General features: G+C 37.3%; 5 protein-coding genes and 1 long non-coding RNA gene across 8 annotated transcripts; 4 read left to right on the top strand and 2 right to left on the bottom strand.

Annotated features, from left to right (window-relative positions):
- Positions 1-5910: 5910 nt before the first annotated feature.
- On the top strand, positions 5911-17104 carry LOC128610036 (polyunsaturated fatty acid lipoxygenase ALOX12-like). Its single transcript, XM_053629059.1, has 9 exons — positions 5911-6098; positions 8473-8616; positions 8701-8904; positions 8994-9080; positions 10685-10854; positions 10998-11119; positions 12605-12705; positions 13375-13545; positions 13792-17104. The coding sequence occupies exons 1-9, from the start codon at positions 5934-5936 to the stop codon at positions 13969-13971; spliced, it is 1344 nt and encodes a 447-aa protein (XP_053485034.1). The 5' UTR covers positions 5911-5933; the 3' UTR covers positions 13972-17104.
- Positions 17105-20147: 3043 nt separating this feature from the next.
- On the top strand, positions 20148-27914 carry si:dkey-6n21.12 (schwannomin-interacting protein 1). The gene is made up of 7 exons (XM_053629069.1): positions 20148-21035; positions 21443-21662; positions 24654-24760; positions 24846-24933; positions 25087-25236; positions 25365-25482; positions 27264-27914. The coding sequence occupies exons 2-7, from the start codon at positions 21453-21455 to the stop codon at positions 27362-27364; spliced, it is 774 nt and encodes a 257-aa protein (XP_053485044.1). The 5' UTR covers positions 20148-21035; positions 21443-21452; the 3' UTR covers positions 27365-27914.
- Positions 27915-28367: 453 nt separating this feature from the next.
- si:dkey-6n21.13 (P2Y purinoceptor 3) lies at positions 28368-31909 on the top strand. The gene is made up of 2 exons (XM_053629060.1): positions 28368-28457; positions 29268-31909. Exon 2 carries the CDS (start codon positions 29411-29413, stop codon positions 30695-30697), a length of 1287 nt encoding a protein of 428 aa, XP_053485035.1. The 5' UTR covers positions 28368-28457; positions 29268-29410; the 3' UTR covers positions 30698-31909.
- Positions 31910-35936: 4027 nt separating this feature from the next.
- LOC128610054 (uncharacterized) lies at positions 35937-51147 on the top strand. 2 transcript variants are annotated; one of them, XR_008386309.1, is made up of 4 exons: positions 35937-36291; positions 36553-36664; positions 41395-41488; positions 51015-51147. It is a non-coding gene; the product is annotated as an uncharacterized LOC128610054 (long non-coding RNA). The 2 variants fall into 2 exon arrangements; XR_008386308.1 differs by lacking the exon at positions 51015-51147 and having other exon boundaries at positions 35943-36240; positions 41395-41483.
- On the bottom strand, positions 40437-46528 carry zgc:92664 (uncharacterized protein LOC436695 homolog). Of its 2 annotated transcripts, XM_053629083.1 has the most exons (6): positions 45891-46528; positions 45579-45673; positions 45041-45142; positions 44533-44753; positions 44300-44404; positions 40437-41486 (listed from the first exon to the last, which is right to left on the bottom strand). In XM_053629083.1, exons 1-6 carry the CDS (start codon positions 45909-45911, stop codon positions 41422-41424), a joined length of 609 nt encoding a protein of 202 aa, XP_053485058.1. In that variant the 5' UTR covers positions 45912-46528; the 3' UTR covers positions 40437-41421. The 2 variants fall into 2 exon arrangements, with proteins under 2 accessions (XP_053485058.1, XP_053485057.1); XM_053629082.1 differs by lacking the exon at positions 45041-45142 and having other exon boundaries at positions 45891-46518.
- ache (acetylcholinesterase) lies at positions 47953-63429 on the bottom strand. The gene is made up of 5 exons (XM_053629045.1): positions 63183-63429; positions 54683-56149; positions 54330-54522; positions 54010-54188; positions 47953-51142 (listed from the first exon to the last, which is right to left on the bottom strand). The coding sequence occupies exons 2-5, from the start codon at positions 56079-56081 to the stop codon at positions 51021-51023; spliced, it is 1893 nt and encodes a 630-aa protein (XP_053485020.1). The 5' UTR covers positions 56082-56149; positions 63183-63429; the 3' UTR covers positions 47953-51020.
- Positions 63430-72089: the final 8660 nt, after the last annotated feature.

The following is a 72089-nucleotide window of genomic DNA, read 5'->3' as shown; positions in this document are numbered from 1 at the left end:
TACTGAATGATGGTTAATACAGGATAGAATAAAGCAGGATAGAATAATGAGAGCGCTTTGAGGCACTTGTGCTGAACAACTACTATATATTTGAAACGCAGATCATGATACACTTCTGTGTACCAATAAGTAGCAGTTTGAGGCAGTTCAAACAGGCTTTGTGTTGCATACATCAAAACGAGTAATGCATGTTTGGGGTAATGTAGCTTCTTTATTTGCTCACCGTTGTCTTTATGTTCTGCAATTAATTACAAGACATATTAATCGTTAGAGAACATAACACACGCTGCGACAGTGCACCTCAACACCCCGAGCAGTGATGTTCTAGCTCTGTGACAAAATCAGCCCGAACAGTATGTACACAGATTAATACAGATACAAAACAATACCGTTGTCTTTATGCTTTGTGACCATGCCACATTTCAACATAGATGAATATAAAACCCAACAGTCTGAGCTGTACTTCTAACGCTTTTAGCTTTGCATACTTCACACATGCTAGCCTTAGCCTATTTAGCTCTGCGGCTAACTAGTGAATGCTACAACCAAAAATCTCTTATTACTGGGGCTTATGACCAACTTCAATATTGCGCTTTGGTTTATCTTTCCAGCTTAACGGTCTACCCCCCGGACCCCCAGTGTTGTAGGGAACAGTCCCAGTGATTTGTGAGTTTATTTCTGTGACAGGGCTTACTAACAGATACCACCTATAACAGGAGAAGGGTGCATGATTTGGAATAGGTTTGTATGTATGAGTGGATGTGCAGGTCAACATCTAAATATTTGTGTCTAGTCTGCAACAGTAGTCTGTGGTCAGGGAGCTTTGGGTCGTAAGAGGTGAGGTAGCAAAGTCACGTTGTCCAACCTCTGTCCTGGTCACGTGGCTATATAGTATGCACTAATGAAGTTCAGTCCTTCTAAGAGTACAGTTTCTGTGTCGTCAACATTTTCTCAAAAAACTACATGTCTGTGATATCGCAGGCTACTAGATACCACTTGGTGTCTTGTGTTGTGTAACCACGAGGAACTGGTGTGGGAATGTCTGTGGGTGTGTATATGCAGGTCGTCGCTCGTGAGTGTCGGTCCTCCTAGAGGCCTCTTGATAGAGAATCACAATATAATAATGTAGTGTATATATATATATATATATATATATATATATATATATATATATATATATATACACTACATTATTATATTGTGTTTATATTGTATTTTTTCTATGGAATATTTTGATATATATGTATATATATAACACTAAACTCAATATATATATAAAGTGTCAATATATATGTATATATTTTTTTGGTACATTGCAAGGTGGGTAGTTGTAGTGGACTGAGAGCCAGTTTTTTCTTGTTTCCATACAAAAAAAAGTCAAGGACAAGGACAGTTGTTTTGTTTATTTTTTATCAGATAGTAGGACTTGTTGATCAGGCACATCTTGGTTGGCATCTCTCCAAGTGAAAGAACACCAAGTGAGAGAACACTCAATCAACACTCTGGGTTGTGATGTGATTATTACAAGTCTAAAAGGAATTTAACTATTACAAACTGGAACTTCCAAATGATTTTTGGCCTATTTTGTGGTGGTTAGGGAGTGGAACTACCTGTCAGGACTGCTCAAGACTTTCATTCTTGCAGTGGATGGATGTTGAGTTTGCTTGGGGTTAGAGAGGGGTGGAGGGATATTGATTGTCTGTAGATAGCTAATGCTGTTTTTGGGCTTGGATTTCTACACTGTTGGAAACCAGTTGTTGCAGGGTATCAGCCAGCGCAGTGCAGTATAAAACCTACTTTTTTTTTTTTTTCACCACCAGTTTTGTTTGCAGAACAATGTTTATTGCCCATATTTCCCTAACCAATATTTCCTCCACATTTTCCCTTATTTGTCTTTTTTTCTTGTTTCCATACAAAAAAAGTCAAGGACAAGGACAGCTGTTTTGTTTATTTTTTATCAGATAGTAGGACTTGTTGATCAGGCACATCTTGGTTGGCATCTCTCCAAGTGAAAGAACATAACGTTCTAAGAGTGTCTAACCTTTTAAGGGTGTGTAACACTCTTCTGTGTGGACACCCCTACAACAGCACACAACTGATTGTTGTGATTACGTTGATTAAGCTGAAGTTGTGTAGTGACAAAAGGTCGGCTTAAGCAGGAGAACTAGTGCACAAACAAACACAATATCAGGTCTAGTATATCAATCAGAACTATCAGATCACTATATCAGAACTAGTGCAGAATATCAGGAGCGCTGATGCAAAACACAATGTGCCTAGAGCGGACCTGTCAAGACGATTTGTATGATGTATATGCCAGTGGACAGGTTTAAATGAAGAGTATCACAAACAAGTCAGTTTATCATCTGCACAATCTTTATTTTGACATTTCTACCTGTTCCAGCAGCTTTTGAAAGTTAATTCTTATATTACTTCATTTGGTTGCATGTAGGATGTGTTCTGGAAAATCTGGAATGACTCATGAAAGGGATGAGATTTGTCAGATATAATGTAGTGTGCTTTCCTAAGTGCCTGCTTAGTAAATGCACCTGCCAACACATGCAGTTTCACTCCTAACACTTTACTACAAATATGTACAACTCTGACCAGTGCTTTTATTGTTTAACATTTTAAAGAGGCAAACCAGCAAATCGATGTTAAAAAACAATGTTCAAAAGATTTAATATAAGCCCTATAAAAACAGTTACTAGTGTCCTCTCAATATGGAATTTAGTTAATTTCCTCAGACAAAAGAGTCTTTGCTGCCTTATTTTGCAGTCTATCTGTGTTCATTGCAAATTTTAATTGATCAATTATAGTGCCTATATACTTTTAAATTTTTGAATAACTTTCAATAGATTGGTCTTCAATAATGGTACTTGAGGTAGCTGTGTAGTTATGCTGAAAATCCATGCACATATCTTTAGTTTTACCAACATTCAGATGTAAACTAGCCTCCTAACACACTTTAACAGCCAACGACAGGGTTGTGGTCCATCTCCTCACCAGCCTACAGACTCACCACCACTGTGTCGTCAGCAAACTTCAGAATATACCGATTCTCAAATTGACTACGACACTCATCAGTGTAAAGGAAGTAGAGGAAGTAGAGAAAGAACACACCCCTGTGGAGAGCCAGTTGATGCAATTATCGAACCTGACAGACTGTTGTTAACCCTAACTCTTTGAGACCTATTAGTAAGAAAGTCTAATATCCAATCAGTCATACTTATATCCACAACAAAACCCTCTCTGAGCTTGTGCAACCTACTTGGTACAGCTTTTGTTTGTTGTTTATATAACTGGTATTTATTTGTGTTATTTTATGTTAGATGGCAAGCCTGGGCTCCAGGAATTCCCAAATGTGTAGACGCCAAATCAGAGGCAGATCTACCCCAGGATGTTCGCTTTGCCAATGAGAAGCGCAGTGACTTTGAAAGATCACTTCAATACGCGTAAGCAGCACATTACTTTATATAAAGTTTATCTATAAAAACAGTATGAACAAATTATCATTTAAAAGTAACATACAGTGTTGTGAAAAATTATTTGTGAAACTGATTTCTTCTGTTTTTGTATACATCTCATACCAAATTGTTTCAGAAATTAAAATCTAAGATAAAACAAAGGCAACCTCGTTGTTACGTTATGGTACCTAAAACAGAAGCAAGCACAAGTGAGAATGACTCCAAAATGCGAGGATCAGGCAGAAGGCGTAGTCACAAGGCAGGCAGTGGTCAGACGATCAGGCGAACAGGCAGTACTAGGCTTAGACAGAAAATTGTAGTCAACAACCAAAGCACAATAACCAAAACCGGGTTAACGAATACGAGCACTAAGGCTTGGTTCATGACAGAGACAAGGCTGCTGAGCGTTTACTTCGCGAGCTAGTAATGCTCTAACCATCACCTAAATACTTGTGAGTGTGTCTGTGTGCGTGTGTGTGATTGTGTGCAGGTATCCATGATCAGAACTTGGGAGAATGTGGGAATGTATGGGAATGTATGGGAAGTGTAGTCTTTGTTGGCCATGTTTGTCGTTTGCGTTGCACTCTGGGAATTGTAGTCGCTGGTTCGCTGTGACGTGACACTGGGTAAACACAAAAGGCAATTTTGAAAATGATAATATTAATTATTGAAGAAAAAAATGGACTAACTGGACCTGTGTGAAAATGTATTTGCCCCCGTAGTTCTAATTCCTCAAATCTATGAAACTGCATTCATAATGTTCAGTTGGACTAGACACAACCAGGCCTGATTACTGCAAACCCTGTTCAGTCAAATCAACACTTAAATAGAACTTTTTCAACAGCATGAAGTTGGTTAAAAGGTCTTACACATTAACACACTATGCCAAAGTTGAAAGAAATTCCAGAAATTATGAGGAAGAACGTGATTGAAATACATCAGTCTGGAAAGAGTTACAAAGCTATTTGAAGGCTCTGGGACTCCAAAGGACCACAGTGTGCATTATCTCCTAATGCAAAATTAGAATTTTTTTTGCAAAAATTGCAAAAGTTTTTGCATTATCTCCTAATGCAAAAACTCAGCACAGTAGTGAACCTTCCCAGAAGTGGCCGACCTTCCAAAATTCCTCCAAGGGCACAGCAATTACTCATCCAGCAAGTCACAAAAGAGCCAAGGACAATATCACAGGACCTACAGGCCTTTCTTGCATCAATAAAGGTCACTGTTCATGACTAAACCATCAGAAAGACACTGGGCAAAAATGGCATCCATGGAAGAGTGGTGAGGTGAAAACCACAGCTAACCCAGAAGAACATTAAGGCTTGTCTGAATTATGCCAAAACACACCTTGATGATCCTCAAACCTTTTGGGAGAATGTTCTGTGGACCAATGAGTCGAAAGTGGAACTGTTTGGAAAACAGGGGTCCTGTTACATCTACAAAAGAACATCATACCTACAGTCAAGCATGGTGGTGGAAATGTGGTGGTGTGGGGATGCTTTGCTGCTTCAGGGCTTGGGCAACTTGCAATAACTGAGGGAAACATGAATTCTGCTCTCAGAAAATCCTAAAAAAAAGAATGTCCGGTCTTCAGTCCGTAAGTTGAAACTCAAGCGCAACTGGATTATGCAGCAAGACAATGATTTAAAGCATAGGAGTAAGTCCTAGTCCTAGAAGTAAGTGAAAGACTGATCTCCAGTTATCAGAAGCGTTTGGTTGCAGTTATTGCTGCTAAAGCTGGCACAACCAGATTTTAAGTGCAAGGGGCAATTAGTTTTTCGCATTGGTGATTGGTGTTTGATAACTTTTTATGCTTCAATAAAAAAATTTTTAGAAATAAAAACTGTATTGTGTGTTTACTCAGGTTGTCTTTGTTTTATGCTGTATTTTGTTTGAAGCTCTAAAACTATTATTAGAAGAAATCAGGATGCGGGCAAATACTTTTTCACAGCACTGTATCTACAGTGAAGCAGAGATAAAAGCATGTGGGACATAAACATCTGTACATATAATGTTTAATTAAATCCCCCTCAGGCTTTTGGAGCTGTCTCTAAAAAAGCTGGTCATCTGGTTTGGGAGGTCATGGAAGGATCTGGATGATTTTAAACAAATATTTTGGAAATTACGGAGTCCCATTGCTGGTTAAGTAGCTGTGACCCTTTTTACCCTGTTACAAACAAATGATTTCTAATCAACTTCACTTGGGCAAAAAAATTTAAAAATACAAAGCGTTTGTATAATCAAACAATGAGTATTATTAGTGTAACTTTTCAATTGTGGCCAAATACCATTTTTATGCCAAATAGCTGCATTCTTTTAAATGTACAGTTAACTTACAGTACAAATAATATATATTGACTTTGATTAGAAACATTTATTTAAAACCTCCTGCTTGAACTGTCTACAACACATAATAATACTAACTAATTGAATGTAAATGTGTTATGAATATTATTAGAATACACTATGGAACACTGGAAAGAGGACTGGTTTTTCGGCCATCAGTTCCTGAATGGGTCAAATCCACGGATGATCCAGAGGTGCAGGAAACTGCCCTCCAACTTCCCTGTCGTTGGAGACACAGTGCAGGCCTTCTTAAGCCCCAACACCACCCTGGATAAAGAGCTCAAGGTGAGGTGTAGTGTATAATGTCTGCAATGATGCCATGCACCCTTCAAAAAATTCATATTCATCTTCATTAACCACTTTATCCTGGTAGTCTTGAATCCGCCAGTTCATCACAGGGCACTATACACTCACATATTCACACCTAGGGATGTTTAGCGATCAGATGATATGGATTGATTCATTGATTTTAAAGCCAATGATTGAAGTGAATCTAAGCAAAGCAAAGTTTTGTTGTTGGTACCCTAAGTTCAGGGAACCCTGGAGCTGTAAGTAGTCAACTACCTGCAGCGCCAGCAGGTCAGGATTGGCCATCAGGAGATTTGGCAGAAATACAATCCTGATTTTGGCCTGCATTTTTTTTTTCCTGCGATGATGCCAAGTGGCTTGCAAATCCTGCACTTCTGAGAGATCTTGCTCCATACAGATTGGTTAACAAATCATAAACCTGCTAGTTTTGCAATGCTATTGGTCACCAATTGTTCACCACATTTTAAAGTAGAAATTTTAAAAATAACTTTAATTACAGGTCAGTCTGATCTGCAAACATGTAGTTAACATTGTCTAATTAGGCCCTATTAACCACACTATCAAACAAATATCTAATAACCACAACTGACTACATAAATGACATTATTAAGCTGTACAACTGAACATATTTTTTTTTTTTTACAATTTGTTCAGAAAGTCAGTGGATATTTTTTATTATTATTGTTGTTGTTATTATTGTTGTTGTTGTTATTATTATTATTATTATTATTATTATTATTATTATTATTATAAATCAGTGGCTATTTGTTTTACTATGTAATATTTTTTACATTATTAAAGAAAAACCAGTATAAAACGAAGTACGCTCAAAACCAGTAAGCTCACTAGTACATTTGGAGTGAAATTACAGGTACAGCGGGAAAAATCTATTTGTCACAAGGGGCAATCTCACTATTTAAAACATTTGTGACAAGGGGCAATCTCAATCTCAATCTCAAACTCACTGGGTGTTTCCCCTCCACAACGTTCTGTGTAAACTCTAGAGTCTGTTGTGTGTGAAAATCCCAGGAGATTTCTAAAGAACTCATGTCACCCTGTCTGACACCAACAATCATGCCACGGTCAAAGTCATTGAGATCCCATTTATCCCCATTTTCATGTATGATGTGAACATTAACGGAAGATCTTGACCAGGATTTTACATGATTTTATCAAATGAGCTGCTGCCGCATGATTGGCTGATTAGAGACTTGCATGAATGTGCAGATGTACAGGGGTTCCTCATAAATTGATTGGTGAGTGTGCATTACAGTAGGTGGTCGCTGGTGTCTGAATTTGTTTTGGGTGTATGCGGTGGCCTGGGTGGTTGTGAGTTTGAATTCTTTTCGCCCATAAAACCATCACCATGCTGCCCAAACCAGGACAAATGGTTACTGCTTAAGAATGAATAATGATTAAAACCTATATATAAAAAAAGGTTTCCTTAAGGGCTGGATCATTCTACCATGGAAACTTTTCTCAAAAGTAAACCCTTTTGTAAGGTTTTATATAAAATCTCTGAAGAACTGTTTGATGGAAGTTTAAGCCTGTGTAATGGTTTAATTGGGTTTGTTGGGTTGGGTTTAATGCATAACAGGGGAATTATTATTATATGGTGTTCAGGCCTGAAGTTTTCACATTTCCTATTTTAATTTTTTTCCCCCAAAGCTGCCTGGGTGCTGAAATGTTAGTACATAGTTCTTATCTGAAATATTTTTGTCTACAGACAAAATAGAAAAGAAAACAATTTCTGACACCATTATCGGAAAAACGTTATCGGAAAAATGTATCCTATGAGAGCTTATGAGAGCACTAATGTGAACCTGTATAGGCTTCAAATCATACAATTGGCATGAGTTACTACACTTTTATATATTTATTATATTGTTTGCAAAGCTTACATAGCTTATTTAATTCAATTATACACACACCAATTTACTGATAATTTTGATAAATAAATTGTGCCCTATACAAAGGAAGAGTTAGCTGATATTTACATTGACCAATGTGCTGTAATGGCTGAGCTGCATGAACAAAAGATGTACTGTTTGTTAATATGAATTCATCTAGGTTAATGTAGGTAATCACAAAACATCTTAAAAATGCTTGAAATGGTGCATAGGAGGGACATCATTAAAAGCCCCAGATGTATCATGTCTTGGACACACCCCTGTTTGCATACCATTATGTAATGATTTCATTATTGGGTTTAGCACAAAGCCCGCTGTTATGTAATGACTTTTTCTGTAATGTAATAACAGCGAAATTATCCATCTATGTCTTAGTACAACAGTCAGTACACCTGTCCTGGTATCTTAAAGACTCTAATAATCTCTCTGTCTCGCTGAAGGCTGGGAATGTATACCTTGTTGACTATGCTATAATGGATGGCATCCCTGAGAATGTTATCGGAGAGGAGAAGCAGCATATAGCAGCTCCTTTGTGTTTACTATATGAACATCCAGACAATGGCCTCATTCCCATCGCCATACAGGTAATGTTTTCACCAAGTCTGTTCACCAGAGGCAACATATGGCTAATGAAAAGGATCATTCTATCAGCCTTTCCTTTTTCTCAGCTTGAACAGAATCCTAGTAAGGACACACCCATCTTCCGCCCTAATGATCCGTCTCTGGCCTGGTTATTGGCTAAAATGTGGGTCCGTCATGCTGAATTTCAGGTCTTCCAGGTGTTGTCACACCTTCTGCGAACTCACCTTATAGTGGAGGTGTTCTGTGTGGCCACACTGCGTCACCTCCCTGCAGTCCACCCTATATACAAGGTTAGAGTGCAAGTATGGATGTGCTTTCTTTAAAGCTAAAAATATCAGGTATAGCAATAAGTCTCTCTCTCTCTTCCTCTCTGCAATAGCTGATCACTCCTCATCTGAAGTACACTCTGGAGATAAACTACCGTGCACGCACACAGCTTATCTCTCATGATGGCATCTTCAAGAGGGTGAGCTTCAGCTACAGAAAATATATAGATTGAAGTGACTTGAAGAGAAATGTTTGACAATTTTGATGCATTTAAATGCCAGATTTTACCTAATACTGAATACACAGTCAAGGAATGAGCTATGAATGTGTCCGAAAAGTCAGGAACCAATGAAAGTATAAATATATATAATTAACTGTGTATTTATTATTTACAACATTTACATTTATTTACATTTATTCACTTAGCAGACGATTTTATCCAAAGCGACTTACAAATGAGAAAGATACAAACAAAGCGATATATCAAGCAGAGAACAATACAAGTAGTGCTACCATACAAGATCCATTAATTGAATTCCAGAAGAAGTAAAGTGCACAGTAGAGGTGTAAGTGCAAATTTTTAATTTTTTTTGTATTAATTTTTTAATTAATTATTTATTTTTTTTATTATGAGTTGGTTAGGTGTTCATGGAAGAGGTGGGTCTTTAGCTGTTTTTTGAAGATGGTGAGAGATTCTGCGGTCCAGATTGAGATTGGAAGTGCATTCCACCACTGAGGAACAGTTAGTGTGAAGGTTCTGGAAAGGGACCTTGCGCCATGCTGAGTTGGAACTGCTAAATGTCGGTCGCTAATCGATCACAGATTGCAAGAGGGAACGTAGGCCTTCAGGAGAGAGTTGAGGTAGGAGGGTGCTGTTCCTGACAAGGTCTTGTAGGTGAGCATCAAGGCCTTGAACTTGATGCGGGCAGCTACAGGAAGCCAGTGGAGGGAAGTGAAGTCGGGTGTGACATGGGTTCTCTTGGGCGGGTTGAAGACGAGGCGCGCTGCAGCATTCTGAATCATCTCAAGGGGTTTGATGGAGCTGGCTGGGAGGCCTGAAAGCAGTGAGTTGCAGTAGTCCAATTTAGAGATAACAAGAGCCTGGACTAGTATCTGTGTAGCCTGTTCGGTGATGTAGGGTCGGATTTTCTTGATGTTGTAAAGGATGAACCTACAGCACCTTGCAGTTGCTGAGATATGGTCTGTAAAGGTCAAGCCGTCATCAAGAATCACCCCAAGGTTCCTGGCCGTCCTGGTGGGCATGAGTGCGAGTGAGCCGAGCTGTACAGTGAGGTTGTGGTTGATTGAGGGACAGGCTGGGATCACGAGAAGCTCAGATTTTGCCAGGTTAAGCTTAACATGGTTTTCCTTCATCCAGACCGAGATGTCCGAAAGGCAAGCAGAGATGCGTGCAGAGACGGGTGGATCGTCAGGCTGGAAGGACAAATGGAGCTGGGTGTCATCAGCATAGCAATGATATGAGAAGCCATGAGACTCAATCACCTGCCCTAGAGATGTAGTGTAGATAGAAAAGAGGAGTGGACCCAGAACTGACCCCTGTGGAACGCCAGTTGTGAGTTGCTGAGTTTCAGAAATACCTCCCCTCCATGATACGTTGAAGGATCATACAGTATGCTCTACATGTTCACCCTTATGTTCTACACATTTTCTGTGTATCATGTTTTTGTGGATTGTTCTCAACATATTTGGATCGACATATTTGTTCAACAAAATCCCACTGGTTCCTGACTTTTTCGGACACCTGCAGATCAGCAGTAGATAAGCAAGCATGCTTCCTTGCAGGTGGCGTCCACGGGTGGTGAAGGGATACTGGTGCTGTCTCAAAGGGAGTTTAAGGCCCTGACCTACCGTTCTCTCCAACCCCATTGCGACTTTGTAGACCGTGGTGTTACTAAACTCAATAAATACTTCTATAGAGAGCATAGCCTGATGCTCTGGAGCGCCATTGAGAAGTATGAGTCCAGACATGATGCAGTGCTCTAGAGCTACTATTACTGTCATTATTAGGTGCTGAAATTAAGTTTAGCCATATTCAGCTTTTTATTTGTTTTATTTTGGAAACACAAGTATTTACAGCTCCTCTTCTCACTTACAGGTTTGTCTCCAGCATTGTGTCTCTGTATTATGGAATTGACAGTGAAGTAGTGCAGGATTCAGAACTGCAGGTGTGGATTAAGGATGTTGTTGAGGAAGGCTTTGCAAACATCCCTCACTTTGGTTAGTTGCCTGAACAAAAAAAATGTATAATACTGATTTCATGGCAATAACTGTGGAGCAGCAGTGGCTCGGGGCTTAAGCGTCTGGGCTAATTATGAAAAACAACTAATTACTGCATAATCTATTATTTATAAAAATAGACATGAGGTAATCTAAATAATCTCAAATGTGTGTTGCATTGTACTACATGCAACAGCTGTGATTACATTTATCCTTACACAGAGTAATTAATGTTATTCTTATAGTAAGTAAGTAAGTAAATTTTAATTCAGCTTACACTGACCAAAGTGCTGTACAGAAGCAACTATAAAATACAATAAAATTTACAATGAAATAAAAAGTAAATAAATATAGTTACTAATCAACAAGTTAATAGCTAGGGAAGGCCAAAGAGTAAAAATGTGTCTTAAGTCTAGATTTAAAATAGAGATTGAGGGAGTACTCTTAATGTCAGGTGGCAATTGATTCCATAAACATGGAGCAGCAACTGCAAATACTCTGTCACCTTTTAATTTAAGACATGAACGTGGGACATGTAGGAGAGCTTTATTGGGAGACCTGAGAGACTTGGGAGCTGAATGCAAATAAATATGGTCAGACATATAAGATCGGGCTTGTCAGTTAAGAGCTTTAAAAACAATCAGCAAAATCTTGAATTGAATTCTAAAAAAGACCAATGAAGCCAATGAAGAGAAGCTAGAATTTTTTTTTGCATTCATTAACAATTTTTAACAGTCAAGCAAAGTATTAGAGTGGGTAGGAATGAAGAAGGATCGAATGTCATCAATCTTTTCAATAAAGAACCTCAAAAATCTGTCTCAAATATCAGGAGATGGTTCTACTTCATAAGAGATGTGAGGATTAATTACTGAATTAATAGTGTTAAACAGGATTTTAGGGGTATGACAATATTTACTAATAATACCAGAGAAGTATTTAGCTCTAGGTTTTTTGGCTGCTTTCTGAAAATTCACCAGGCAGTTTTTAAAGATACCAAATGAAACAGTAAGATGATCTTTTTTCCATCTCCACTCTGCTTTCTGACAACTCAGTCTAAGCAGATGAGCAGAGTCATCCAACCATGATTTTGATTTAAATTTAGGACATTTGTATTTAAAAGGTGCTATAGAGTCCAAGATATCTAAGCAGGAAGAATTAAAGAGAGAAATTAGATCATTCGGGCTTGAAAAATGCTCAGCAAATAAAATTGAAGTCGAGACATCATTTCTTTGATACATGTCTGAAAACTGATTTGCAGTAAGAGAATTGATACAACGAGAATAAAAGCCTGTAGTTTTATCAGTACACACAGAGCTGGATAGTAGGACACTGAATACAATAGGCTTATAATCTGAAAAACATGAATCTTCAATGTTTATATTGTCAATAGAAAACCTAAAAAACATGTTCAAGATGTGCCCGAGTACATGTGTAGCCTTTTCTATATGCTGAATGCTGAATATAATTATAATGCATGTGTGACAGGGCTGCCTAATAAACTAAAGAATAAACAGGAACTGATCACACTTTTGAGTGTGGTCATCTTCACCAGCACTGCACAACACGCAGCAATCAATAACGGACAGGTAAGCGATGTCATTGTATTCTTTTACGAATTAGATCTAAACCATGTATCCCTGTGTAATGAACTATAATGGGAAGTTCCAACAAACTAACACAGCAAAATCACCAGTGTTGATTTAACACCCACAGTCTTGAATTCACACCCTACAGTGTTTATATAAGTCCATTGGACTCTCATAAACACTCTGGGTGTTAATTCAACACTAGGGATTTTACTGTGAACATTTAATGCAGTATGCTATTTGTCATTAATACGCAGTATTGCATTTTTCAGCCTGAGTGATTTGACAAAATTCACAGTTTTGCATAATTTTTGTATTCATATTTATTCATACATCAGTGTTCTGTTACTATAATATTCAGTACCACAGCAAGCAACTAATTCATAGTGTTATAGCGTAATTACTACAAGCAAATCATGGTGTAGGAGGCAGTTAGTGGGAAAAAATCAAACCAGCCTGCAAATAAGTCGCCATCCTAAGCAGAGGAAGTGTCTCACAAAGGGGGTCTTCTAGTGTTTAAGCTAAGAAAGCTCTAGCTGTGACTGTGTAGTAGGCATGATGGCAAGAATCGATGTACTTTTGTCTAGTGGGTCACTTTTAACAACATGCTCTTCCGTGTTTTAATCTTGTTCAGATTGACCTTGTGTATATTTTTCCTCTATACTCTAGTTTGACTTCTGTGCGTGGGTGCCCAACACGCCTTGCACCATGCGCCAGCCTCCACCCACAGACAAGAACAGTGTCACTATGGAGTTGATCATGAACACACTCAAGGATGTCAGCCAGTCATGTGTGGTGATGGCAATCACATGGCTTTTATCAAGCGCTCAGCCAGATAAAGTGAGGCAACACATTCACAGAACACCCGTCATTGCAAAACAGGCTCAAAATAAAATGCAGAAATAACGCACAGAATGTTGGTTATAGGTTTATAGTAAACTGGATGTAATGATGGAATCCAGCACCAAATCTTCCCATTAGTTACTTACAGCTAAGAATTTTTTGTCTCTTTTTTTTTTTTTTTTTTTAATTTCTATATTTTAATTTTATTTCCTTTCTGCCCTCCACCCTGTCTATCATGCTCAGATACCTCTGGCACACTACAAGGAAGAGTACTTCACTGAGTCGGCAGCCCAAAAGATGATCGACAACTTCAGGCAGGATTTGAAATACATCGAGGTGAAAATTCTGAAGCAGAATAATGGTCTCAAACTACCATATCTCTATCTGTGCCCTAGCCAAATAGAGAACAGCATTACCATATAGAGAGGCTTGAGAAACATTCTGCAAGCTATAAACCTTTTGGTGATTGTTGTAAATCTACACGCACCGTCCACTTTACTAGGAACACCTGTACATTCATGCAGTTATCTAATCAGCCAATCAGGTGGCAGTAGCACAATGCAAAAAGCTTTAGTTAATGTTCAGACCAAACATGAGAATGGGGAGAAAAAAGTGTGATCTCAGTGGCATGGTTACCATGATGAGCTGGTTCGAGTATTTCAAAAACTGCTGATCTCCTGGGATTTTCACACACAACAGTCTCTAGAGGTTACACAGAATGGTGCGAAAAACAAAAAAACATCCAGTTGCAGACTGGAAAAAGACCAGGTGATTTTTTTTATATATAATCCTCAACTGTCTATTTTCTGTTCCTGCCCATGATAACCTAAGATTTCTGTTCTAGGCTGATTGGAGTGGAACTCAATATGGTGTTCTGCTGGTGCAGGCCATCCACCTCAAGGTTCAATGATTTGTGCATGCATTTGAGTTACTATATCCTTTCTGGCAGCTCAAACTGGTCATTCTCCTCTGATCTCTCTTATCAACAAGGTGTTTCCACCCACAGAACTCTCGCTCACTCAATGTTTTTGTTTTTTTGCATCCATTCTCTGTAAACTCTAGGGAATGTTGTGTGTGAAATTCCCAGGAGATCAGCAGTTTCTAAAATACTCAAACCTGCCCTTCTAGCACCAACAACCATTGCACAGTTAAAGTCACAGAAATCAGTTTTCCCCATTCTAATGTTTGATTTGAACATTACCTGATGCTCTTATGGAAAATGATTTAATCTTATACCTTTATTAATGCATTAATCATTTATCTATTAGTTATTTCTCCATTATCCACAGTTAATCCTTCATTATACTCCGTAGTCACAACATTTATGTGGGAAATCAGAAGCGTAGTGTATCTGCTTCTAGTCATTTAGACTTGTGTGAGAAAGCAAGAAGATGTCCTTGAAGGATTTATTAAAACTCCTAGAGGGAGGTCTACTCAATCGGGACTGATTTAAGACTCCTGCGGGAAGAGAAGCTACCGTCATGGTCATGTCTCGTTGTGTGTCTTGAATAAGATAGGCTTGTGACCCGAGGTTGAGATGAAGTAATTCTCACAAGTAATTCTTGCAGTCCTAGTATTTAGATTTTCACTATATATGTATTTCCTTTCCTGTTAATCATTTAATCATTTGTGATAATTCATGTTAATGTTATCTTTATTTGATCAATAAGCATGAAGTTATTTGTTTACCTATAGCCAATGATGAAACACTAACCCTGTGCAGTAAACTATATAATTGCATGTAACACTTTGGTCGTTGGAGTTCTTCTCCCCGGCCATGATGAGAATAAACATGTTACTCTGGAGCCAACTGTGTCTCTGTGAGTTTGACTTTTATTTGTCTTCAGAAGGTAATATTTTCTACCACACTCTTAACCTGTATCTGCATGATTTTATGCATTGCGCTGCTGCCACATGATTGGCTGATTAAATAACTGCATGAATGTGCATGTGTACAGGTGTTCCTAATAAAGTGGATAGCGAGTGTATATGGTTCAGATATGTTGTTCTTATGTTGTACAGATTTTACAGTCAGGCTCAATAAATTGGAAACTCTGTAATGCATGTAACCACCAGGAAAAGATAGACATAGATATTAGGAACTACAGAGTATTTATTCCTGCAAACAACTAAATGTTACAAATAAGATACGAGATTGTTAGTTTATACAAAATTAAATTCACACAGACAACTGTCATTTCTACTTTGTATTTTTTTACTATATATTTATGGATATACAGTCCCCTCTGAAACTATTGGAATGGCAAGGTCAATTAATTTGTTTTTGGTGTAGACTCAGGACATTTGGGTTTGAAAAATGAATATGAGAAGAGAGTTGTGAATTTCAGCTTCTATTTCGTGGTATTTATATGTTGAGCCACACACAAAATGTGCTAAGTTCATGTTCTATCAGACCACCCATTTGTAGGCGAGCAAAAATATTGCAACATGTCAGTGCAGTGACAGGTGTTTCTTGTTGCCCAGGTGTGTCCTGTTGGATTTACTGTTTAAACAATAAATAGCTCTGAACATCTACTCATGGTTTTAGCTTTCAATTTTACCTGTGAAGACTGTATTTTTTTTGTTAAGAAAGATAACCCAACATGAAGATCAGAGAGTTGTGTATGGGAGAAAAGTGAGTCATTTTGAAGTTGAGAAAAGAGGTTAAATCAATGAGGCATTGCACAAACAATGGGCATAGCCTATACAACAATTGGGAATGTCTTGAAAAAGAAAGAAACCACTGGTGTACTGAGCAAGTCCGGTCAACCAAGGAAAACAACAACAGCTGATGAGAGAAACGTTGTGAGACCTGTGAAGGAAAAACCCCAAAACAGTTAGTGACATCACCAACAACCTCCACAGAGCAGGGGTGAATGTATCACAATCCACTGTCTAAAGAAGACTTCAAGAGCAGAAATACAGAGAATTGGAAAGCCAGATTGGAATTCACAAAAAAATACAGAGATGAGCCACAAAAGTTATGGAACAAAGATTAACCTCTACCAAAGAGATGGAAATGCCAAAGTGTGGAGAAAGAAAGGATCTGTTCATGATCCAAAACCTACAAGATCATCTGTCAAACATAGTGGAGGAAGTGTCATGGCTTGTATTTACATGACTACTTCTGGAACAGGATCACTAATCTTTATTTATGAAGTAACTCATGGCGGTAGCAACAAAATGAATTCAGAAGTTTCCAGGAATATTTTATCTGCCAATTTATAAAGAAATGCATCCGAATTATTCGGAAGGAGTATATTCCGAATGACTCAGATCAGGAGGTGAGGTGAACTAACAGACTGCATAGCTTGAAGACCCAGCTAAGCTATAATTAATCATTTCTGTTTCTCATCATTCGGCCTTGGCTACATTAGCCTATAGTTTATTTTATACTCCAAATGTGATCAACGTTTGCGTAAGTACTAGATGTGTTGGGGAATTTAACATGTAACATTTTAATTATATTCTGCTGAAAGGAACGAAATGACTAGGAAAAAAAGATCCGTTCATTTTGCTGAAAGAGATTCAAAGATCCGAGTCAGTAAAATGATCCGGACTTCCCATCAGTAGAGAACAGTCTCTTTCGGTCATGTGCGACATGCGGAGAACTGGTAGTGCTGCTGAAACTGAGAATGCGTGTACCGAGGCTTTCATTCAGGGGGACGAAATTAATGTTTCTGAAGTATTTTGCCGAACAGCAGAAAGTATAACAAATAAAACATACTGGAAATTTGTTTATGACTTAATTACTGTCTTATCGCTGTATGAGGATCCGATTCACAGTCGTTTTGACCTGAACAGTACACTGAGTCGGGACAGCACGGCACACTGAACCAAGAACAGATTCGGACTGCTGATACTACACTGAGTATCCATGACCCAAGAGGCAAAATGTAAATTTCTTTAATAACAAATAAAACGTACTGCATATGTATAGTAGAACTAATTATAGCAAACAACTTATTTTAAATTAAAACATTTAGAAACGGTTTAGTTAAACCACGTAAATGAATTTTACTATTGTGTATGTAGATTATATTTTAGGATTTTATGAGCTGGATCATGGTTTCTGTTTAAAAAAAAAAAAAGGAAATAAAAAATATGCTTTAGACATGTAAAACATCCGCGTCTACACATTGCCTGTATTGGGTGCTTTAGCTGCTTTAATGTAGGTAACTTATCCAAGAATATTGTTGTTGTTGTTGTTGTTTTTGTTATTATTATTATTTAATTGACTAAAATGTAAATAAGCTACATTCGCTTACACATGGCTTTATTAAAAAAAAATTAATTATATAAATATATGTGTGTGTGTGTGAGCGCGCGCGCGCACACACACACACACACAAAACATAAATAATAACTGTTTTGAATTCCGGAGCACAAAGATTAACAAAGAGAATTAACATTTAACAGAACGCAGATTCTGTGTTTTAACAGCTAACAAACAGAATGATAAATACATTACATGCCAGGGAGCAAAAAAGGATTGTGCCTTTTGAAAAGATTCACTGATTTTACAGCTTATTTGTAGAATAATCAGACACTCAATGCATGTAAAAAATTTAAGTCCACAAGAAAAGGGTTAAACAGAGGCTTACTCTTAGTAAAATTACAGTTGTGTAAGTACAAATCACTTAACCAAAAACAAAATAAGACTGATTAAGTAAAAAACAACAGACACTTCTTTCTTATGTGTAAAACCGAGAATGACATTTTTATATTTCCAAAGAGATATCAGGAATCATTCCAAAATGTTTCTCCAGATATTCTTAGTATACTCACATTACCAAAGCAAATGAAACAATTCCTCATTTTGGAGATCACAGAAGGAGCAACTTACATCAAAGTCATCATAAAAAAATACTCTGTAAAATGTTTTGTAGGGTAGCACCGATGTATCATTTTAAGATGCATTTCTTTCCTTTTAGTTTGAGCGTGAATTTTCATTCGCCGGGATGTTATACGTAATTATACGGGATGAAGAACGCAATTACGTGACGACGTAAAAGAACTGGTGTATCGGTTTTTTGAACTGGTTCGTTGAAACGAACTGTCCGAAAGAACCGGTTCGCGGAAAAGTATCACGCTGTGTCCGAAACCGCTCCCTATCTCCTATATAGTGCACTATATAGGGTGTCGGCCATTTTGTAGTGGTGTCCGAATTCTGAGTGAACAACTTAATACCCTACATTCGTTCACTCGTTTATACCCACAATGCACTCTGATTTTGAGTGTCCATCCGATGTACACTTGCCAATGCCCTATTTCCCATACTCCAACGCGAGACGGTCATAGAACGCGAAAGAAAATTAAACATGGCGGACGGGAACATCGGAGGCGGCATTCAATAAGGCTGCATCCGAAAAACGTATGCAGCTGACTTGTTGCCTAGCTGCCCTATCACGCAATGACTTCCAAAGGCAGCGTTTGCGCACGAAGGCACATCCGGAAACAGTTCCGGACAGGCTTCTGGAGGCAGTGTAACGTAATGTCGTTGCTAGGTTACCAGCTGCTCATTACCGCCACCTGGTGTATTTAGTGTAGGATTTCGGTGTATGACTTCGTCTATTAAAAATGCAGGAAAACGAGTTTATACAGTTATGTATTAACTGTATGATGATACTCGAAGACCTTTTTGATGACCCTTTTAAAATTATATTTGAAATATAAATAGAGAGCGCTTTGGCGATAACCAAGCAAATATTTATCAACTACAACACTAATTTCTCGCAATCAAAAGTTGTCGAAAGTGAAAATAAAACTTAAGCTGTGTCTGAAACGGTTCACTCGTTCACTATTCCCTATATAGGGAATGACATTTGAGTCCACTATAATGGGAAGAATTGAAGGAAAATGAGTGATAGAGTTCGGACGCTGATATACAGTAAATAGATCATAAATAGAAATAATTCAGTGAGCACTGTGTCGAGGACACAGTGGTAAATATGGAGTTTATCGTAAAACAGTAAAGTTCATTTTCTCACTGTGTTCATCTGTCACGTTTATTATATTAGTTGATAAAGAAAACAAAAACAACTGCTTGTCATGTTTATTTACTATTAGAATTATTTATTATATTTAATAAATAGATTTATTATATTTACAAATAAAAAGGCATAAAAATACATTGGGTGATGGTGCCCAGGAAACATTTAGCATGGTACTGTAGACACACAGTAAAACAAGTTCTAACCTTAGCTTGATAAAAAAAAAAAAAAAGAAAAAAAAAAAGAAGAAAAAAAAAGGTCTTAGTCCTATATTTTACTTAAACTGGTAAGGCTTAAAAAAATGTTTTCTAACTGCCATACAGCATAAATCACATTGAATTAATGACTTTTATGTGATCAATCATACAGTTTTACAGACGGTTATAATAATTTAACTACCTAAGAATATTTACCTAGTTCAAGAAAGCATAGAAAAATTAAATAATTGTCCACGTTTATGTACTTCAGAAACGTTTCATAAGGAGTCTACGTTTTAGGAAGGTCAGATTTGGAGTTTTGTGGACAGGACAATTTAAAAAAATAAATAAATAAAAATGACGATTGTATTATTTTGGACTGGCCATTGAGGCTTTGTCACGCAGAATGGGCCCCTGGCTGCAAAACCCCTTCTAGGAGACTGGTGAGGATGCTTAGATGGTTCTCGATATACTGTATGTTTATCCTACGATTCACTTTACTGAGTCGATTCGTCAGACCTACTCGTTCAGATGAACCGAACTCCGTCTTTGGGTTCGTTTGATTCTCAAATCGCGGAGTGCAGAAATGCTGTGCAGACAGTTAGCACATATACTACAGTAGATTGACTGTGATTTTAACATGGCTGCTAGGATTCACTTCAATAAGTCGCCCACAAACAAAGAACCAGGAACCTCCCATGGCAATTTTGTCGTAAATAAGGCATGTCCAGGCTCGTTGGTTTTGCCTGTGTATGAGCTTTACTTTCCATTAGTTTTTCTGGAAGCAATGTCTTAACAAGTGAATTTGAATATGGTCATGGGTCTAAATGTGGTATTCAGTATCCAGAAATTCAGTTTTTTAAATCCAGTTTTACTGCAATATAAGTTTAATTGTGTAGGAATGAATGAAACCGGACACCTGGTGATTCTGCTCGGTTGTTTCTCCTCCCCTCAGTGAAACAAAACGTTGTGAAATTCCTCAAGTTTTGAGGCGGTTGTGAGCAACCACTTTCCTGGGATTATTAAAGTCGCACACGGGCTTCTGACTGATTTCTTTTACGTAGACGCGTGGGTTTTGTTAAATAGGCTGTCTAACATACAAAGGAGCATCGAAGAAACCAAACACGGGCCGAAAGAAGTGTGAAGATAGCGAATGAAGACGTGAGGCGTGTAACGGGACTAAAAGGAGGAGACAACTAACTTCGGGAAAGCTATGGGAACTTAGACCTTTTTATCGACCAGTTTGAAAGCACAAATATTCTTAACTTCTGCGTTAAAGTTTCACACAGCTACATAGGTAGGCGAGCTGACTTTTAAGGTTGTTTTAAATACTCACAGAGCATTAAATCACAACTTAGTTCTTCAGCAGCCGACGTGGCCGAACATGAACTACATTAGGCTGGGCCTGTTTAGCGTTGCTATAATAAAAACTCGAAAATTACTTACAGATTTAAATTGATAATTTGGATATTGTCGTTTGTGGAAGATTAGGCTGTTTCCTATCATGAATGCAAGTGTTGATTTTGTCTTCCTCTCATGTATTTTGCCTCTTTTTAATCCTAATACTGACTTTGTTTTCTCTTATAAGCATTGTTTGTTAAACCATTATTACTAACCAAGATCTAAAGGTGGTCGCACGTTTCCATGGAGTCTATGTTTCTGGAAAACATCCGAAACACTGAATGTTTTTAAATGTGTCTGAAGTGTTCCAGGCATGATGGAAGGAGAGAAGGAGAGAGAGAGAGAAAGGGGAGAGGAAAAGGAGAGTGATGAGACTGAGGAGGATGCTGAAGGAGCAGCCTTGCTGTGGCAAGAAGGCTCTTCTGATGATGACCTAGGACTACCCATCATGCACTGGGAGGCCCTAAGCCTGCGTATTGCCCAACTTGAGAAACAAGAGGAAGAACGAAGAGGGAAGAATAAGGTCAGAGTTACAAAAAGCATGCAAAATTGAAAGGCGTACAGCATACCGGAAGGTATACCCATATGTTTAAATTGTGTGAAATGACTACTAAATTTGGTGGTTGGAAGAATGGTTAAAAAGATCATATTGATACTTTTCATGATACACAGTTACAGTATCTAGTTTTACTATCAAAGTACCTGCTAAAAAGATGAGTGGAGAGATTTTAGCATTTAAACAAAATAGCATTTAAAAAACATGTATGAAATAAAATATTTTACAAGGAAAAGGCATAAAAATAAAACAGAGAGAGAGAGAGAGATTTTATTATCCAAGCTATAACAACATAATTGACTAGTCTTATAGAAGTACTGACAATATCCACAACACTCTTGTGACATACAGTCCCCTCTGAAGGCCAATTCATTTGTTTTTGCTGTAGAATGAAGACATTTGGAATTGATATCAAAAGATATGTGAAGAGAATTTCGAATTTGAGCTTTTATCTCCTGATATTTATATGTAGATGTGTTAAATGACATAGAACCTGATATATTTTGTATCAGACCACCCAATTTGTAGGTGAGGAAAAATACTGGAACATGTGACTGAGAAGTGCTTCTTGTTACCTAGGTGTGACCTGTTAGATTGATTGTTTAAATAATAAATAGCTCTGAACAACTCTTGGCTTTACGCTTCAGTTTCACCTGTGAAGATTGCATTTGTTGTTAAAAAAGGATAAGCTAACATGAAGATCAGAGAGCTGTCTATAGCTGCGTTTACATGAACAACAATAATCCACTCTTAACCCGATTAAGACCATATTTTGATTAAGAAACTACCATGTAAACAGCAATTTTTACTTACCTTAATCTAATTAACGTCATACTCTAATCGAATTAAGACAGGTGGAGTACTCCTGTTTTAGTCGCATTATGGACGTGTATTACAGACATGTAAACACCTTAATCACATTACGAACGTCATGAGAGTTTTCACCACATTTTGTGACAGGACAAGATCAAGAGAGTTCGGCTGCGTCCCAAACCGCATACTTACCTATCATAGGCTTGTAGTGGGGAAAAATACATGTATCTCGGCTACTATATAGACAGTAAGTATGCAGTTTGGGACACAGCCCACTGCTTCCAGCAGTTGTCTATTAGCATGTATAGCATGACAAATAATTAACTGCACTTAAAGCGTTCGTAAAAAAATTTAATAAAAACACCCAAAACTGTATACGGTAACATAACGAAGACGAACTGTATGTTGACACGTGAAATTCTGGAGGGATGTTGGACGGCGTGGTGCGGTGATGTAATGACGTGGGCTTTTAATCTAATTATGTTCTATAACATGTAAAACGGGAACGTGACCGGAGTATTCTAAAAGTGACTCATGTAAACACCTTAATCACATTATTATCAGAGTAAGGCCAATAATTAGATTACTGCTGTTAATGTAAACGTAGTCTATGGGAGAAAAGCAAGCCATTCTGAAGGTGAGAAAAGAGGGAAAATCAATGAGAGGCATTTCACAAACAATGGGCATAGCCAACACATCAATTTGGAATGTATTGAAAAAGAAATAAACCACTGGTTTACTGAGCAGCAGACACCAAATGGGTTGGGCAATGAAAACAACAACAACAGCTGATGACAGATACATTGTGAGAGCTAAAACCCAAAACAACAGTCAGTGTCATCACCAACAACCTCCACAGGACAGGGGAGCATTCTTGCATGGCTGCCTCTGGAACAGGATCACTAATCTTTATTGATGATGTAAATCATGACGGTAGCAGCAGAATGAGATCAGAAATTTACAGGAACATTTTTAGCTACCAATTTACAGAGCAATGCATCAAAATTAATTGGGATCATGCGGCAAGACAGTGATCCAAAACACACTGGAAATTCAACAGAGGACCTTATTGGGGAAAAAAGTGGAAGGTTTTAGACTGGCCAAGTCTATCACCACACCTTAACCCAATTGAGCAGCATTTCTCCTCCTGAAGAGGACACTGAAGGGAGAAATCCATTGAAACAAACAACAACTGAAATAGGCTGCAGTAAAAGCCTGGAAATGTATCACAAAAGAAGAAACCAACAATTTGACGAGTTACAGGCTTGATGCAGTTATTGAAAGCAAGGGATATGCAACCAAATATTAAGTGTTGTTTACTTTCATTTACACCGAGACTTATCTGTTCCTATACTTTTGCATGCCTAAAAATTGGGTGGTCTGATAAAAAAGGTTCTATGTTTTATGTTGTTTAACACATCTAGGTGTAAATACCAGGAAATAAAAGCTGAAATCCTAAACTCTCCTCCCATATTCATCTTTTGATCTCAAACCCAAATGTCTTTGGTGTATAGCATAAACAAAAGGAATTGGCCTTGCTGTTACAATAGTTTCAGAGGGTATGGTAAATTGACATCATATCGCCAAACCATGATTTTTGTACATACTCATTTGGCTTTTTTTTTCTTCTTCTTTAATTTGTCATTTGCCACCATTAGCTAGCTCTTCCATCACACAACAGCTTTCAACCTGGAGGGTGATGGCTATCATGGGCTACCTTGGAGACATGTGAAGCCAGCCACCACATCTTTTCGAACTGTTGCTCATGCTACATCACAGGGCAGTTGAACATACCAGATGGAAAGCACTAACTTCCCTCTTCTGCATACATGAGCTCACCAAAACCCACGATTGGCTAGTGTAGCTTTGATTGACAAGGGAGATTGTCAATACTAGTCTCTGAGGCCAAGGGTGTACTTACATTTTCCACAGAAGAATATCACATCTATTGATATTTCTGTTGAATAAATGATTGAAAATGCTAATTTTCTTTGTGTTTTTTTTTCCAAGTATATCAACTTAATTAATAGGCACTGTTTCAAAGAGGATCAAATGTTTACTTGTCCAAATATGTCAAAAAAGCCACCAGTTTCCATGGGGTGTACTTATTTCACATGACTGTATATGTTTTCTGCATATTTCAAGGATGTTGCTCAGTGGACAGAGAGTTGGCCAGAGTTATATAACCTTACCAGACATCAAGACACCTGTGAGGATGTGGACGATAGCCGCCTGACAGCCCTAACGTCACGGTACTCACCAGATTTATTATTTTCTCCTCCATTCCTTACTTTGCTGTAATATCTGACTATGAGTGGATTTTCCTGGTTATTTTAGACTCCAGAGTCATATGAACCTGCAACTCTGTTTCATCAACAACAGTGAGAGTGAAGATGAGGAGGAGGAAGACAAGGAGAAGAAAGAGGTTTCTAATGACTTTTCATTTTTATTTTTATTTTTTTATTTTTAACTGGTGCACTGCAGATTTGGGAATGTAACATAAATATCTAATATTCTCCTTATATATATATAAAAGCAAAGTGTTTTGTGGCATGGTATATCGCTATTTACATTACAGTTGAACAAACACTCTGGGAAACAGATGCAACAGCCACAGCAGCATTCCAGCACTGCATCCAGCAGCAAAGCCAAATCTGGTGGGTTTAAGAAAGAGGTCAAGGCTGCTCTCAGCATGCTAAGACACAAGCTAAGGTTGGAGCAAAAACAGGTAACCATGCATCAAGATCTCTTTCAATTCTGATTCCCCAAGTCCAAGATCACTTTACACAGTCATTTAAGCCTGTATGTGTACATGCTTTTGGAAAAATATTAATCTGCTTGACTGTTCTCTTATAGACCAAACCCCCCAGTGATGCAGTTAAAGAGAGAACTCATTATAATCGCAGCGACTTGAGGAATTTCAGCTTAAAGGAGTTGAATGCACTGAAGACCACACTAAGCAAAGACATTCATAGTAAGATCTCTTCCATCTGTTACAGTATTAAATCTTTATTCTCCAAAATTAAAAGACCTCTAGTACTGTTGCACAGCATTCATAGTTGGTTTTTGCTAACTCCGACATCACAAATTTTAAATGGAGTGCCCTCCACTAATATTTTTTTTGCCCTTGGTAAATATGAGCAAAGAAGTCTTTGAAAATTGTCTTTATTGTTTAACCTTTTGATATTTTGTTTAAAAAATTCACAAAAATACTCTGCTTTCATGGATATCAAACAATTGCAAACACAACACAGGTTTATCCAAAAAAATATATTTGTTAAATGTAGGTGTGCAACAATTATTGGCACCCTTTTAATCAATACTTTGTGCTACCACCTATATATAACAAAGATTTTTTTTGGATAACTCTGTGTTTTGTTTGCTATCCATGAGAGCAGAGTATTTTGTGAATTCTTTAAACAAAAGATCAAAAGGTTTTGTGAAATTTTGAATAAAATGTTAAACAATAAAGACAATTTTTCACAGCCTTCTTTGCTCATATTTACAAACGGTGCCAAAATTAGTGAAAAGTGCCATTCACTTCTTTTCAGATAACACAACAACTTTTCAAATGTCATATATTTAAAGATCCTTCTGCACTGTATATATCAAGTTAAACATTCTGGTTTAAACATTTTCATAAAGACAAAAATAAATAGTTGAAATAAGAAGGTGATGTGAAACAGGTGAGGCAGTCATCTAATCATAGTATATAAGGAGCCTCCAAAAAAGGCCTAGTCCTTCAACACTTTGAGAACAACATTCCCCAAAGACAAATTGGTAGGATTTTGGGCATTTTCCCTTCTACAGTGCACAATATAATTAAAAGATTCAAGGAATCCGGTCAAATCTTTAAAAGCATCAAAGCGTAAAGGGCAAGGCCGAAAACCACTTCTGAATGTGTGTGATCTCCGATCCCTCAGACATCACTGTCCTAAAAACCACCATGAGTCTGTAATGGATATCTTGACATGGGCTCGGGAATACTTTGGTAAACCTTTGTCAGCCAACACCATCCACAGATGCAAGTTAAGGCTTTACTGTGCAAATCAGAAGCCATACATAAACACTGTCCAGAAGCGCCGCCGACTCCAAGTTAGAATGTGTGATGCATTATTAAGTTTAAGTAAGGCAATGAAGGCCCTGTAAAGTTGCACAGCTGAAGAAATGCATAATGGATGAATGGGGGAAAATTCCGCTTGCTAAACTTAACCAGCTAGTGTTTTCAGTGCCCAAATGCTTAAGTGTTAATTAAAAAAAAAAAAGGTGATGTTACACAGTGGTAAACAGTTGACCGTCCCAACTTTTTTGGAGTGAGTTGCAGTCATCAGATTTGAATTGAGTGTATATTTTCAAAAATCTATTTAAGTCACAAAGTAAAACATCAAATGTGTTAATAATGTGTTTTCAATATAGTACAGAGTTAATTGAATTTTCAGATGACTCTTTTTTTTGTTTTTTTGCATTTTCCATAATGTCCCAACTTTTCAGAATTGGGGTTCTACTTGTAGTTTACTGCTCTTTCTAGTAGATTTACATATAAATGTTTAGTTTCATTATTATTAAAGGAACTTTTGCTTTACAGCATTTGTTTATATGTACTTAAGACTTTTGCATAGTATTGTACATGTATACATAGGAGGAGAAATTTTCAACATAAAGCTCTACATCAGACTTAAATGATCTGTTAGTGTTAATGTCTTCTTTGTGTGTGTGTGTGTGTGTGTGTGCGCGCGCGTATGTGTGTCTGTGTAGACCTCAGCTCCGAGTTAGTGGGCCGACTTCTCACAAGAGACCAGCTAAGAACTGAGCAGGATGCCATGTTACTGGAGATACAGGATATGACATCACTCTGACAGAAGAGGTCACTTCCATTAAAGGGACAAAACCGATGCCTCAATGACTTGAGAACTTACATACCTGGGAGATCCGCCTGGAAGAATTAACTGTACTGTGAAAAGTTTCTCCACACCAAAGGACTGTTTAAGGAATTTAAGGACTTAAATTGCACAGATTTGTTTCCAAGTTTTCCTTTATTTTGGCTGCTTGGTAAGGTTTCTATTAATATGTTGATATAAAGATGTTGTAAGCTGTTATTGCTGTCTAGGACCAACCTCTTTCCAGAATCAAATTGTTTTTGACAAATCATTCTTTTTATTGTTCCAGCCCCTTCACGCTTGTGTCATTTTACATTTTAGTGATGTACAGCTTCTATAATATTAAGTCAATAGTTTATAGTTACATGCAAACACTTGCATGGCTAATGGATAAAGCAGTATCGTTTGACATTTTACAGTATGTTTCACACCTGTGCTCACAAATGTAAATTAACAGTTAGAGAATCAAAGCTGTAAAAAACATGGTCATTAAAGTCTACCTAGAATAATTAAATTGTGTTTGTATGTACATATCTCAGGTAGCACTTGAGTGGATTGATGCTGCTTGTGGAATTTTTAAGAATAAAGGTACAGTTTATTCTAATAACTAATGTTATATAGAGCTGGAGTTCAGTACACTTTAGGTGTTTTAGACCTCCTTACTGCTTTTCAAGTAAACTAGAACCTAATACATATACAGAATAAGCAGTTTCTCTGTCCTGCCTACTCAGAGTTTGTATCTTAAAAAGGATAGCTCAGCAGAAATAGAGGAAAGAAGATAGACAGGGGGAGGGACAGATGAAGAGGTGAGGGGAGAACATGAAAAAGGGAGGGATGCATAGAATGGTCCACAATAGGTACGACAAACAGTCGAGGTGAAGTAGTGCACAGCTTATGGTTTTGAAGTGAGCTAGAGAAGAACAAACATTTTAGTACTTTTTCTTATCTATTTATCTGTGCCTTCTTGTTCACACTGATGATGGATGGACAATAAACTAGGAGTGTTTTGGTATCAATTTTCACTTTGACACTTGGGATTCTGTTGTTCCAGAAGTTCTCTTCTGTTGAATCGGTAAGTTTTCCAGTTTGTAATAACACAAAACCAGTTAGAGGTAATTATGTACCACTCTGATACCAGACAGATGTCTCTTAGACTTTTATGAACTGTAATTTATGGAGCTTTTTAATATTTGGACAATGAGGACATTAAACATTGTTTTTCCATGGAATTGTCTTTGTCCCCATTAAGGAACAAATGGATGATTTATCATAACATGGTTGAGTGAACATATCTCTCTGTTGACACAATGCTTTATACGTTTCTCAAGTCCTGAACAGTATAGCATTTTGCCCTGTGGCTTCTCCGTTTAATGCTCAGTCTACAAGAAGAGAAGATAACCATTGTATGGCATGTGGATAAAGTTCAAAACAATGTTTGATGTTTAAATATATCCGCTGAAGCATATAGAAAGGTGTAGTGCAGAAAGAGCTAAAAATTTTCTTGTAAACTTTTGGGGTGCAAAAGGAGGAAAGTCTGAATGGGGTAACAAGTGAGAGTAAGAAAAGGGAGATGTATGATGGAACACAGAGGGGAAGTGTGGTTACTGATTGATTAGTTACTGAAGTGAAAAGAGTCTGAATCAGCAGCATATACTCATCTAGCAACTGTAGCAGGGCAAACAGCTTCACAGATTGTGAAAGAAAAGCTCTGGAAAGGTTGGGGGCGGCAAAAGAGGCTGCCTGGTAGACCAGTAAATTTAAGAGCCATCTTGGAATCTGGAATGACTCCAAAATCAAACCAGTTCATCAATATTATGTATAATTTGAGGGATTTTGTATGCTACACTAAATATATTGTCAATACTGTTATTATTTTTTACAGAAACTCAAATTAGAGCACCAGACTGGAAAACCTGGAAATTTAAACACATTCCAGCACTGGAATCAGGAGCTGTTTTTATGGATACTCACTGTGACGATGACACAGAATCACTTCCTTAATAAGAGATTCAGAAGCAATCAGATATGGTGACGGACACTCCTACAGGCCTGTCCGAATCAGGACAAGGAGGTGACACCCTTTTCCTCTTTTCATCTAATTCCTCTAGTGCTGCCTCCTGCAACATTGATGAGTCCTACAAGTACATCTTCCTTCCTATCTGTTACTCCTTCACATTTGTCTTTAGTATCAGCCTCAATTCGGTGGTGCTCTATCGCTCTTTTCGCCGTACCAAGCACTGGAATGTGTCCCTAATTTATATGGTGAACTTGGCTACTACTGACTTTATGTATGGCCTCTCCCTGCCATTCCTAGTAGCCAGTTATATCATGCATGACAACTGGGTCTTTGGAGATTTCATGTGTCGCTTGGTGCGCTTCCTGTTCTACTTCAACCTGTACTGTAGCATTTTTTTCCTCACCTGCATCTCTGTGCATCGCTACCTGGGCATCTGTCATCCCATGAGGACCATCACTCTAGAGACCAAGCGGGCTGTAAAAGGCACTTGCATTTTGGTGTGGCTTGCTGTCTTTGCGCTCACATGCCCAATTTTTCGATTTGCGCAAACAGAGCTTCTTTCCCGTCGAAAAGACAGTGGAGCAATAGAGGTACTTGAAGTGGATGGTGACACACAGAAGTCCAACATAAGTCCAAATGCTGAGATGTTCCATAACTGCTGGGATGATGCTATTGATAAGGAGTTCCAGGACTATGTTCCTTATGGAATAACCCTCCATCTCTTGGGGTTCTTTGTGCCATTTAGCATCATTGCCTGGTGCTACTCACGTGTGGTTATGACTATATTTCGAACACTGCACTCCCAAACTCCTGCTAATGAACCAAGGACAAGACAAGGAAGCAAGGCAGGGACAAGAGGAGAAGGCATGTCCATTATTCTCGGGGCTCATTCACCTTATGTAAACAGGCGTCGCAAGTCCATCAAAACCATCATAACCATTACTCTCCTCTTTGCCCTTTGCTTCTTCCCCTTTCACGTTACCCGTACTATTTTTTTGGTGTTGAAAGTAACCAGCAGGGTGCAGTGCCATACGATGCAGATGGTCTCAATTTGTTACAAAATTACTCGGCCACTAGCATCCTTCAATGCCTGGCTTAATGCATTGCTCTATTTCCTCACCAAGGAAAAAAGTGGACCCTGTTGCAACAAACCACCACCTTCCCGACACGGGCTCCTTTGGCCTTTACGGATGCTGGGAAAAGGAGGGAACCAGGAGGAGGAAGCTGAAGAGGCAGTGAACCATAAAAATAATGACCTCAAGGCAGAAAGCAACATATTCACAGACTTACCTTGAGACAAAATATAAGAAATATGTCAAATGTGTTTGGATATGAATTGCCCGGATATACAGTCATATGTATTGGGAAAATCTCTTAAAATTGATGTATTCATTTATTTCCTTGTGAACTAATATAAAAAGTAGGGGGAAAAGAAATTTGTCAATTGATAATCTAATAGTGATTATCAGAGAGCAATGATAAAATTTGATTCATGTGATTCAGTAATCTTATATTAAATATGGTCTGTCTTTTGACCATTTTGCCCATATTCCTTGACATGATATTACCGACTGCTGGGACACAAAATAAAACTATAGGAGGATCTGTTTAGCTCAATACTGCCATTGGGTATTTTGGTCAATATCAGTGAGTGCTGTGACATGTAAATGATTAAAATGTAAATAAATTATATTTCTGTGTACTTTTCAGCTCACTAAAAGAAATGAAACGTTTAATGTCTCTGCTGTTCCTCTGTAAATAGACAATGTAATAGAACATACATACATATATATGTATGTATGTATGTTCTATTACATTGTCTATTTACCAAATATCCATCAAAGTCCATTTTAAACCTCTCATGCGAGAGGGAGAGAGGTTATATATCTGGCTGTTAATTATTTCCTTTTGCTCAGTGGCCAACAATTAAGGACAAGTTGTACACATATTTAACTGTTATAATTTAAAAGACTTAAGATTTACATTTGTGACATAGTTTGATTTGTCAGAGATTATTTTTCATGCATATTCCAGTTTTCCACTGTTTTCAAACTGTCTAGGGGAGCCTAAATGGACCTGAAGGGTTAGAGTCCAGTACAGATTGGTGATTTACCTACTCTAACACTCCCAACCTACTAATGAGCTAATGAGTTGAAGCTGCTGTAATACAGCAGGGAAATAACTAAACTGTGCTGGACTCTGACCATACAGGTCCACAGCTGGGTTCCTGCTCTGAAAACAGACATGGCATTGCCTCCCACCATCACTGTTTCCCTGCTCGTCACTTTATCACTGGCTCCATAAAAGTGGAGCAGATCTGGAATAGACCTCTACTACTGCTCCCAAGTTAATAAAACGTTTGTCGTTCAGAGTCAAAACCCTGTGTGCTGCTTTATTTGTCCTGGGATAAAAGAAAAGATCCTGGCCCTTAGTGCTTGATCAAAGATTAAGCGTCATAGTAACAGAAATTATGTATAAATGGAAATACCAGCCAGTGGAGTTTCTAAGGTTTATAACATTAATACTCCATGTTTCTCTGAAAATCTCATTTTATATCGTGTTATAGCTGATCACTGTTTAGTTAAAACCTTGTTAAAATATTCAATACGTGGTCTCAAAATAAGATATAATCCTGACCACTGAGAAACTCTGATATCCGGAAAGTGGTGGTTTAAACCATGGCATTTAGTAATTTAGCTAACACGACCCCAGCGAGCACAATCCTGATATCCAGTTGCTTGAATATAATGAAAGCTCGCCTGCAGGACGCCATGTTGACCAACAGGGGGCGGCATATGGAACATCCGTTATTTCCAGTTTGGAAATTCAAAACAAAACCAGCCAGGCCAGTTCCCGACCTGCACCGCGGCAAAAATAAGCGCTGACCGTTTAAAAAAATAACAAAAAAAATTATTTAAAATTTAATAAAGCGAATATTTGCCTACAAGATGCCTGATTTCGTAAAAACTATTTAAAATACAGGTCAGCGAGGCTTCGAAACTAAAAAAATTGTAGAGGAAAAATTTTATTTATTTTTTTTCCCCTCTGTGCCTCGTGTCATCACAGTGTAGAGGTGCTGCGGTGAAGCCTTGGCGCCATTTTCAAACTTCAGAGCCCGAGTGAATGGAACTCTTGTTATGAACAAAATTATTATTATTTTGCGCTTTTAAAATGTTCATCTTCTAATCCTTCATCATTTTGCACTTTGAAGTGATTATACTGACTCCGAGGACAAGATTTTTTATTTTTAAAAAGGTAAATGAATATATATATTTTTCTATGCTTGTAAGCTCCCCCCCTCAAATACTTTTAATTATTTTGTCTGTTTGTTTCTTCTATAGCTAACAGGTTACTGGGGTTAGTTTCTGAGTAATGCTGACATAGCAGCCTTCAGGTCACTTGGTAATTTCTAGCTAATTGTTGGCGACAGCTATAAAATTAATCATGTCGATTTTTTTTTTTTCAAAATATTGCTTGTTAACACACATTAGTTGGGCTAAAGGGTAGAATTAGACATATGTCTAAGTAGAATAGCCTTTGGTTTCTGGTTAAGCTAATGAGTAACCTGTTAGGGAGCTGTGTGTGTGTGTGACACGGTGATGGTAGTTTTTCACTGTAGGAGTTTCCTTCACCGGCGCTGTCCAGTTACTCCACTAGTATAACAATAGCACCTGTGTGTCCAGATGTTTTCTAAACGTTATAGTAGGTGTCTGTTGTGATGAACACAAATCCACAGCTAATCACTGGTGTTGTTTATTCCTATGACGTTATGCTAAATAATTTCATTAGTCGATTTCTCTTTGCCTCATGAGACACTCCCTGTTCAGAGTTGTTTTTCTCTGACTAGCCAGAATAACTATTACAACTGATCACAATATATTTTTTTGGACAACGACAGCATGACTTTGAGCCCCTGCCAGTGTCCGGTGACAGTTTGTTCGTTTTGTACACAATTATTCTCTAGTGAATTCCCTCGCCTTTAAACGGGTTTGGTGTGTGTTACGTTCTTCGTACACCGGAGTTCAAACTCCTCCATAAATGTCGTTTTCGTTGTGTCTGCGTTTTCACATGGCAATCTTTTTATTTTATTTATTGATTTTTTTAAACAAACACAACAAACTGCTTGTGCAAAGACTCGATCACTCTAAGCTAGACTACATGGCTCTGAGCCACTTACTCAGCATTTTTTCTTTTTGCGACTAACTAAAAAAATATCTTTCTATATTATAAAGACTAATAGAGCTCGGCACGTGCGTGGTTTTACAGCCCCACCCACAATCACAATGCCAGATTATGTGCTAATGTATAGTTATATAAACTGTATTTAGGTCCTGTGCTATATATATATATATATATATATATATATATATATATATATATATATATATATATATAATGTTACATTTATTGTTAATCATTTGCTTACATCAGTGCATGGCAGGTATAATTAGTGTTGACAAATTTCGTGGTGCCTCATAAGGGATCATATAGGTTATGAGCAGAAGAGGCATTAAAGCAAACAACATGCATTAAGGTGATAAAATCGGTCATTTAAAAAAACATAGTTTGTAAAGTGTGATGAGCAGTGTGTGGTGTCTAGCTGTGTGTGTATGTGTGTGTGTGTGTGTGACTGCAGGAGTATAGGACTCTGATGGTAGACTTTCAGCAGGTTGTTGACTTTGGGAGGGGGACCAGGAGAACACTTAGTGAGTATGCTTGGTTGCTAGTTTGTCAGTAATCTGGCATTCTGGTGCTGGTTTTGGAGAACTGCTCTTTACATTACTGATTAATTCCTTGTCTAGTGAGAATATCACCCAGGAGTTTAATATCTTTGGACTGAGTGGACTTCTACAAATTGCTCTGTTTTATGAATTTTTGTTATAAGGACTTTCAATATTTGCTTCCCTATTTTTTTTCTTTTCCAAAACTATTCTGTTAAATTCAAATGTCATACACATTTGATGCCCTTTAATTGATTTTGATGTTAATCTTTATTTTTTCTGTAATTATATGGGCATTATATTAAAGTATTGTTAAATATAAATTATTGTGCTGTGAAAAGGAAGTTGGGTGCTATATGAAATTTAGGTTCCTGCTCTATCATAACCAGAATTTACAGAATTTTTAATTTGGAGTAAGTAATTAGCATATTTGGATCACATGTGATGAAACAGTGACATATGTTTTGGTTTTCTCTCTCTCTCTCTTTTTTGTTTGTTTGTTCTTGTCCTGTGTACAACATTTAACCCTCACATTTGGTCATTTTATAGCCCATGAAAATTCACCTGGGGTTTCAGGGTCATTATTTGCCTCTTCATAATGTACTTCATTTTGCTTGAATTTATCACGTTTAATTTTTAACCATGTCTCTCGTGTTAGGCCCTGGGCCTGATGCTGTTCCTTCTCTGGACTGTTTTTAGTCTTCCTGTTTTTGTATGTGGTTACTGAGGCTTAGTGAGGACATGTTTTGAGCAGAATGAGATGATGCATGAAATGTAAGAAGGTAGATTACTTATTTATATCATTGATTTAAAATTTTAATCAGCACTGCAGCATATTCATAATTTTGTTTTTAATATACATTCATATTTTCATAAAGACTCTTCTCTCTCTCTCTTTTTTTTTAATAACATGTAGCTTTCAATCAAAATTATTAATGGGGGAAAAACCTAAAGTCATTTTTAAACCAACATGGTGTGTGTGGGTAATTATTTTGAATTGCTGAATCTGTTGTGTGCTGATCTTATAAATAGTGATTTAAATCTTATACGCCTGTTTTGGGCACTCTTTCACCAAGTGAAATTGTGACTTTGATTTCTTATGGCTTTTGCTTTTTGGGCATGTATCATTCGCAGAGGTCTTTGTCTTGTCTGGCTGTGTGTGTGCGTGTGTGTGCGCATGCAACTGTTCAAGCCCAGTTGTCTTTCTCAGTAAAGCTATCTGTGGAACCAGATCAACATTTTCTCCACTTTTTGTACCTAGTCTCTCGGTCTATGCATAGCCCACAGTGTCGGGACACACAGCCAAGCTCCATGTTGCGATGAAACTATGAAAAACAATATTAAAAGGAAAAAAAATAAAAAAGTTTGGTATCTTCAAGTTATTTTTAGTATTTATTTTATTGTCTTCCCCTGGTTGCACTTGTATTTTTATTTTATTTCATAATTTAGACTTGCATGAATCAAGGCCAAGATTGAACATGTTTTCCTAATACACTCGTGAGAGTTTGGAGATTGTAGTAAAAGTTTTCCTGCATCATGGCAAAAAAATCGCCACAAACACAACACTTTTCTTGTTTCGTTTCCCTCTTTCCCTGTGTTTCTGCAGTCGAGCCTGCTCTCTCTTTTGTTCCCCCCTCCCTCCTTTTCTCTCTGCTGGCTGTGTGAATGCTTTGGCAAGGGTACAAGAAATCAAGCAAGCGAGAGCTGCTAGCACTGGCGCGCTCCACATACGAAGTCCCACAAATTAATTTTTTGCCTGGAAACGGTTAAATCAACACTCCCCAAATTTTACACCCTTTGAAAGAGACCCCAGGGTGACGTACTGATTTTTTTTGGGATTTTTTCAGTCCCCCAAAAATGTTCATTTTAATTGTAGAATGTGATGCCCCGGGAAAAAGGCTACAACCCCTGCTTTTTATGCCTACCAAGTTCCTCAGGCAGCCTCACTAGCTACAGCTAAGCAGAGGCTGCACACTGCATGGACTGCTGGTCTGGAAGGGAATAGGGAGAGAAAAAGGGTTTAGGGGCTGAAAATAGGTGGTGGGGGACAAAAGATTTAGGCACTTATTTTACTCCTGGAACCCCCAGCCTGGAATGGGAGTCCCAATCTTAGACGAGTGGGTGTATTTTTGATCTCAAATTAAGACTTGGAATACCAATTGATAAGTGTATGTGAGGATTTCTTTCCTTTTTAAAATCTTTTGCCACAAATTTGTTTTAATGGATTTAGCTCTTTTAGTTTATGTTTTTCTTGTTTATATTTAAAGAATTTACATATTTGCATGTTGGAGCCCTTCACTGGTGTCTTTTACCTAGTTTTAAGAAAGATGGTTCTAACTGTCTTAAAATATTTTTTTTGCCTTTTTCAAAACTAAAAGAAGTTAAACCTATTTTAAAGTAATTAATTTAAAGTATTTTTCCCCCTCCAGGTGGAGAATTGACTTCAGAGGACAGTTGGTGTTCAGTGAGTTCCTTTTGGGATTATCAGCCACCTTCACCTCTCCTCTGCTGCTCAAGAGGGTGAAGGAAAAAAGGCCGAGGGTAAGTTAGTTTCTTTTCTGTGTCTGCTTCAAAGCTTAACCAAAATGGCCCCTGGTTTGAATGGGTAAGAAAAAGTTAGGCCAGGGTGTGTGAGTGTGGGCTCGCGCTCCTTGTGCTCGCTCGCTCTCTTTTTCTCTCTCTCTCTCTTTCTCTCTCTCTCTCTCTCTTTCTCTCTCCCTCTCTCTTTCTTTCTTTCTCTCACTCTCTCTCTCTCACTCCCCACCTTTTTGCAAACTCTCTATTTCTCTCTCTCTCTCTATTTCTCTCTCTCTCTCTCTCTCGCATCCTGATCTCCCATTTCTTGTGCTTTATTTGTTGTTTGCTCTTTCTCGGTGAACAGCTGGCAGGAGTAGACAAAAATGAATGCCTTCTTCAGCTGTGCTGACGTGATCATTTGATTGAGACTGCAAATAGTCAGCTCTTTTATCAGATATAACTTAGGCTTCAATCTACAGTCTTTTAGCAATGCTGTAACATTGTTGTGTAGTTATTTTTTATTTATTTTTTTAAATATTATGTTTCTATTTGATCCCTCAAACCTATATATATATATATATATATATATATATATATATATATATATATATATATATATATATATATATATATATATATATATATAAAAAATAAAATCCAGCAAAGGCTTGGTTACACTAGATTGTGACAATATGTTTAAGCTTTTTTTTAAACACACTGCACTTGAAACACCAAGTGTAATTTCAGTTGTATTTCATCTGATCCTTAGTCATGAGTTTAGAATAGGTTAAAATTAATATTGTGTTATGTGAGAATTATGATTTTCCCTTTTAATTAAGCAGCTGCACAGTGTGTGTGTGTGTGTGTGTGTGTGTGTGTGTGTGTGTGTGTGCTAGTTCTTTGTGGTAGGGCCACTTTTTTATGCTAACATTTTGTTTTAATTTTATTAAAGTACAGACATTCAAATTTATTTCAGTAATTATTTCTGATTATCCAGTCACTCAGTAACACTTATTATTCAGAAGATGAATGTCTATTAGGTTTGTCTCTGTTGATTCACTGTCAAGGTCACACTTTTTAGGATTTTTTTTCTATAAATATTCTTTGCTCTGTTCATCTTTTTGAACTTGTTCTTTATACATCACTCTCTGAAGCACTTTCAAGATGTGAAAAAACCCAACTTAATAACAGCTGATTACTTTTCTTTTCCACATTTCACTACGTCCTGGTAAATGTCTTAATTTCTGTATTTTTTTCCCCCCTCCAACATGGATTTAAATCTTAGAACTTTTCCCCTCTGTAGTGTTTTTGTATTTTGTATTATTTTGTACTTTTGATGTTTCTTTCTTTAGTGGTCTATTAATTAAATAAAATTATATTTTAAAAAAAATTCCCCTTCACCCTTCTTTATGAGGTGACAGGATCAGATATAATTTAATAAAGTAACAGTGTGAATGGCACAAGAGGAATAAATTATGATTAAAATCAGCGGTAGGCATTATAACAAAAATTCATGATACTTGAAGTCATTTCTGCGATACACAATATGTATCTGATATTTAGGTTTGCTAATTGCCAGAAAAAGAGTGGTATTCCATTTACTTATCAATGCTTAAAACCCGAGTTTGATGATACTTGTTTAAGGCCTACAAAAATAAATGAATCTGAAATGGAGATACATTCTACAATTTACATTTACAATTGTAAAGATTCAGTACAAAATTTTTACATTAAATCAGCTGCTCAGATTGTAATTATTTAATTAACAGCTCCAATTAACACTGCATTTAAAAACATTAGATTTGAAAACATTTGAGATATTTGCTATCTGTTCTTATTTTTCCTTTTATAGACACCATTTTGTAGTCTAATCTTTTAATAACCATTGTTTTCTTCTTGTTCATGTCCACCATTTTGTTTTTTTATTTTCATCGTCCTCTCTGACTATGCACTTTTTAAGACACTTGTACAGTTTAAAAGGCTGTTATTAGTATGGCATGAAAATATTCAGCCTTTTATATGATAATTTTTTTTCATAATCTAGTGCATGATTTCATATTAAATGCTAAATATTAAATCTAGTGCCCATTTCATATTAAATGCTTATTTTTTTCTTTAGTAAAGCAGATATGTTTAAAACCCAGAATTTTTTCTGTGTACCTCATAATACATTACCCTACAGTGGAGCTGATATTGTAACGCTTCAGATAAAGAAACAAAAATAAACAGCGATGCTGATTAATATAGGCTGCTCTTTCTTGAAATAAGGTCTGCTTTTTTCCGGATGTTTTAAAGGAGTGTCCGCATCTCCCTCGACCCTCACAAACAAGCCAGAGAGCTCTGTAGCAGCACATCATGGTTTGTAGGTTCCTAGGTTGATTTCCAGATCATTGTGTGCTGTTACTGGGAACACTGGTGATTCGGCAGCTAACAACATTTACATATTCTCCACTGCCTGCACGGATGCGTAACTGTGTGACTTTTTTTTTTTTTTTTTTTAAATATTAGCCACATCACAGTGGCTTGATATTCTATGTAGTGCAGGGCACTATAGAGATAAGATTATCACATCGATCCTAATTTGCACTGGCTTCTTGACCAGAGCAAATTGTATTTTGCTAAATAACACAGGATGATTTAATGATTATGTAACTGTTCACCTTTCATCTTTCTCTAAAGGAAATATCTATATTCTATATACTCCTAGTATTCTAGGAAATTTGTGATAAGATGACTAGATTTATACCAGTGTGCATTTCCACTTACACCTTTTTACTAGAGTGGTACAAGGAACAAATCCTTTGTGCATCTCTCTTGTTCTGTTCCTTCTCCAGACCACACACTCATGACGGCAGCTTTGTTTCTGTGTGCCTGACATTAGCAGCACATCAATATTGGCAGCTGCCCTCTCCCTGGGTTGCCAGTATGTTTTGTGCTGCTCCTGTCAGACAGACACACCCTTCATCTCTAGAATGCAGATCGACAGAACAAATGTCCTTGAAGGCTGATGCGCGGTGTATTTTATTCACCTGTATGTAGTCTTAATATTATAAATCATTTAGATACTAGCAATTAATAATGAAACAGACTTAACAACTTTTGTTTACATTTGCACTTGTAATAAAACAGCTCATTGCATAAATAGCAAGAAATAAAATGTATATTAAAACTTTGAAGTTTAATTTTATTTACACACAATGTGAATTCCATGGTTATGTAATGGTCACTTAGATAATTACACTATGTAGTAGATATGTAAAATAGATTTTCATGGCAAATTACAAGAGATTTTGAAATGATGTCCATTTCCTTGTATGTATAAGCCATGGCTCTGTGTGGACATTTTAGAATTAATCACTGATGTTTCTGTATAACTGACATTTTAAAGCCAGAAAGTGTTTAGAGCACTTTGTTGTCTGTCATTCAACATTTGTCATACAGCTGCATTTAACAAGGACTGCGGTTGCTGGTTTATTGTATTGGGTTATCAGGGGCACTCATAGCTGGAATACTTAGAGCTCAGTGGGCTAGGATAAATTGAGTTTATGTATATGTGACAACAACGATTTGTGTGAAGAGACAGTTTTGCACTGCACATGATCTGGATCTGCACTTGAATTCATAATTTGGTCCGCAAAATTGAGAGAATTTTCTCTCAATTTTCTTTTTAATAAGGAACATTTCTTTGGATATAAAGGTGGTTAAAAGGATATCAAAGTCCTTTGTAAAGATTGTTTTGCATTTGGGCTTACCAAATCAAGTATAATTTAGAACACACTGTGACACAAGCCACAAAAATACTTAAGTAGGAAGTTTATTAAAATTCCCCACAGGCTTCTCTGAAGAAGGTATAGATTTTTTTTTTTTTTTTTTCTAAAACACAATGAATTCATGTACATTACTTGCACACTGCCAAATTTAAAACAATGTTTTACACCAGACCAGTGTTTAAAAGTGCTGTCACAGAATATCTGTTCGGGAATAAATAGGCTTGTAGTTATGTTAAATTGCTCATGTATAATTTATCAGAAACAAAATTACAGGGTCCCCTGTGAGTAAAGGTTAGACCGTTCAAACAAAAAGTGAATAACATTTTAAAACTCACAAAAATGTAAAACTTTCACAAATAGTTATTTCAGTTTGTATTAGTCCTTTGAAACATGCAATGGTGACCTTATGCAAACAAATAATCAAGCAAAAAGTAAACAAGTGTTGTGTTGCACTCAGTCATGTGCAGAATGCATGCAGATTTCTGACAATCTGACAAAACGGACTAACTCGAATTAGCACTTACATAAGCTGACACCAGGACAAACAGTACAGGAAAATAGCATTATCATGTATTCACACACTTCACATATCTTCACAGGGGAACAGATTCCCAATATAACAAAAAATAATGCATTAAAGGAGTATCTTCATTTACATGAGCCCAACGTATAAAATTATTTAAAATGAATTTATAAGACAATTATCTTAAGCATTGGTGTCATATGACAAATTGTTTGTAAGGCATTGCTGACCTGTTTTAGACCATTTTCAAACAGACCAAAAGAATGACTACAAAACAAAACAAGCTGCCTTACAAATTTGACTTTGCACGAAAACTATCTGTTTTAGAATCCATCTATATAGTAGAAACCAACAAGACCGGGTCCTGGACTGGGCTGTGTTTTTTTTTTTTTTTTTTTTTTTTTTTTTTTGCAAAGGTTCAGCCCAGTCTGATGTAATGTTCATTTTTTTTTCCTTTACAGTTTATGGTTGTGAGCAGCAAGCCAGGTTCAGCGGGACAGGAGAGGCAGGTCACTGGAGTTCATGATGAGACTTGAGTCAAGATTCAGACTTTCTGTAAGACAAATAAATGTGGAAAAAAATATCATAACACACTACATATATGATTTGAAAATGTTCATGAAACATAAATTTCTCCAATTCTGAGAGGTACATGGAATTTATTTTACAGTTAAAGGGGTCACTGGCTAGAAAATGTTTGAGAACCACTGAACTTAGAAGACCACAGTCTGGGTGCAAGACCCACCAAAATATTTCAGTGGATCAAACCAAGAACTCAAAAAAATACTGTAGCAAAACTGATCAACAAGAAAATGAGGGGAAAAAATGGGCACAGACTTTCATTGATTTTATTTTTAGTTTATTTATTACCTCCATGGTCTAAGAGAGGAGATGAAAACAGAAAAGAGGAATAGACAGTGAAGTATGTGTTTATTCTCACAGCACAAATTCAAAACTGAGGTCTCATCTGTTTAGAGTCTGTAGCATTAGTTAAAGTGCACCTATTATGCTTTTTCAGATATTACCTTTCATGTAGTGTGTTATATAGCTGTTTGTAGGGCTGCAACTAACGATTATTTTGATAATCGATTAATCTGTTGATTGTTTCTTCGATTAGTTGGATTAAACTGCCACTTTTTATTTTCTGTATTTTTTCGGATTTTTTTCACATTCTGGCCAATCTTGTCCTTCAAACATTGTGCAAATTAAAGGCTATGAGAAAGGTATTCAGTGTATCCATGTGGGCTATGCTATACATTGTGCAAAGGATTAAAAAAAAATTATTACATTATATTTTGAAAACAATAACAAAAAACCCCAACTGATTGTCCACAAGCTTTAAAGCAGTTAAAATCACTATATTAAAAATTCTAAAAATTTAAAACAAAAGCACAGACTGTGTTCACTGGTAAAAGGTTGAATGTTCTGCAGTAACACACACATTCACTCATTTGTAACACCGTAACATATTACTTTATTCTGTAAATGTATGACACTTCTTACAATTACATGTTATAACCCCATTACAGTTACTGCTGTTATAAAAAACAATTACTTTGGTTTCTAAATATAGCATCAAACAACATTTGATCAAAATGAATAATATATTTAGAGTTATTGTGCTTCCTTTCTATTGTGCGCTGTTTGACACGCATGTGTGGACTCGTGCTCATTCAGTGAAGTTTAATGGAGACTCACTTGCTGTCAGTACGAGGCTTTATGTAAAATGGAAATACTGGCATGAATTTCTAACATTTACAGATAAGGATATAAAGGTAAAAATGTATTTTCTGCATTGAAGAAAACCTGTCTGGAACACATTAAACAGCACATGCATCTGTCGCAGCATCTGACACGACATGCCTCGTTAATACACTTACGAGTTTGTTTGAAGCACTTAATATAAAACATGTGTTTTGGACAACCTGGATCATGCACTTTTCCTGCAGCAGCTCACTCTGTGACCTCCGCTGTTTTTCAGATGTGGTTTCATCATAGAAATGCTTTTTTCACCATTGTGAAGTGACATCACTAATGAAATTCACAAAAAGTCGGCAAAGTTTCAAAAATCAAAATGCACAACAAATTGAGTTATTGACTCCCAAAAGAAGGAACCGATTCTGAACAGCTGAAACGAGACTTACTTCCTGTACAAAACTACGTAGGTTTGTAACAAAAACCCCGCCTCTGGTCTTCACTGGCTGCTTGTGAACAAGGTGTACTCTGACCCGCCCTCAAACACTACAGTTCCTGTTGTCGCCATGTCTAGACGATGTTTTCTGCGCTGCCAAATCAAAATCGCTTTGCATAAATTACCAAAGGATGAGGATGTAAAGCATCAGTGGTTAGAGTTCATTTTTAAAACAATACCACAGCAGTTCAACTCTGACTTTTGTTTGTGTTCCCGTCATTTCACTGGACAACTGCTTCTCCAATCTAGCTGAAGTCAACGTGGGACTTACAAAACAATTATTCATTAAAGATGGGGCCGTACCCACTTTATTAAGACCTTCTTGCGCCTCTAGATCACAACCTGTAAGGATGATTAATTATATATGTATAGATTTTTTCTGTCGAGTGTTCCAAATATGTAGTTTTGTGTTGTATACTGTACGTGTACAGCCAGTGCACAGCTTTAAGCCTGTTAGCTGTTGGCCTCTGCTAACTGTCTCTCTCATGATATTGCCAAACTACATATAAACCCAACAATGAGAAATGTCCTGTTCTCGTCGTGTTTGCAATGGTGGTTCGGGTTGATCTGCCGATGTATCACTATCGGGCTCGGGCTCAAATTGATGAGGTAAAACGACAACATTATTACTGAGCTGAAATTCAGATATTGTAATTGCCGTTTCCTTTCCGACATGTGCTGTATGCGGTAGACCAATCACAACCGACTGGGACATCTGACCAATCGGAGCAGAGTAGGCTCTCTGAAAGAAGGAGTTTAGAGTGAACGGATCCTTGAATGATTCGTTTGTGACACTGAGAAAAAGAGGTGATGCTGCAGTGTAAATTATGAGAAAATTAAAGTGATTTTTGACCTTGGAGGCATGCAAACCTATTGTACGAGACCTCAAACAAAATTAGGCACGTTTATAGAGCATAATAGGTGCACTTTAAAAGAGGTAAAGTGAAATATATATATATATATATATATATATATATATATATAGCTATGAACAAATCAGTAATGGTTTAGAATGAAAAGGTAACTGATACCATTCAGTCATGTTAGTGGCTTAGTAAGAAAGGAATTTGTATGTAGCTGGACCTTCACATATTTTAGTTAAATACTCTTGCTTTAGGAGGTTATAATCCTTAGTATAGGAAATCATTGAGCAACTCTGTATTATATTTATGTACCTTGATCAAAGTTGAGCTTTTTTGTCGCAGAGCTGTCACCGAGTCCCTCGATGTCCACAAGATCACTGTTCACATCTGAATCATTCAGAGCACTGAGAGTGACATCTGTGAGATGTACAAATAATGTAATGAATTTTGATGACATGAATATAATCATAGCACATGTCCTTAATGAGAAGAGATTGAGATTCCCCACATGAAAATCCTGAAATGCCTTAAATGGTGATGCTCACCTGCTGTTTTGGGCTTCTTGATGCTAGCGGAGCCTGTAGAAGGACCCTGTAAGCCTGTCGCTACCACGACCTGAGATGGTGGTACAGCTATGACTGTGGGTGGTGGAGGGGGAGCCATGGCAACTGGGACCTTCTTGGTACTTTTCTTTGGTGACTCAGAAGACAAAGGAACTCCGCTGTCTTCATAAAGCTTCCGCTTGACCGTGGTCTTGATTTGTGCCCTAACCATAGGACGTTCACTTAAAATTAACTTTTACATCTATTGGCACAAGGCCATATTGGATTACAAACATAAAGCAAAAGAACAACTGAACAACAAATACAGCCCATCTGCTTTGTTTCTCTTGAATTTTCACAAAGCGTATACAAGTTCCAAGAAAGAGCTCCTCTCACATTTCCATGCAGACCTTGATCATATATTACTACTAAGATAAGCCTACATCCTGATACAAGAGTGGTCAGACCCAGCATAGGACGTAAGGCAAAGTAGAGAGACCTGATGGCTTACACTGTGCGCTTCTTGATGACAGAGCTGAGTGAGTTCAAGTCGTCACCAAAACGCTTAACAGCTGATTGGAGCATCTCAATCTCTTTGTCCATCCATTTAGCTCTGCAAGTAGAGACAGCAACCAGGGAACAGGCCCCATGGTGTGACTATACTTCAGGCTAACTAAAATTGGTCTAGGTCTCAAGTCTAATGAAATGCACACATTATTATTATTATTATTATTATTATTATTATTATTATTATTATTAATGAGTCTGGATTGTCTGTTTGCATGGTCTTTGGAAAAATTCAAGAGAAATTAAAAAAAAGAAAAAAAAAACTTCAAGTCTAATAAAATAAATTACTAGTAGCTTTTACAAACTCACAGAGAATGTGTAATGTAAAACATCCCTGTTCAAGAAATGTATTCGTAGTAAAACAGAGAAGAGCACCACACGTGTTTCTCCAAAGAAACAGGTTTTCTTGTGACGCATCACCAATTCACAACAATAAACAGTCGTCAGGGAGCAGCAGTGCCTCCACCTTCAGCACTACTTACCCTATTGGACTCGAGTCCGCCACCGGGTGCAGCTGCATGGTGAGCTCCCCTAGTTTAGTAAAAGCAGCGCCTGCTGCAGAGAAGATCTCACCAACCTGTGGATATACACAATAAGGATATAGAAAAGTCAGCTTAGAATAGATCTACGTGTACATGAGTGGGCGATCTATAATTATCATCAGTTGAAATCAGGCTGAACAAGAAAGAGAGAATGTATCAGAGGTCTATTAAAAAGATCAATCAGTCTATAATATTATACGGACATTCAGTTACATAGCATTAAACCAGCGCTGATTGGGCTGTAGTAACTACCTTTGTTGAAGCCGAGGTCATTGTTCTATCTGATCTAACCAGCTGACTTTGTTGCTAACAGATTAAGCGAAACAGCGCTTCCGGGTTAGTTAATTTAAATGCCACTGACGTTTCTGAAACAAACAGTCGGTTTTTACTTTTCTCCTACATTAAATAAAATAATGTTTTGAACTAAATAATGATATTAGTGCGCCATAAGGTTCCGCGTTTGTTCGCCGTTGTTCATTGGTCAAAATTCTACCGCAGTCTGTGATTGGTCAAGTCTTTTCAGCTGTTCAAAACGGTCAACATTGCGCTAAATTGCGCAGCAGATGAGATTTCTTTCTACCCCTTCTTCGGTCAGGCGGTAGCCCAGGACGAGGGTTAGAAACCAGCGGTGTGCTTGTTTTTGGGTTGGTGATGTGTGCAGGTCTATTTAATATTACATGCCATTTTCAGTACTACACAATAAAAATAAAAACAAAGAAGTCGTCCCCAGGCATGTCAGTTAAATAAATCTGGTTTTCTTCAAGAAGCGATCTTTGAAAACAATATTTGAATTTGACATTTTATTTTACTTCCGCGAGTGCAAAGTGCCATCTGCAGGACAAAAGCGGCACTACAACATGCTGTTTCTACACATTTAATCCACAAAGCTGTATATACAATGATGAATCTCATACTAGATTTTAATTATATTATTTAGGAAATTAATTAGTGTCGAAAACACTATATATGGTGTTTATATATTTGAATACATCATATTTATACATCATACAAAATGTATATTTCTAAACAATTTTTCATTAAAGCCACAATCAGAACAACATAGTGGCAGCTCTGGCTTCTTCATTTTATTAAAGCAGTTGCCTTTTATTAGGAATAAACCCATTCAATTCAAGTGAACAGTCAAACTGGCTAATAGCTTTAAGCACTTAATCATGAATATTTTTATTTTAATGGTAGGTAACATGATTTCCACCACTCTAACAAAATGTCTAAATAAATAAATAAATCACCCCAGACACCTGGCACCCCCGTTAATGGATCCTTTCAGGTCGCTGCAACCCCACTATGAGAACCATGTGACTCTAAACCATTTGAAATAAGCTACTGAAATACTCCGAGTTCCTGAATGCAAGAACCATCAGTTACATGAAATGCCAGTTTCACAAGGACTTTGTAGGTAATAGAGACCTGCATAAGGTTTTATCATTATTTTGTGAAGTACTTACTTTATTTGTAATAATAATAATATCAATAATAATTATTATTATTAGAATGATACAGGATTGGCAGTTTGCATGGTTTTGTTCATTTATTCACTTGTACAAAGGCTGCACAATTTGTGTTGAAATGCAACAAAATGGGTTACACAATCCAGGGTGATTGCACTGTTGGTGAAGATGGATAAAACAGTTTATGAAAAATGTCTTTGTGATTATGTCATGTGACAGACACGGGGACAGTTTCAGTGTATGCTTTTATTAATAATAAAGACTGGCAAACACAAACATATCCGAATCACAGTATCAATGGCAAAATCCAGGATCATGCAAAGGGTCAAGTGATGTATAGACAGGTAATCAGAGGACAAGACTAAGATCAGGAAACGAGAATTGTTGAGGCCCCCCGGGCGCCCCCTGGCGGCCCACAAGGGGGCCGCAGCCCCCACTTTGAAAACCACTGGTTTGAGGTACACTCTGGGAAATGGAGTCAGATGCCAAACTCAGCGTTGATGACAGATTATTTAGCTTGATTAGGGAGTTTCCTTGAAATCTGAGATAAGATCATTAATGGCAATGACATTTTTCCTAACCTTTTTCTTAAAACCCAGTTTTACCACGTGTACCAACAATTCTGGAGCTAACTGAATGTGTTTAGTGAGCACAAATATGAGTTACTTAACCTTACAGGATCATAGCTTTTGTTAAGTGCAGTATTTATTGTAAGAATTTTTGCTGGTTAAGTATGCATTCATTTGTTTTAGATGATGTAGCAATGACCTTTATTGTAGATGAGATGTGTGTTTGCGGTTGTGTCTTTGCATTTTCTTTTAATGAAATGGTTGTAGACTCTTGACAGAGTGGATTTTACGGCTTTCTTTCTGCTTGCATGTGGTGCATGTAAACAGCCCGTTTCCTTCCTCTGTGAAATGAGCTCATGATTATTGTGATAATACAGGAATTCACACTAGCTAGGAGAAACACCAGCTGTTTTGTGATCATGCATGATAGTGACATAGGTGACACTGGTTTGTAGCACACATTAGCTAAGTCGGTCTAGTGTGGATCCAAGCATTCATTTTAAACCATGAGAACACACTTCATACCACCCTTCAATCAACTGAAGCCTTCGTTGATGAAGTTTATCTTCTATGTAAATGTACACATGATTTGTGAATTAGTGTAAGTCCTAACATGCAAATACGATCATATCTTGGAAGTACTCATTTGAATACTGATCTAAATAAAACAGCCACAGAGCACAGGGTCATCACTGTACAGTTCATGTGATTCACCTGGCTATTAGCCATTATCTAACGTTATAGAAAAAATACATTTATCTTGAATTTGCATTTTTGATCTACATTTATGTTGTTGGATTTAATCTGCAAGCAAGGGACACACACTTTCATTTTAGTCAGACTTTTTAATGAGGTTTTGTTGGAGAACTTCAGATACAATGCCCAAGAGGCAGCAGTAGTACCATGCAGAGTAGTAGCACAATGCTGTCATCACAAAGGTATGGCACAATGGGCAATGTCTGGACCAAAAAGAATAACAATGTGGGTGCAAAATGAAAAAGCTGTCAATTTGAGGATGCACAGATGATACTCTCTAGAACATAATAATCACACGATGCTAAGTGTTCATATTAATTACAGTATATGACTAATTGCAACAGCACATAAATCTTTAAAGCCATCCCCAAAAAGTTGTTACTGAAAATAAAAAAAATAAAAAAAAAACACACAAATGCCTTTGTCCAGGTATAGTGATTTATCAATCACAATATCACAACCATGATTATTACCAATGAAATTATTGTCAATTCAAATATATTCCATTGCTAGTATAACCCCTTATTGCTAACCTCAATCTCAGGGTTAATAATAATCTTTAATAGATATAGATTTATAATATAATAATATACATCAGCACTGGATTATTGTTACAAGGGTTATCAGTCAAATGAGTCATATGAGTACAGAATCCAGTAAGGGATAATATTTAGGACATGCACAAGTCTTTTCACTGGACAGAAGAGATGAGGACAAATTGTCATTTAGCAGAAGATACAAGAGCAGCATGTACCCCAGCCACACTGCTGGCACATACATTTATTTCACTTAACTGTTGTATCTCATACCTAAATAATTTAAAAGAGCATTTTATTATTTTATTTTCAAAATTACATCTTTTCAAGGTAAAATGCTCTTGTATGTAACCTCACAGGTTTACAGGACAATTAAAGATAATCATAACACTTGCTAGAGGGCCTGTTCTTCCACAGTGTGCTAAGTGATGTGGAGATAAACAATACTGAAATAACGTGAGTAAATCAGTAGTGTCACTCACAGAAAGCACTCAAACAACCACATTTTAAAATGTACAAATACAGTGAGATAGATATGGTCATAATATAAGAGCAAGGGAAATGGTACATTAAATGATAATAAAATAATGTCCAAAAAGTATATAATAAATATAGTACATAATAAAAACCAGATATGAGCAAACTAAAAACACTCTGTGTAATCTTCTACATTTCATAATTAGTGCAAGCATGCAACAAAAATACTTAAAAGAAAATAGGACATACTCTATTCATTCTCATGGTTTAATGTCAACTCTATCTGGCTCTTGTAAATGTCTCCCCTCTGAGCACTCCCATTTAAACACTCTGCTTTCCTGCAGTATCCACCAAATGCATAAGTTGCGTGATGGCAGAGTTGGGGTTAAGATGGCTGACACAGCAGGCCATCGTTTCAAATGAGCACTAACTAAATTACACTCCTTCCATTACGGTAATGAAAATTCTTTCCTACTGGGAGGGGAGCCAGTAGTGGAAAAAAAGTTATTGACTCTTTGGCACACAGCCATGACACAGTAGTTATAGACCTCTCTTTAGGACTTGCACACGTGCACAAAGTGCCCAGGCAAATATAATGAAAATGGAGGTGACTTTCACAAGTTGTGTGCTACATATAGACAGGAGATAATGGATACTGGCCCATGGAGGCACTCTATTCAGATATACTCTTACACAGTCACTTTTTAGCTAGCACACTCTCACAAACACACATAAATAGAGGTGGACCATGCTGTGAGCACCAGTATGCATGCGATAGGTGTATCAAACAAGATGAAAATGCTTTACATATTAGTATAATACACAGAAATAGCATACACATATTTCTAGAAGCCAGAACAAACACATCAGTGCATTATAGAGCCAGCACATGGAGCATGGACTGAGATCGCTCATGATTCCCTTATATATGATATCAAAGAATTGATCTGGACCCACATAGAGACAGCAGACAACTGCATATAACCAGAAGCCAAACATGAAACTTAAATATTGGAGAGAACTGTCATGATAGAAGAGGAATATAGACAAATGCACACATGGTCAAGCAGCAATTATAGATTAAGAAAATAAAACCCTTAAGTAAAATAGGTAAATGTGGGATCCTGAGGACAAAAGTGAATGAGGGCTTCTAAGCATCATTTATACTGATACACAAAGACACAATTATCAGAGGTAATATCACACCTTTAACATTTTCTCTTATACATCCTCAATGATGACTGTAACTTTTAATAGTCTCTTCCTGCAGATAACATGCAACGTTGTCAGACAACTGCCTATGGCAATAGTAATAGTATTTAAATGCAAAATGATACAATAGTGAACCATGTACAGGTTGCAAATGATACTCTATAGAGCTTATAAGTGTAACCTTCCCAAATTAAATCTTCTACCTACTCAGAGGAACCCATCAATAAAGGGCATAATCTACAGTGGCTCAGAGAATGACTGACATTCTATCAGAGGGCTCCTGAGACTATAGAGTAATATGGTCATCACTCTTGTCTAATTTCTATTTTCTTTCTCTCTTTGTCTCATTCTCTGTAGGTCTATCTACAGGTCTGTACAACGCTCCTGCTTGCTGTAGTGATCAAACTGGCTCTTCCAATGCATCATATAGGAACTCCAGCGGTGGAACTCTGCCTTCCATTGCCGTTCGGCATCATCAAAGTTATCTGGGTATAAAGAGAGAAGGAAATTGACTGGGAGAAACAAATAACAGTCATCATGTCTAATTTTGCTTAAACTCTAATTTTGTGTCAAGTCACTAAGTTTTTAGCTACACTCTATAGACGTGAAAGTGTCTATAGAGTATAGTGATGTAGTGTGATGATTTTTATTTATGTTTTTTGCAATAAAAATACACAGAAAAATTAGGTGATCATTATGAATCACAAAACAAGTACAAAAAAACACACACAAGGTCAAATAACACAAGAATGGAAAAATCAAGATGAGATGCGTGCAGAAGACCAAAGAGTGCAGAGATCTTCCAGACATATACATCAAGTGATCCCATTAAACAAATTACTCAGCAGCGCAACAGCCCACTCAAATGCCACCATTTTATTAGAGCAAAGACTTTCTCTGGAGAATTTGCAGTTTATGAGTTCAGGTCACACGCCAAATTACCTCACACTCTGAAAAACGGTACAGCTTCAGCTGCTTCATGTTCTGGTTCACTTCCATTAGAAGATGACCAGTTGTTTAGTTTACTTCCAATATACACATCAGATGACAATTCATTTCCTTATGGACTGAAATGCTTTATTTACTCTGTGGTCTACACGGTATGTTCTCAGAGACCCTGAAGCCGTTTCATAGCACAATGCCTGCCATGTATATAGAAAATGTGTAAAATTTAGTTTATTTAATTTGAACCTAAACTGAGCCCATTTACATGAGAAAGGAATCTGTCTAAAGCAGGAGCAGCATAGCAGTAAATCAATTTATGGTCTTCTTGTCCCATTTATTTTGCTCAGCCTTTCTTGTCTAAGCAGCATTACACATAAGTGAGCCATTTCTGAAACATTACCACATAAGTTGTTTCTCTGTCCACTAGTGCTAACATTCCCAATTTCTCAAGTTCACTGTTCCTGTGTCCATGCTCTGATGGTGAATATCTGCAAGTTAATATGATGACAAGATTTGCAAAGTTACAGTTTCTTATTGGCTGACAGCATGAGGGAGAATGGCCTCTACTGACAAATTGCACATCTAAAATACATTATGTAGAGCTCCAGCTGTGGAAAAGTAAGAATCATATCAATTTACAGTGCCCTCAACTAATATTTACACCCTTGGTAAATATGAGCAAAGAATGATGTGAAAATTGTCTTTATTGTTTAACCTTTTGGTATTTTGTTTAAAAAAATTCACAAAAATACTCTGCTCTCATGGATAGCAAACAATTGCAAACAACACAGGTTTATAACATATATCTTTGTTAAATATAGGTGTGCAACAATTATTGGCACCCCTATGAATTCATATGAGAAAAATATATTTTCAAGCATATTCCCTTACATTTTTTTAGTACATCTGGGTGACTAGGAGCAGGAAATTGTTCAACCATGACTTCCTGTTTCACAGGGGTATAAATATGAGCTATAATATGAGGTATAAATATAAACTCAAGCATCTTTAGTTTGCCAGACACTACTGGAACTTCAAATGGGATCGGGTTCTATGGGGTTACGTCGTGGAGAACTCGTGACTACAGTTCCCAGAGTGCAGCGTGGACTACAAACATGGCTGCCGAGGACTGCACTTCCCAGACACGCATGTGCTCGCATTCTCTGGATGGAAAAATACTTCATGCCCATGGTTAAATATGGTGGTGGCTCTTTAATGTTTTGGGGCTGTTTTTCTGGACCTGGACATTTTGTTAGGATACATGGCATCATGGAGTCTATCAAATATCAACAGATATTAAATGAAAACCTGACTGCCTCTGCCAGAAAGCTTAAAATGGGCCGTGGTTGGATCTTCCAGCAGGACAATTATCCAAAACAAACATCAAAATCAACACAAAAATGGTTTACTGACCACAAAATCAAGGTCCTGCCATGGCCATCACAGTCCCCTGAAAACCTGTGGGGTGAACTGAAGAGGAGACTCCACTGGTGTGGACCTCGAAGTTTGAAGAACCCAGAGAGATTCTGTATGGAGGAATGGTCTCAGATCCCTTGCCATGTATTCTCCAAACTCATCAGGCATTATAGAAGAAGACTATCTCGGCAAAGGGAAGTGAGGGAATACAAATTTAAAATCATGGTAACTGAAGCTATCACCTTTTGTCTGTGATGTCTCTTGGTGCCCCTGTCCCATTCTTTGTGTTGGTGGCCATTGTTCATTTGTCATCAATACCTGAGTTAAGTGTAAATGGTATGCCCTGGGTGTGGACATTTCTTTATCTCTATGATAATGAAGTTGTCTGAGATGTATAGTTATGCTGACTGGAGTAGGACTGGTGATACTCCAGATCTTGGGGTGGATTCTTATTACTGTTTACTTCCTTTGCATACATTGTTTAAGGTCGTCACTTGAGTTCTTTGTCTCCACCTCTAAGCACTGCCCCCTAAAATGTATATAAAACTATAATGTATAGCTCATTTTTGTAGACTTGATGACTGCAGCTCAAGACAGCACGTTCTGACCATTGAATGATGCTCCTGATGTTCTACAATAAAGAATCCTGCTGAAGCTTTACCCAAGTCTCCTGGTCTTCACTTCTGAGTTTCCAACAGAAGTATTGACTAAAAGGGTGCCAATAATTGTTGCACACCTATATTTAACAAAGATAGATTTTTTTGATAAACCTTTGTTTTGTTTGCAATTGTTTATTATCCATGAGAGCAGAGTATTTTGTTAATTTTTTAAACAAAAGATCAAAAGGTTAAACAATAAAGACAATTTTTCACAGCTATCTTTACTCATATTTACCAAGGGTGTCAATATCAGTGGAGGGCACTGTATATCGTATAATCATATAATACAATATCATATAATGTTACATGCAACTGTGAGTTCTGTTAGTTACCAGTAATGTTAAGTAGGCGAGGCAGAAACCGGTTCCACAGGGCACATAGCTGTGTTTTCAGTCCTTTGTGCACCTTCATTGCATCTGTGTTTAGGCCCACATGCTTCTGTTCTGTTGCTGTGAAGAGAGGCCATCTGCGTCGGTTCTCTATGGATCCATCAATGTTGATATTGGGATTGCTAGATAAGAAAATAGAAGAGATAGAAAAGAGAAAAATAAAATTGGCATGTCGTCATTACACTAGAGGGAATGAAAACACGCACAGTACCATACATCCACACACCAACTTCTTCCAGGCACGAGCAAGCTCAGATACTCACCCAGTACGAGCAAAATTAGCCCAGTATCTCATCATACGTCGACTGAGCTTCTCCTCTTCTGCAGTGTAGTTAAGCCTCTTCTCCAAAGGCAGGCCAAACACAAATTCAATTTCATAGCCATGGATCACACCCATCCACTCAGGCCAGGCCAGGTTAGAGGCTCGATGGTCAAAGAGGTAGAGATACACAGCAACTGTGAACAGCACAAAAATGTGTTGGATTAAAAAACTAAAAAAAGATGTCATTTTAGCCATTCATTTTTTTTTAACACTTTATGCTATGAGGAACATCCATCTATATTTCAAGAAAACATGAATCCAGACCTAAATTGCAAATCAAACGTTCTACCTTACCTTGTGCATGGCCGCTGTTGCTTGCTGGGCCTGAATTGGCCCAACCAAAGTTTCCTTGACCTGTTGTTCCTGGCAGAGCAGGGTTAGAACTGTATTGAGCATAGGATCTTGCAAAGTGCTGCAGAGGGCAGATTACATTATGGTCTCCCACAATGTCATCCATTGCCTCGCGGTTTTTCAGAGGGTTGTCTTCATCCATCCAATCTGTGTATTGAAGGATAACTGCCTCCAATCCAATATCATTGGCATGAGGAACACTCATTCTAACACCTTGTAGAAAGTCCTCCCGTGAGATCAGACTATCATTGTCCTTGCTGAAACCTGGTGCACCATAAATCAAGAAATAAGACCCTTCATCCTGGTTTACACCCAAAAGAATTTGAGTATCCTTGAAGTTGCCTGAGCTCAACATGGCCTCGGGGGTATCAGGAAGCACAACACCATCAACCACAGGCACAAACGAAAAACGGAACAGGCTGCTATATGGGAGTGCCTGGAACTCCTGGTCAATAAGCTCCTGTGGTTGCTTGTTCCTAAGGCAGTCAATTAGCTCAGTGTCATCATCATCAGGACAGCCTACCAATTTGGCCAGCTTGGTGGCCCTCCTTCGTGCCTCATCAAAGCTGACTGTAGCCCAAGGGCTATTTGGCACACCACTTTGCATAATGGCACGAGTGAATTTGGGGCGACTCTCTGGAGACAGAAGATGCATGCCAACCGAGGCTCCACCTGCACTCTCCCCAAAAATGGTCACCTGCTTAGCATTGCCTCCAAAAAACTGAATATTGTCCTGGACCCATTGGAGTGCCATTCTCTGGTCTAGCAGTCCCACATTTCCAGGAGCCTCAGAGGAGCCATTAAGGGCAAGGAATCCGAAAGCACCCAAACGATAGTTCATAGAGACCACCACCACCTTCTCAGAATGTGCCAGGTAGCGACCATCATACACATCTAGAGAGGAGGAACCACTGTAGAAGCCACCGCCATATATCCATACCATAACAGTGAGGTTGTGTGGCCGAGGGGAAGCAGGAACCCAGATGTTTAAGTATAAGCAATCCTCACTCATATTCCTGTTGGGGTTCCACATTTCCGTGCCAGGAAAGCCAGGATATGAGGTGTCCACATACTGGTAGCAAGCATTGGAATAATTTTTGGCTTCGAACACATCATTCCATGGCTTTTTAGGCTCAGCTGGTTTAAAACGCATTTTCCCTACAGGAGGTTCTGCAAATGGAATACCCAGAAAGGCAACAACATGGCTTCGATCTGGGACGGGCAAGCGTATACCCTGGACACGACCTAACCTAGTTGTTACCGTAAGCTCAGATTCACTTTGTGTAAGGGAATGGTGGATAAAAAAAATAGTGAGAATAATAGGGAGGAGTAAGATTTTCATGGTCTCTTCTGTTTTTTGGTTAATTGGCTAAGGTGCTTGTTTTTTCTGGGCTCAGCTCAGATTACAATCTGTAGAAGACACAAAAAAAGGTTTATAATAAATAGACAAATACTGTAACAATATAAGTATTGAATATAGGTCTTGTGTATATATAAATATATATAAAATATAAGAAACATAATTTAGTATTTGTTTACGATTTGATGTGATATTAGCAATCTTGTTTCAGTATAAGAAACAAGATTGCTAATATGGCCAATCAAATCATAAACAAATACTAAATGATTAATAATATGGGAAAAGTTCCAGAAGTTCTTGAGCTCTACAAAATGGCTGCTTTGTAAACACTATAAAAGTTATCTCTATGTAACTAGTAACCTCCCATATAAGAACACTTGTTTGATGGAAATGTCTTCCATGGTCTTAACACTCACATACACCTGTGAGGTTGTTTATATTTTACGTGTTGTGTGGTTGCCATGATGACTGGATTAGTTTGAGAGGCATTGTTAGGGGGAGGGTACATGACTTTTTCTGCAGCTGTGTGGAGAAGGCACTATTTCTGTTCCTCTGTCCCCTTTGCCTGTCCTGGGTTGTATGAATTATAAAGCACACAATAGAAATAGATATTTGTATGCGAAAGGTTTTGGTTTTCTTGTCAACATTCATGTCATCTGTTTAGACAGATACCACAGTAAACATGAAACATGACATTGGGTAAGCAGCAGCATCCCAATTATTTTCCACTTTATTTTATATGACAAATTACATAGTATAATATGCATATCCTTTAAAAGATATTGCTGTTTCATGTTTGCGTTTAGGACGAGAATGTCCACTTCTGAGCATCATTGGCAAGAATAAAGCATAAATATCTGAACTGATGGATGGCTTTTTCTTTTTTTTCCTTGTAGACATGATTTCATTGTAGATATGTGCATAATGTCTATTTTGCCGAGAGTGTAAATAAAATTTATTTAGCCATTATTTGCACTTGTTAATTACTTTTGTATAATTGTGAAAAAACTTGTGTGTGCAAATACCAAACAGGGTTTTATGAGTGGTTGCCATTTACTTTTGGCATGTATGCCTTTTCTTTTTTTTTCCCTTTCCATTTTTATCCAAGTAGATAAGGAAGCATTAGTATATTTTATTTATGTTTTTCTTTGTTAGTTAGTTAGCTCTCTCCACCTCAGGTAATTTCTTTTTATTTGTTATTTTGGTTTTGGACTAACCTGAAACCATTATGCCTATGCCTATCTTTGCACATCTTTGGTTGTAGGCATAGAGAATATTAAAATGTAACAATTTCTGCACATAGGTTTCACTCTTTTATGTTACAGTCCTACCAGTGCGGATACGTTCCTTTAGCAAATAGACTGTGACAGTATGCTTACAACACTACAACAGCGAATTTTGATGGGCCATGACCATTTCACCCTTTCCCATATGACAGTCTGTAGCAGGCATTTCACATGAGATCAGCTATTATATCACTAAGGGTTGGAGAATATTGAGGGAAACGTTTCATTGCTCTTTTAATGTAACCCTTACAGAATTTAAACATGCAGTGTGTAGGAGACAAAGGTATTGGATAATAACAAACATGTACCAAGAAAAATTGTGCAGAATTGTTCTTATTGTTGTTGTTATTATTATTATTATTATTATTATTATTATTAAACATACTTTTCCTTGCTAATAACATGAATAACATGCATTAGCAATGTTACTGTTATAGCATAAGTTATTGTTGTAAAAGAAAAAAAAAGTAATACATTTCCACAGAAAATTACACTAATAATTTCACCTTTGTGTGGTGTTCGACAGGGTGCCAGTCCATCGCAGTGCACAATCACATACACACTCACACACCCGTTCATACACTACGGACACTTTTAGACACGCCAATCAGCCTACCATGCATGTCTTTGGACTGGGGAGGAAACCAGAGTACCCAGAGGAAACCCCCGCAGCACGGGGAGAACATGCAAACTCCGCACACACGTGGCCCCGGCGGGACACGAACCCCAGACCCTGGAAGTGTGAGGCGAACGTGCTAACCACTAAATATTAATAGATGTGATATTCGTCTGTAGAAAAAGTAAGTACACCCTTGGCCTCAGAAGATTTGTCCACCAGTCTCTGACATCGACTTTCTGGATTTTTTTTACCACTCTTCCATGCAATATTCTTTAAGTTTCAAGATGTTTGAGGGTTTTCTTGTATGTACTGCCTGTTTCATGATTCCAAATATGTCAACAACAAAAAAACAATTTCCATGATGTGTACTTAATTTTCACATGACTGTATGTAATATAAATATGAAGTACAAATCAGTTTTCAAAATGTTCTTCAGAGCATATGAGCCAAGGCCAATGTCAAGTTAAAATAACAACTGATTGTAGTATTTTTCTTTTACAAAATATTGAAAATGGGTCCTACAGATCAGAACACCACACAAGGGTTAATGTATGTGTCTAGAAACTAATATCATGAGTGGTATCCTTTCAACTGAAAACATCCCATTAGCAACAGCACAAGCTACTTTGCAGTAAATTGTGTGCGCTAACTAGCTAGTTAGTTATCTAGCAAATGTAGCTTCGTGGCCCATTGTATCAAATTTCATTAACTGAGTTACGTTTACTTAGTTATTGTACATTAGCTGAAAGCAATGACAGGGAAATTCTAAAATGATTTTCCAACAGGCACAAAAACAAAAGAATCACTCTGTTTTAACTGGTTGACTCTGTATGTCTGATTCTGATACTATATGTTGGATTTTGTGTGCATTTGACTGACGGGCCATTGTTTAGTTTTACACTTTAAAGCTTTTAATTGTTAAATTCTTTGACTATATGTCTGATTTTGTGTACATTTGATTGAAGGAGCATTTTTGCACAGTTTTGCACATTTTGTACTCTTACAAATTAAATGTAATTTTTGAAAGAAACTTGTTTTTTGAATTTATTTAGGAGGGAAACAGAAGATGCAAAGATGAATCTGTCTACAATAACACAAGAGAAACTTATGTAGAAATGTTATTTACATACTGTTGTTTAATGTAATGATGCCAGGAACTTCTCATATGTGATGTGTGTAGCTTCTCATATATCAGATGAGTCTTTATTGTGAACAGTGCCCTATAAAATAATTTTAATAGTAATTCCTGCAGTAGCATGTACTAAGACAGTGACTAATCGCTATTTATTGATGCCCCCCTGGTTTCTCACTGTGACCCTCCTGCCCTCTTATAACCCCCTTAAGTTGGTCTAGACAGGCCACTACTTACACTAAATAGGCCTGAACATTATTGCCTTATTAGAAAAACACTTCTTTGACTACTTTGTACTGGACATGACAGTAAAACATAGTGATTGTGGGTTGGGAAACAGGGGTGCCTGTCAGTGTGTCTCAATGGACTTATTAATATCCAGAAGAACAGCTGCTAGCCAGATACAGGGGTAAAGGGGGAATGAGTATGGGGGATAGACACGGGATAGCGGCTCAAATTAGACCCTGGAATCTGTGTATGAAGTTCGCAGGGGGATTCACTTTCAGTTTGGGATTACATCTTGTAATATGCACTGTCATATCCTTACATACTCCTTCCCCTCTCCCCCCTACTCTGCCTCTTTTCTTCCAAAATAAACACTTGCACACCACTGGACCAAGTATACTGCTAATCACTGTAGGCTCCTTAGCTTGATGACCAAAAGCAGATTAGCAATCTGTAGTCAGTTGATTTAGGTAAATCAGAGATAAATAACAGGCTACACTGGTTGAGTATTGTCAATTTAGGGACTTATTTTACAAGAAATATTTCACCATGAAGAACGTGCACTTAGTTGTTTCTTTCTGTAGCATTTGTACAGGATTTTTACTTCAGTCAACTTTTAGTAAAATATTATTTCCACCACTTCTGTTTACTGTCACTACAAGATTGATTTATAGTCAGGCTTGGGGAGTAACGGAATACAAGTAATGGCGTTACATAATCAGGATACAAAAAACTGGTAATACTATAATGTAATGGGAATATTATCAGGATTACAACTTTTTTCATTTAAAACCAAATAAATTAATTCTTTGACATAACACAGTATAGACAGCTACTTGATAATAGTTCTGGTTCTCTCTTGCCAGTTTTGACTCACATGAGCAACCTCCTGGTGCTAAGTAACACAAATTGTTCTCTGAAATGCTTTTGTAGGGTGACCATACGTCCTCTTTTTCCCCAGACATGTCCTCTTTTTCGGATGTTAAAAAAGTGTCTACATTTGAGAAGATGTCTGGGATTTGGCTCTAGTTTCATTATGATGTGTTTATGGTCTAATACTGCATCATGTGTATGAATTTTTGCATTGCTTTAACCCCTTTCTGTAGTTCCCACCTTCTCGCACACCAATCGGGCGATTATAAAAGGCTTTCAGCAACTATTGGCCAAATTACTCTCAGCAAACACACGAATCTGAAGTGCCGTTGTGTACGGCATCAAACAGTTGCTTAACAATAGCAGCAAATGACATCTGTCCTGAGTCAAAACAATGCCCATGGCCATATAAGGTAATTTATCACATTGCTTCGTATTACATGGTCATTCAAATATGTAAATGATGGCAGAAGGTACACTCGTGGCATCTGGTATTTTTATTTTATTACATGGACATTCAAAAGAATGTAGGAAAAGTGAAAAATGTGGGCAGAGTGAAGTTAAAGTCTGCATTCATAGTAATTAATAACCCTAACAGCCATAACCATAACCTCCATCTTTTATTCATCTTTTATTTATGTATTTATTTTATTAAAATAAATACAAACATTGAACATGATTTTAAGCTCTAAAATAAGCTCTTGCTTTTCTCTTTACTTTATTTACATATGTGACCTTGAAGTAATCCAAAAGTAAACAGATTACATTACTTTCATATTGTGATACTTGGATTACGTTACTGATTACATTTTTTATGAAGTAATTTGTAACTGGAATACATTTTTAAAGTAATCCTCCCAACACTGCTTATAGTGTACTACCGCGTGTGGTTGCCATAGGAATTAAAAGGCCATACTGTCCATTGCATCGTCTCTGCACACAACTGACACTTCCATTAACATAAACCCCATGCTAAAAAGGAGGAATACACTATTGTGACTAATTCTAATAAATAAATAAATAAATAAAACAACCCACACATCTACAGCACTGTATGTGTAAAAATGTCTTCTATGTCAAAAAAGTAAATACTCTGTAAATTCGAACTTATCTATTTACTAGGTCTACAACCGAGGGTACACAATCTGTAGTAGGCTACTGTAGTATGACGTTTTAGACATTATTTTTTCCTAGATTGCCTCCTACTACTGTAACTTCATTTTGCCACTATGTTTATGTTTAGTATTTGAGAATTTTGGCAATTCTGCAGGTGATCATTTGATACCAAACATTTCAGTGAGGTCAAGTTGATGCAAGAAATTTGGAAAATGAATTCATGTCAGTTCCACTAGTCCACTACGCCGGTTTGGCTGATGGATGAAGTGAGTGTCTCTTTACACTTTTGTGCAGTAATTATAATACTTTACCCATACAATCGCAAACAGGCTATACTCCCTCATATGACTTACAGTTCACTGATCTACTGATCAACGCACAAATCACTAAGATGTTTCCGTTTTTTGCTTCGTCTCACAGATGGCCGGATGGTCATGCCAGCAGTACAGTTCAGTGCTATTATTACAGTTATCACAACAATTGCTGTGACTGAATAAAATATAAAACAGAATGTAATTCTGACTGAAGCATTTGGGAACTTATAATGAACACCTTTAAAAACAAGCTGGCTAAAACTGCTGTGATTATTTCTGAGTATCTCAAAAGCCCTCCATAAGAGTAATGGAAAAAAGAGGAATTACTGTTTCTTAATCTGTTTCCCTAAAAATCTGGGTCTAGACTAAACAAATGATTGTAGAACGGACAATATCAATGCAAAATACCACAACGCTTTCGTGTGGCCTTGATGGATTAGAGTTAGCTCATGAAGCATGGCTCTGTGCTCCACATAGGAGGGTCTTTCCAGAAGGCGCTGCATCTTGTGCACTTCTAATTGAGCAGTTCAGGACCAGACGAGCTGGAAAGGATGTGAGACAGGTGCTCGAGGTAAACAAGACTTAATTTTAGAGCGCACAGTCTCCAAGTGCGCGTGCGTTGGGGTGTGTGGGGTGTGTTCACGAGCCGCCTGATTTCTCTCTCCGACTCTGCAGCAAGCTGCATCTGCTTACATCCAGCCAGTCATGCAAAATAATGAAATCACCAAGCACGCACACATCCATCACTGGCCTCGTGCATTATTTCTGAAGCCTTGCTTTCCCTTAGAACAAAACACAGGCTTACAGGTTGCTTTTTAAACGAATGTCAACGTATTACTTGATTTGCTCAACCCAGTTAATCTTGCTAAGTTTATTCATAGTGGTCCACTTGGCCTCAAGAAAGACATGTACTTGCAAACGACATACATTGGCCAATGCACATTTATTGAGCAGAGATTTCAACCAGTGTCTGTATTGCTACTACTGTTTTAGTTTTTTGTTTTTGACTACAAATAGCCTTCTACTACTAATAGCAACAACACTAATAATAATAATAATAATAATAATAGTAGTAGTAGTAGTAGTAGTAGTAAAAGAATAGTGAATTTGTAATAAATATTTAATGATTAATGATTTAATCTGGAAAAACGACCACTGCAAAAAGCGAGGGCCATCTCGCGAAATATCTCGGATTAGTCCAGATGTTATTTAAAAAAATAATAATAAGAAGGACAACAACTAAGCCTGTGCCGCATTTTCAAAGTGGAACTACATCGCATCGATCAAAGGATAACATCGGAAAATTTACAAACGCAGATCTGCGCAAATTTTAACAAACACACGCAACAGCGCTTGAAGACGCACCACATGCACGCACACGCACAGCGCTTCCTTCATATTACTGCGCTTATCATGTCGCTGCGCCGTGTTTACTTTCGATTAAGGAGGTCGATTTCGCATAACGTAAAAAAGGAATAGAGATCAACCCAAGGGTTAAAGTGGCTGAGTGAACTGTACCTGGCGACTCCCGATGGCTCGTTCCTCTTCCCCTCCTTTCTCTCTCCTGTCCTTGAGCAGAACAAGCCGGACTGATGGCCGTGCTGATAACAGTGGGTGTAGAGGAGAGCAGAGGCAGCGAGGAAGCACAAAACAGAGAATCACTACCTCGTCTGTCACGACCAAAATTACTGCCTCGGCCCTCTAAACGCTGGATGCCGCCTCTCTCACAGAGAATACGAGCAGAGGCGATAGGACCAGAGTTGTACTGCACTGTTGTGCCGATAGGGGGAGACAATGCTGATTAAAAAAGTACAGCACTGAATTCTCGCGAGAGAAAACACCCAGTTCTCATATCTGTGTATATCGAAGTAGACGTGCGGTTTCGGCAACGAGTAAATAATGTGCAATTAAAAGCGCAAAGTGCAACCGTTGGGTCAGTTTTTTTTCTTCTTTAAAACACTCATTAACCTCTTCATGTCGTCTCACGATGAAATAAACAATCAGTTAAACGCATTTAGACACAATATCCATTTTTTAAAGGTGTTTTTACTGCATCTACTTGTAAACTGCCATTTGCATTTAAACTACTATGAAGAAACAATCCAATACACATTCGTTTATTTATGAAGGCCACATGCCAGTCACGTGGATTATTAAAATGCCCTGAAGCTAAAGGGTTATTAGATTTGTTATGACCTTCTAGAACTTTTACGTCATTACTGTTTTGTTATTGAGATAAGAATAATTCAATACAACAACAGATCAGTCGACCCATAATGATTAACTGAGTTTTGTGGGATGGTCATGTAAAGAGTTAATAAATTATTATTATTATTTTTAAATAAATTCTGCACGGGGACGTGAAGAGAGTTCCTCAGGGGCAGGGGTGCAAATGTCAAAAAGGGCTATATCACCAAGGAGCTAATTTTACTGCTTTACTAACTTTAATTTAACTACATATTCTTATCACCCTGGTAGACATTGTAAACAGACTGTGTGGTCACAATAATGAATATGAGAATGACACTACTAATATAACCTAAAGGTATTTTATTTTTTACATTCATGGAAATAATTACAATTAAAAATTCATTTTAAAAGGATAAATTGATATTTTAATGATTTATATAACAATTTTTTCATATTACTTAGGCTACAAGACCAAATTTACCATTTTAGTTAACAAGGGGCAAGTTACTATATGTACAGTATCCCACAAAAGTGAGTACACCCCTCACATTTTTGTAAATATTTGATTATACCTTTTAATGTGACAACACTGAAGAAATTACACTTTGCTACAATGTAAAGTAGTGAGTGTACAGCTTGTGTAACAGTGTAAATTTGCTGTCCCCACAAAATAACTCAACGCACAGCCATTAATGTCTAAACCACTGGCAACAAAAGTGAGTACACCCCTAAGTGAAAATGTCCAAATTGGGCCCAATTAGCCATTTTCCCTCCCCGGTGTCATGTGACTTGTTAGTGTTACAAGGTCTCAGGTGTGAATGGGGAGCAGGTGTGTTAAATTTGGTGTCATCGCTCTCACACTCCCTCATACTGGTCACTGGAAGTTTAACATGGCACCTCATGGCAAAGAACTCTCTGAGGATCTGAAAAAAAGAATTGTTGCTCTACATAAAGATGGTATAGGCTATAAGAAGATTTCCAAGACCCTGACAATGAGCTGCAGCACAGTGGCCAAGACCATACAGCGGTTTAACAGGACAGGTTCCACTCAGGACAGGCCTCGTCATAGTCGACCAAAGAAGTTGAGTGCACGTGCTCAGCGTTATATCCAGAGGTTGTCTTTGGGAAATAGACGTATGAGTGCTGCCAGCATTGCTGCAGAGGTTGAAGGGGTGGGGGGTCAGCCTGTCAGTCTCAGACCATACACCGCACACTGCATCAAATTGGTCTGCATGGCTGTCCTCCCAGAAGGAAGCCTCTTCTAAAGATGATGCACAAGAAAGCCCGCAAACAGTTTGCTGAAGACAAGCAGACTAAGGACATGGATTACTAGAACCATGTCCTGTGGTCTGATGAGACCAAGATAAACTTATTTGGTTCAGATGGTGTCAAGCGTGTGTGGCGGCAACCAGGTGAGGAGTACAAAGACAAGTGTGTCTTGCCTACAGTCAAGCATGGTGGTGGGAGTGTCATGGTCTAGGGCTGCATGAGTGCTGCTGGCACTGGGGAGTTACAGTTCATTGAGGGAACTATGAATGCCTACATGTACTGTGACATACTGAAGCAGAGCTTGATCAGTATGCAGTATTCCAGCATGATAACGACCCCAAACACACCTCCAAGACGACCACTGCCTTGCTAGAGAAGCTGAGGGTGAAGGTGATGGACTGGCCAAGCATGTCTCCAGACCTAAACCCTATTGAGCGTCTGTGGGGCATCCTCAAACGGAAGGTGGCGGAGCACAAGGTCTCTAACATCCACCAGCTCCGTGATGTTGCCATGGAGGAGTGGAAGAGGACTCCAGTGGCAACCTGTGAAGCTCTGGTGAACTCCATGCCCAAGAGGGTTAAGGCAGTGCTGGAAAATAATGGTGGCGAAACAAAATATTGACACTTTGGGCCCAGTTTGGACATTTTCACTTAGGGGTGTACTCACTTTTGTTGCCAGTGGTTTAGACATTAATGTCTGTGTGTTGAGTTATTTTGAGGGGACAGCAAATTTACACTGTTACACAAGCTGTACACTCACTACTTTACATTGTAGCAAAGTGTCATTTCTTCAGTGTTGTCACATTAAAAGGTATAATCAAATATGTACAAAAATGTGAGGGGTGTACTCATTTTTGTGAGATACTGTATATAGTAATACTTAGTGGAGAAGCCTGTGTTTGTAATAACAGCTTCAAGATGCTTCCTGTATGAAGAAATTAAATGGGCTGCAGTATTCAGGTGTGATTTTGGCCCATTCTTGTAAAAATATTGTCTTTAAATCTTGTTCAATTGGATTGAAGTTAGGTGATTGACTGGGCCATTCTAATACCTTGATTTTTTTTCTCTGAAACCAACTGAGAATTTCCTTTGCTGTATGTTTTGCATCGTTGTCCTGCTGGAAGGTCCACCCACGTCTCATCTGCATCATCCTGGTGGATGGCAGCAGATTCTTCTCAAGAATCTCCCGGTAAAAGGCTCCATTCATCGTTCCTTCAATTATATGAAGTCTGCCAGTACCATACGATGAAAAACAGCCCCACACCATGATGCTTCCACCTCTAAACTTCACTGTTGGTATAGTGTTTATAGGGTGATGTGCAGTGCCATTTCTTGTCCAAACATGGTGTGTAGTATGACAGACAAAAATTAAATTTTGCTCTCATCTGACCAGACTACACTCAAAACACTGGGGTGTTTCATAGGCTTGTACAAATAAGTTGTAGCAAACTTTAAACGAGCTTCAACATGCCTTTTCTTTAGTAATGGAGTCTTGCAGGATGAGCGTGAGCAGTGGAGTGCATTGCCTATTGTTTTCTCGGTGACGATGGCACCTGCTGCCTCCAAGTGTTTCTGGAGCTCTTTCTGAGTGGTACTTGGCTCTTGGGCTATAGAGCCCCTTGGTTTAGGGCAAGGGCAATCGGTGTATGGCCAAACAGAACACCATGTAACACTGACTGTCACAGCAAGCCTAACACTCTGCAAAAATATGATGCCTTTTTGCAACTCTCTGTCTCATATTAACTCACCTTTTTTTCACTCATGTTCATAAGGAAGCTGTCCCTTTCGATGCCTCCTTATTCACTTTTTCTTAAATTTTCTGCCCTCTCTGTCTGTTTGGCATTGTGCCTTTACTGACTATGTAATATACATATAATATAACAAGGTTACTTGCATGTGTGGAAATTTAATGAACTTGAGCAGCTAGTACTTACCAACACATTCCCTCTCAATCAATTTGAAAACTACCGGAGATAAGCATATAAAATGCTGCCAATATTACAAAAAGGTTAGCAGAAGTGCTAGTGGTCTCAGCATACCTGTCTGTCTGCCTGTTGACGCGAGACGTATCGCAATTGCGTCCTAACAACGAGACTATCTGATTTGAATCGGACAAGAAAATAGGAAAATTCTCCAACTTTCTTGTGATTCATTTGCTACTGTTTTCTGCACGCTCTCGTGTTAATTTGAATTGAAATGCTTTTTACATAATATAATTGTTTATTAATTAATGTTGAGAGGGGCACTTTTAAATAATTTAGAAAAGGGGCAGGTGCCACCCACCTTCTGCACATCCCTGATTCTGCAGCACTGCCTTAAAAAAAATTAGATATGTTCATCTGCAGAGCTGCAGCAGCAGTTCCAGGCCTGAAGCGCCAAGCAAGCAGTCTCCGGCCGGAAGTTAGGGCGGCGCTAATCACAGCACATCAGTTATGGTGAGCAGCAGTTCCAGACCGGCAGTGAAAGTCATGTTAATTTCACCAGTATTTGTTAAAACATATATAGCTAAAATAATATATTTTTTATATGATAACAGTCTTAAGTTTTCCATTGAAATATTCGACTCACAAGTAATGTTTTTTTTAACAAAAGGTTCCACTCACCTTTGTTGAAATGTGTTATAGGTTTAATATAATATAAACATATTTAAAATATTTTCAATTAAATACAAAGTTTGAGTTTGAAGTTTTATATTTTTAATTACATAAAATAAAATGTATTAAAAAAAAAAACTTTAATACTCAAGTAAAAACAGGTATTCTTTAGCAAACAATTTCAGAGCAAAAGCAATTTCAAAGTTAACACATAAATGAAGCTCCAGTCACAGAAATTACTTTTAACAATGAAAATAAATAAAAACAAAACAAAGCTTCTCATCTGAAATGTAACAAAATATTCTGAAAATAAAATGAAATTAAAATAACAGAAATTAAATATCAGAAATGACATATTTAAAACTCTTCAAACAGGCAGTTAACCCTGAGGTCCTGTTTGCTTCTGTCCTGTTTGTCTCATTGAGAAACATTTCCATATCTTGCCTGAAAATAACATGAAACATAAATGGCTCTTTTGCTAGTTGGCTCACTTAAGGGCTGTGAGCTTCATAAAATTTACTGAGGACTTTCTTCTTGTCTTCATTTTTCATCTTCAGAAAATCTGGTTCCTTCTCCTGTCCTCTGAGAGGATGCTTGTTTTTGTCAAGCCATTGAACAGCAGTTGCAATGTATTTTGTTATCAACGGCTCCTTCATGAGATAAGAGCACAGAAGAATGGGATGAAATATAGAAAATATTTGCAACAATACCTATTTTTATATTTGAGTCAGGAGCAGGAACCATAATAACATTTAAGAATGATTTGTTTTGTCATTTCTCCCTTTTTGAGTCTTAAAAGGACACTGGCATTATCATTTAATAACATAAAGTATTATAACTGCATGAGGGTGATTAAATGACAGAATTAAAATTTTTGGGTGAACTATCCCTTTAAAAACACACCCATACCCTTTTGCTTCACTGAGTGTCCTGTCCTTGTTTCAGTGACACTTGCACTTCAAAGGCATTTGTTTTGTAACAAACTCATTTTAAGTTTATTTAGATTCAATAAGAAATATGGATATACCTTTGAACAGCAAAATTCTGCAAAAGAATATGACACCTCCATTTACGTATGAAGGGAGGATCACACTTGCATGTTAAAATATCAATAAATAATTATAAATAATATATATATATATATATATATATATATATATATATATATATATATATATATATATATATAGTGTCATATCCAAATGATCAGGACTTTTAGAAAATCAAAAGCAAAGTACTTCAGAAGCTGAAGGAGGTGAAAACAGTTGATTTTTCCAAAAATTGGTACATATATTTTACTATTAAGCCTTTCAGCTTTTACAACCTCAGAAGTACTTTGCTTGAAAAGTTGATGAAAGCCTTTTATCTGACACTGGGCACTTGCCACTACATCTTTACTACGTCTACATTTATTACTGAATCAATTTATTAGTTTATTACTGTTACACCCAAGGCCTTAGCAGAACAGAAACTACACTATGCCCTGTTTTCTCATGAACTGAGTCCATCCCAAAATAGTTTTTGTAAGCACCGATATATATATATATATATATATATATATATATATATATATATATATATATATATATATATATATGATTTGATATTCCAGCACAAAATTGGCTATAACTACTTCTAAAAAAGCAAAACAGATTGCAGGAGAAAGGCTGAAAGCGTATAATATTGTGAATGGAATTTGCAGCTGTGATTGAACCTAACTTTTATGAATACAAACATTATATTATATGAAACTACCTAATTTACATATTTACACTGTTTCCAGTTTTCAGTTTATAGGTTTACAGAGAACCACTTTTTAGATAGTCTCTAAAAAAGCTGTTGAAACCTGAAGGTAATATATCTGTATAATACAATTTTACCAATTGCATCTGTTACTGCTGCCAAGCTGGGCAAGATTTGCAGAATATAGTGATAGATGTCCAATAGGTATAAATCAGAGAATTTATTAAAAAATGATTCAATTGAATTAACCAATACCTGTTGAGATCTGTACTATTTTGTAGTATAACTGATATTATCTTGTTTTCAGAGGCTAAAAAAAAGTATGTTGTGGCACTACTAAAAAGATGTCAAGATGGATTATAGATACGACCCAAACAGAGAAAATGGGAATGAGCAATAATAAAGACAATGAAATATGGTGATACATGGTTATATATGGTTTGAATAAAGATGTTGATTAAAACAAAATTTTAAGTAATCATGTTAACACTGAAGAAATGCCTAGAATATATTGCTATAATGCTGCTGTTTGATGCTGGCTCACTATTATCTTTTGTTGTCAGGACAGTGTTAAAAATTGCTTTTGATTGACATTTGGAATGTTTAAACAATGTTTCTTGTAAATTCAACATGCTGACAATTAGGACAAAGTTGTCATAACATTGTGACAAGATAAAATGCCTTCTGGGAGTTTTGAATAATGAATAATTTAAAAAGGGAAGAAACCCTGAGAAATATTAGATTAGATCATTAGATGCATTCAATCATACCAAAGCATTTCTAAACTAAATTAGGCTAATTAAATTCATCTTAATGAGGCATGACAGTTGAAAATAGTCTGCATGAGCATGCAAACATTAAAACGAAACACACCTCAAGCACACTTACTTTGCAGAACATAGAGTTTCTGCAACAATTCGGGATCCCTAGGTTGATTTCAATCACCCTCAAAGTCTAAACAGTTAAGACATTGATTATATGCCTCTGCATATTCTGAATTATGGTGCAACCCACTTTACCCAGAATTAATTCTGCCTGATCTAACCACCACCATTACCAATTACATTAGGACAAGTAGAATGCTGAGAGCTGAAGAGAGAATAAAAAAACAAACCAGAATGTTCTTTCATAAACACAAACAAACAAACAAACAAACAAACAAAAAACTGTAGGGGTGGTAAATCTTTAAAAAGGCATCATGTGGATTTGCTAGATTACTGACAGCAATTAAATGTTTGATTTCAAATTTAATAGATATTTGCAAATTATCTGCAAAAATGTAATATTTTATTATATTTTACAACCTAATTTTTTTTTTTGTTTATGGACAATGTGCCTATTGCTTGGTAGCCATGGTAGCAGCTCCATAGGCTCAATTGGAAGCTATACAATGTTTACCAGGCCTACTACATGATTACGCATGCTACATGACCTTTTATTTAATAAATTTTTCTTCTGTCCTATATTCATAATGTGAACATCTAATTGTGTCAAATAACAAAAGTAACTGGGGAAAGAACAGATCCAGAGGATTTGCACTTTCTGCTATATTACTGTAGTAAAAGGCATGTGTAGACTGGATTCAGTGCTTTTCAGTGCATTATGCAACGGAGGAGTTCATCAGTCTTATTGCATTTTGTAGTTTCTGCACCATCAGCACCAAGTCAAGTGACCTTACATGCACAAGCCAAGGAGAGAGAGAGAGAGAGAGAGAGAGAGAGAGAGAGAGAGAGAGAGAGAGAGAGAATGCATACATATCTGATGACAGAGGAGAGAAAAAGCCTGCTAAGGAGAATCTATAATAGAGTCTGTAAAAGTAGCAGTTTGCTGATCCAAAGCTATTACCTAATCGCTTGGCTATTAGTAATTTGGTGGACACATCAATCTCTCTCTCCTAGTCTGCTTCCAAGTCATAGGAAGTGACCACGGCATAAGACAAATAAGTAATAAGCAAATAAAAATTCTAGTCGAAACAGGATAATAGTGTTAATTCACGTGTAATTTTAACACAGCAAGCAACACAAAGTTTAATCTTAAATTCATGATACACAAACTCAACACTGCCACCATGTGGTGACCAAGATGTGATCACTATCAGAGTGGATGTTAAATTTGAATTGAATTACAGTGGTTTTAAGCTAAGGTGCTCTTTCCTGAATTTAATTTAGTAATTAGTGCTAGAACACTAATTTTTAATTAAAATGTTTTTTATTGTTTAATTTTCCCAGCATTTGGGGTTAATCATTGTTCATGTAGCAACCCGGAGCCCAAGTACATATTTCATATGTATTGGTATCATAAATGTATATTGGTCTTTTGGTAGCCTAATAAATCTGATACTATAACCACATTTTCAAAACATGCCACAAAAAATGAGCTTACCTAGATATTAGCATCATAATCATAATCAGAATGATTTATCTGCCAAGTGCAGAGTGTACAATCAATTATTTTCCGTGTAGTGTCACACATAGTACAAAATAATACAATACAATACAATACAATACAAGTTGTATTGTATTGTATGTATTGTATTCAAGTTACTGCTAGGGTTATTGAAAAATGGTTTGCCATGTATACAGTAAGAACTTTCTAAACAAAGAGTAAATATATTATATAATTATACATCT

The sequence above is a fragment of the Ictalurus furcatus genome, chromosome 7 (genome assembly GCF_023375685.1).
Source record: "Ictalurus furcatus strain D&B chromosome 7, Billie_1.0, whole genome shotgun sequence".
Classification (NCBI taxonomy): Eukaryota; Metazoa; Chordata; class Actinopteri; order Siluriformes; family Ictaluridae; genus Ictalurus; species Ictalurus furcatus.
Note: the sequence above shows the minus strand (reverse complement) of the source record. Positions and strands in the feature narration are given on the sequence as shown.

Bases quoted from the DNA above. Each gene is read 5' to 3' on its own strand.
- LOC128610036 (XM_053629059.1), top strand. From the start codon at position 5,934: ATGGAACACTGGAAAGAGGACTGGTTTTTCGGCCATCAGTTCCTGAAT. The intron at 8,617-8,700 runs GTAATGTTTTCA...CCTTTTTCTCAG, and splicing joins TCATTCCCATCGCCATACAG to CTTGAACAGAATCCTAGTAA. The intron at 10,855-10,997 runs GTATGAGTCCAG...TCTCACTTACAG, and splicing joins CTCTGGAGCGCCATTGAGAA to GTTTGTCTCCAGCATTGTGT.
- si:dkey-6n21.12 (XM_053629069.1), top strand. From the start codon at position 21,453: ATGATGGAAGGAGAGAAGGAGAGAGAGAGAGAAAGGGGAGAGGAAAAG. The intron at 21,663-24,653 runs GTCAGAGTTACA...GCATATTTCAAG, and splicing joins AACGAAGAGGGAAGAATAAG to GATGTTGCTCAGTGGACAGA. The intron at 25,483-27,263 runs GTAAGATCTCTT...GTGTCTGTGTAG, and splicing joins ACTAAGCAAAGACATTCATA to ACCTCAGCTCCGAGTTAGTG.
- si:dkey-6n21.13 (XM_053629060.1), top strand. From the start codon at position 29,411: ATGGTGACGGACACTCCTACAGGCCTGTCCGAATCAGGACAAGGAGGT.
- zgc:92664 (XM_053629083.1), bottom strand. From the start codon at position 45,911: ATGACCTCGGCTTCAACAAAG. The intron at 44,405-44,532 runs GTGAGCATCACC...TACATCTCACAG, and splicing joins CAAGAAGCCCAAAACAGCAG to ATGTCACTCTCAGTGCTCTG. The intron at 41,487-44,299 runs GTACATAAATAT...TTTGTCTTACAG, and splicing joins AAAGCTCAACTTTGATCAAG to AAAGTCTGAATCTTGACTCA.
- ache (XM_053629045.1), bottom strand. From the start codon at position 56,081: ATGAAAATCTTACTCCTCCCTATTATTCTCACTATTTTTTTTATCCAC. The intron at 54,189-54,329 runs GTGAGTATCTGA...TTTCTTATCTAG, and splicing joins GCTAATTTTGCTCGTACTGG to CAATCCCAATATCAACATTG. The intron at 51,143-54,009 runs GTAACTAACAGA...CTTTATACCCAG, and splicing joins TCGCCTACTTAACATTACTG to ATAACTTTGATGATGCCGAA.